Source organism: Bos javanicus, chromosome 8 (genome assembly GCF_032452875.1).
Source record: "Bos javanicus breed banteng chromosome 8, ARS-OSU_banteng_1.0, whole genome shotgun sequence".
Classification (NCBI taxonomy): domain Eukaryota; kingdom Metazoa; phylum Chordata; class Mammalia; order Artiodactyla; family Bovidae; genus Bos; species Bos javanicus.
This window is the reverse complement of record NC_083875.1, coordinates 580,825-652,913: the sequence shown is the minus strand read 5'-3', so window position 1 is coordinate 652,913 and position 72,089 is coordinate 580,825.

The following is a 72,089-nucleotide window of genomic DNA, read 5'->3' as shown; positions in this document are numbered from 1 at the left end:
TGAGCATGGACTGATCACATGAATATCATGTAGTGATCACGTGACTTAATGGCGCTGACCATGTGACTGATCATGCGCTGATCACGTAATTGATCATGCACTGATCAGTGGTTGATCATACAATGTTCACGTGTCTGACCATGCACTGATCACGTGGCTGATCATACACCTGTCACGTGACTGATGATGCAGTGATCACGTGGCACTCATGCACTGATCACGTGGCTGATCATACTCTGCTCACGTAAGTGATCATGCACACATCACGTGGCTATCATGCACTGCTCACGTGGCTCATCATGCAATCATCACGTAGCTACCATATACTGGTCACGTGACTCATTATGCACAGATCATGTAAATGATCATGCACTGTTCACGTTACAAATCATGTACTGATCACGTGACTGATCATGCACTGATCACGTGGCTATCATGCTCTGCACACGTGGCTGATCATGCAATGATCACGTAGCAACCATGTACTGGTCACGTGACTGATCATGCACTGAACACGTAATTGATCCTGCACAGATCACGTGGCTCATCATGCACTGATCACGTGGCTGATCACACATGTATCACGTGACTGATCATGCACTGATCACGTGGCTCTCATGCACTGATCACGTGGCTATCATGCACTGATCACGTGGATATGATGCACTGATCACGTGAGTGATCAAGCACTGATCACGTAATTATTCTTGCACTGATCACGTGGCTCATCACGCACTGATCACTTGGCTGATCATGCACTGATCACGTGGCTCATCATGCACTGATCACGTGGATGATCATACACTGATCACGTGACTGATCATGCACTGATCACGTGGCTATCATGCACTGCTCACGTGGCTGATCATGCAATGATCACGCAGCTACGATGTACTAATCACATGACTGATCATGTACAGATCACGTGACTAATCATGAAGTGATCACGTGGCTATCCTGCACTGATCACGTGGATATCATGCACTGATCACGTGGGTGATCACAGACGTATCACGTGACTGATCATGCAATGATCCCGTGAGTGACCATGCACTGATCACGTGACTGATCATCCACTGAACAGTTGGCTATCATGCACTGATTACTTGGCTGATCATACACTGATCACGTGACTGGTAATGCACTGATCATCTGGCTATCATTCACTCATTACCTTGCTATCGTGCACTGATCACGTGGTTGATCATACACTGATCACGAGACTATCACGCACTGATCACGTGGATGGTCATACACTGATCACTTGGCTATCATGCACTACTCACGTGGCTGATCATGCAATGATCATGTAGCTACCATGTACCGGTCATGTGACTGACCATACACCCATCAGGTGACAGATCATGCACTGATCACGTGGCTATCATGCACTGATCACGAGACTGATCATACACTGATCACGTCCATATCATGCACTGATCACATGACTGCCCATGCACTGATCACGTGGATGATCATACACTGATCATGTTACAGATCATGCAGTGATCACGTGTCTATCATGCACTGATCAAGTGGCTGATCATACTCTGCTCCCGAAACTGATCATGCACTGATCACGTGGCTATCATGCACTGCTCACCTGGCTGATCATGCACTGATCGCGTGGCTATCATGCACTGCTCACCTGGCTGATCATGCAATGATCACGTAGCTACCATATACTGGTCACGTGACTGATCATGCACTGATAACGTAATTGATCATGCACTGATCATGTGGCTGATAAGGCACTGATCACGTGGCTGAATATACACTGGTCACGTGACTGATCATGCACTGATCACGGGACTGATCATGCACTGATCACGTGGCTGATCATGCACTGATCACGTGCTGATCATGCACTGATCACGTGACTGATCATGCACTGATCACGTGACTGATCATGCACTGATCACGTGGCTGATCATGCACTGATCACGTGACTGATCATGCACTGATCACGTGGCTGATCATGCACTGATCACGTGACTGATCATGCACTGATCACGTGGCTATCATGCACTGATCACGTGACTGATCATGCACTGATCACGTGACTGATCATGCACTGATCACGCGACTATCATGCACTGATCACGTGGCTGATCATGCACTGATCACGTGCTGATCATGCACTGATCACGTGGCTGATCATGCACTGATCACGTGCTGATCATGCACTGATCACGTGGCTGATCATGCACTGATCACGTGGCAATCATGCACTGATCACGTGGCTGATCATGCAATGATCACGCAGATGAGCATGACTGTCACATGACTGATCATGCACTGATCACGTGACTGATCATGCACTGACGTGGCTATCATGCACTGATCACGTGGCTGATCATGCACTGATCACGTAGCTACCATGCACTGATCACGTGGCTGATCATACACTGATCACGTGACTGATCATGCACTGATCACGTGGCTGATCATGCACTGATCACGTGGCTGATCATGCACTGATCACGTGATCATGCACTGATCACGTGGCTGATCATGCACTGATCACGTGGCTGATCACACTGATCACGTGACTGATCATGCACTGATCACGTGGCTGATCATGCACTGATCACGTGACTGATCATGCACTGATCACGTGACTGATCATGCACTGATCACGTGGCTATCATGCACTGATCACGTGGCTGATCATGCAATGATCACGTAGCTACCATGCACTGGTCACGTGACTGATCATGCACTGATCACATGATCATGCACTGATCACGTGACTGATCATGCACTGATCACGTGGCTGATCATGCACTGATCACGTGGCTGATCATGCACTGATCACGTGGCTGATCATGCACTGATCACGTGGCTATCATGCACTGATCACGTGGCTGATCATGCACTGATCACGTGGCTGATCATGCACTGATCACGTGACTGATCATGCACTGATCACGTGGCTGATCATGCACTGATCACGTGGACTGATCATGCACTGATCACGTGGCTACCATGCACTGATCACGTGACTGATCATGCACTGATCACGTGGCTGATCATGCACTGATCACGTGGCTGATCATGCACTGATCACGTGACTGATCATGCACTGATCACGTGGCTATCATGCACTGATCACGTGACTATCATGCACTGATCACGTGGCTGATCATGCACTGATCACGTGCTGATCATGCACTGATCACGTGACTGATCATGCACTGATCACGTGCATTGATCATGCACTGATCACGTGCTGATCATGCACTGATCACGTGGCTGATCATGCACTGATCACGTGGATCATGCACTGATCACGTGGCTGATCATGCACTGATCACGTGGCTGATCATGCACTGATCACATCTGATCATGCACTGATCACGTGACTGATCATGCACTGATCACGTGGCTATCATGCACTGATCACGTGGCTGATCATGCACATCACGTGCTGATCATGCACTGATCACGTGACTGATCATGCACTGATCACGTGGCTGATCATGCACTGATCACGTGGCTATCATGCACTGATCACGTGGCTGATCATGCACTGATCACGCTGATCATGCACTGATCACGTGACTATCATGCACTGATCACGTGGCTGATCATGCACTGATCACGTGGCTATCATGCACTGATCACGTGGCTGATCATACACTGATCACGTGACTGATCATGCACTGATCACGTGGCTATCATGCACTGATCACGGCTGATCATGCACTGATCACGTGGCTGATCATGCACTGATCACGTGCTATCATGCACTGATCACGTGACTGATCATGCACTGATCACGTGACTGATCATGCACTGATCACGTGGCTGATCATGCACTGATCACGTGACTGATCATGCACTGATCACGTGACTGATCATGCACTGATCACGTGACTATCATGCACTGATCACGTGGCTGATCATGCACTGATCACGTGGCTGATCATGCACTGATCACGTGGCTATCATGCACTGATCACGTGGCTGATCATGCACTGATCACGTGGCTGATCATGCACTGATCACGTGTGATCATGCACTGATCACGGCTATATCATGCACTGATCACGTGAATGATCATGCACTGATCACGTGGCTGATCATGCACTGATCACGTGACTGATCATGCACTGATCACGTGGCTATCATGCACTGATCACGTGGCTGATCATGCACTGATCACGTGGCTGATCATGCACTGATCACGTGACTGATCATGCACTGATCACGTGGCTGATCATGCACTGATCACGTGGCTATCATGCACTGATCACGTGGCTGATCATGCACTGATCACGTGCTATCATGCACTGATCACGTGGCTGATCATGCACTGATCACGTGACTGATCATGCACTGATCACGTGGCTATCATGCACTGATCACGTGGCTGATCATGCACTGATCACGTGGCTGATCATGCACTGATCACGTGACTGATCATGCACTGATCACGTGGCTGATCATGCACTGATCACGTGGCTGATCATGCACTGATCACGTGACTGATCATGCACTGATCACGTGGCTATCATGCACTGATCACGTGGCTGATCATGCACTGATCACGTGCTGATCATGCACTGATCACGTGACTGATCATGCACTGATCACGTGACTGATCATGCACTGATCACGTGGCTGATCATGCACTGATCACGTGGCTGATCATGCACTGATCACGTGGCTGATCATGCACTGATCACGTGGCTATCATGCACTGATCACGTGGCTGATCATGCACTGATCACGTGGCTGATCATGCACTGATCACGTGGCTGATCATGCACTGATCACGTGACTGATCATGCACTGATCACGTGGCTATCATGCACTGATCACGTGACTGATCATGCACTGATCACGTGGCTATCATGCACTGATCACGTGGCTGATCATGCACTGATCACGTGGCTGATCATGCACTGATCACGTGGCTGATCATGCACTGATCACGTGACTGATCATGCACTGATCACGTGGCTGATCATGCACTGATCACGTGGCTGATCATGCACTGATCACGTGGCTGATCATGCACTGATCACGTGGCTATCATGCACTGATCACGTGGCTGATCATGCACTGATCACGTGACTGATCATGCACTGATCACGTGACTGATCATGCACTGATCACGTGACTGATCATGCACTGATCACGTGGCTATCATGCACTGATCACGTGGCTGATCATGCACTGATCACGTGGCTGATCATGCACTGATCACGTGGCTGATCATGCACTGATCACGTGGCTGATCATGCACTGATCACGTGGCTATCATGCACTGATCACGTGGCTGATCATGCACTGATCACGTGACTGATCATGCACTGATCACGTGGCTGATCATGCACTGATCACGTGGCTGATCATGCACTGATCACGTGGCTATCATGCACTGATCATGCACTGATCACGTGGCTGATCATGCACTGATCACGTGGCTGATCATGCACTGATCACGTGGCTATCATGCACTGATCACGTGGCTGATCATGCACTGATCACGTGCTGATCATGCACTGATCACGTGGCTGATCATGCACTGATCACGTGGCTGATCATGCACTGATCACGTGGCTGATCATGCACTGATCACGTGGCTGATCATGCACTGATCACGTGACTGATCATGCACTGATCACGTGACTGATCATGCACTGATCACGTGGCTGATCATGCACTGATCACGTGGCTGATCATGCACTGATCACGGACTGATCATGCACTGATCACGTGACTGATCATGCACTGATCACGTGGCTGATCATGCACTGATCACGTGGCTGATCATGCACTGATCACGTGGCTGATCATGCACTGATCACGTGGCTGATCATGCACTGATCACGTGGCTGATCATGCACTGATCACGTGGCTGATCATGCACTGATCACGTGGCTGATCATGCACTGATCACGTGGCTGATCATGCACTGATCACGTGACTGATCATGCACTGATCACGTGACTGATCATGCACTGATCACGTGGCTATCATGCACTGATCACGTGGCTGATCATGCACTGATCACGTGACTGATCATGCACTGATCACGTGACTGATCATGCACTGATCACGTGACTGATCATGCACTGATCACGTGGCTGATCATGCACTGATCACGTGACTGATCATGCACTGATCACGTGATATCATGCACTGATCACATGACTGATCATGCACTGATCACGTGGCTGATCATACACTGATCATGTGACAGATCATGCACTGATCACGTGGCTGATCATGCACTGATCACGTGACTGATCATGGACTGATCACATGCTGATCATGCACTGATCACGTGACTGATCATGCACTGATCACGTGGCTATCATGCACTGATCACGTTTGATCATGCACTGATCACGTGCTGATCATGCACTGATCACGTGGCTGATCATGCACTGATCACGTGGCTGATCATGCACTGATCATGTGAGGATCATGCACTGATCACGTGGCTGATCATGCACTGATCACGTGGCTGATCATACACTGATCACGCAGACTGATCATGCACTGATCACGTGCTGATCATGCACTGATCACATGACTGATCATGCACTGATCACGTGGCTGATCATGCACTGATCACGTGGCTGATCATGCACTGATCACGTGACTGATCATGCACTGATCACGTGGCTGATCATGCACTGATCACGTGGCTGATCATGCACTGATCACGTGACTGATCATGCACTGATCACGTGGCTGATCATGCACTGATCACGTGGCTATCATGCACTGATCACGTGGCTATCATGCACTGATCACGTGGCTAACATGCACTGATCACGTGGCTGATCATACACTGTCACGTGACTATCATGCACTGATCACGTGGCTGATCATGCACTGATCACGTGGCTGATCATGCACTGATCACGTAATCATGCACTGATCACGTGGCTATCATGCACTGATCACGTGGCTGATCATGCACTGATCACGTGCCTGATCATGCACTGATCACGTGACTGATCATGCACTGATCACGTATCATGCACTGATCACGTGGCTGATCATGCACTGATCACGTGACTGATCATGCACTGATCACGTGGCTGATCATGCACTGATCACGTGGCTATCATGCACTGATCACGTGGCTGATCATGCACTGATCACGTGGCTGATCATGCACTGATCACGTGGCTGATCATGCACTGATCACGTGGCTCATCATGCACTGATCACGTGGCTGATCATGCACTGATCACGTGACTGATCATGCACTGATCACGTGGCTGATCATGCACTGATCACGTGGCTGATCATGCACTGATCACGTGGCTGATCATGCACTGATCACGTGGCTGATCATGCACTGATCACGTGCTATCATGCACTGATCACGTGACTGATCATGCACTGATCACGTGGCTGATCATGCACTGATCACGTGGCTGATCATGCACTGATCACGTGGCTGATCATGCACTGATCACGTGACTGATCATGCACTGATCACGTGACTGATCATGCACTGATCACGTGGCTATCATGCACTGATCACGTGGCTGATCATGCACTGATCACGTGGCTGATCATACACTGATCACGTGACTGATCATGCACTGATCACGTGGCTGATCATGCACTGATCACGTGGCTGATCATGCACTGATCACGTGACTGATCATGCACTGATCACGTGGCTATCATGCACTGATCACGTGACTGATCATGCACTGATCATGTAGCTATCATACACTGATCACGTGACTGATCATGCACTGATCAGTGACTGATCATGCACTGATCACGTGGCTATCATGCACTGATCACGTGACTGATCATGCACTGATCACGTCTATATCATGCACTGATCACATGACTGCCCATGCACTGATCACGTGGCTGATCATACACTGATCATGTGACAGATCATGCACTGATCACGTGGCTGATCATGCACTGATCACCGTGCTGAGCATGGACTGATCACATGACTGAGCATGCAGTGATCACGTGGCTTCATGGCACTGATCACGTGATGATCATGCACTGATCACGTTTGCTATCATGCACTGATCACGTGACTGATCATGCACTGTTCACGTCTATCATGCACTGATCACGTGACTGATCATGCACTGATCACGTGGCTGATCATGCACTGATCACGTGACTGATCATGCACTGATCACGTGTCTGATCATGCACTGATCACGTGACTGATCATGCACTGATCACGTGGCTGATCATGCACTGATCACGGCTGATCATGCACTGATCACGTGGCTGATCATACACTGATCACGTGACTGATCATGCACTGATCACGTGGCTGATCATGCACTGATCACGTGGCTGATCATGCACTGATCACGTGGCTGATCATGCACTGATCACGTGGCTGATCATGCACTGATCACGTGGCTGATCATGCACTGATCACGTGACTGATCATGCACTGATCACGTGGCTATCATGCACTGATCACGTGGCTGATCATGCACTGATCACGTGGCTGATCATGCACTGATCACGTGGCTGATCATGCACTGATCACGTGGCTCATGCACTGATCACGTGGCTGATCATGCACTGATCACGTGACTGATCATGCACTGATCACGTGGCTGATCATGCACTGATCACGTGACTGATCATGCACTGATCACGTGGCTGATCATGCACTGATCACGTGACTATCATGCACTGATCACGTGGCTGATCATGCACTGATCACGTGCTGATCATGCACTGATCACGTGACTGATCATGCACTGATCACGTGATCATGCACTGATCACGTGGCTGATCATGCACTGATCACGTGGCTGATCATGCACTGATCACGTGACTGATCATGCACTGATCACGTGGCTATCATGCACTGATCACGTGGCTGATCATGCACTGATCACGTGGCTATCATGCACTGATCACGTGGCTGATCATGCACTGATCACGTGACTGATCATGCACTGATCACGTGGCTGATCATGCACTGATCACGTGGCTATCATGCACTGATCACGTGGCTGATCATGCACTGATCACGTGGCTACCATGCACTGGTCACGTGACTGATCATGCACTGATCACGTAATTGATCATGCACTGATCACGTGGCTGATCATGCACTGATCACTGATGCTGATCACACATGATCACGTGACTGATCATGCACTGATCACGTGACTGATCATGCACTGATCACGTGGCTGATCATGCACTGATCACGTGGCTGATCATGCACTGATCACGTGACTGATCATGCACTGATCACGTGCACTGATCACGTGGCTGATCATGCACTGATCACGTGGCTGATCATGCACTGATCACGTGGCTGATCATGCACTGATCACGTGGCTGATCATGCACTGATCACGTGGCTGATCATGCACTGATCACGTGGCTGATCATGCGATCACGCAGCTACCATGTACTGGTCACATGACTGATCATGCACTGATCACGTGACTGATCATGCACTGATCACGTGGCTATCATGCACTACTCACGTGGCTGATCATGCAATGATCATGTAGCTACCATGTACAGGTCACGTGAATGATCATACACCCATCAGGTGACTGATCATGCACTGATCACGTGACTATCATGCACTGATCACGAGACTGATCATGCACTGTTCACGTCTATATCATGCACTGATCACATGACTGCCCATGCACTGATCACGTGGATGATCATACACTAATCTTGTGACAGATCATGCACTGATCACGTGGCTGATCATGCACTGATACCGTGACTGAGCATGGACTGATCACGTGACTATCATGTACTGATCACGTGACTTAATGGCGCTGATCATGTGACTGATCATGCGCTGATCATGTTTGCTATCATACACTGATCATGTGCCTCTGGAGGCAATAAACAAAGAGCTGAGTAGGCACGAATCAAACAGTCAGCAGGCAATAATCATGGAACTCAGGTGTGAGGAATCATGCTGCTCAGCTGGCAATAATCAAGCAGCTGAGCAGGCAGGAATTACGCAGCACAGCTGGCAATTGTCAAGCAGATGACAGGCAGGAATCGTGCAGCTCAGCTGGCAATTGTCAAGCAGATGAGCAGACAGTAATCACGCAGCTCAGCAGGCCCAGATCACGTGACTGAGCATGCACTGTTCACGTGGCTGATCATACACTGATCACGTGATGATCATGCACTGATCACTTGGATATCATGCACTGATCACGTGGCTGATCATACACTGTTCACGTGTTTGACCATGCACTGATCACGTGGCTGATCATACACTGCTCACGTAACTGATCATGCACTGATCACGTGGCTATCATGCACTGATCACGTGGCTGAACATGCACTGTTCACGTGGCTGATCACACACCTGTCACGTGACATATCATGCACTGATCACGTGGCACTCATGCACTGATCACGTGGCTGATCATACACTGCTCACGTAACTCATGCACACATCACGTGACTATCATGCACTGATCACGTGGCTCGTCATGGAATGATCACGTAGCAACCATATACTGATCACGTGACTGATCATGCAAAGATCACGTAAATGATCATGCACTGATCACGTGACTGATCATGTACTGATCACGTGACTGATCATGCACTGATCACGTGGCTATCATGCTCTGCTCACGTGGCTGATCATGCAATGATCACGTAGCAACCATGTACTGGTCACGTGACTGATCATGCACTGATCACGTAATTGATCCTGCACTGATCACGTGGCTCATCATGCACTGATCACGTGGCTGATCACACATGTATCACGTGACTGATCATGCACTGATCACGTGGCTCTCATGCACTGATCACGTGGCTGTCATGCACTGATCACGTGGATATCATGCACTGATCACGTGGCTGATCACACACGTATCACGTGACTGATCATGCACTGATCACGTGGCTATCATGCACTGATCACGTGGCTATCATGCACTGATCACGTGGCTGATCATGCAATGATCACGTAGCTACCATGTACTGGTCACGTGACTGATCATGCACTGATCACGTAATTGATCATGCACTGATCACGTGGCTGATCATGCACTGATCACGTGGCTGATCATACACTGATCACATGACTGATCATGCACTGATCACGTGACTGATCATGCACTGATCACGTGGCTATCATGCACTGATCACTTGGCTGACATACACTGATCACGTGCCTGATCATGCACTGATCACGTGGCTGATCATGCACTGATCACGTGACTGATCATGCACTGATCACGTGGCTGATCATGCACTGATCACGTGGCTATCATGCACTGCTCACGTGGCTGATCATGCCATGATCACGCAGCTACCATGTACTCGTCACATGACTGATCATGCACTGATCACGTGACTGATCATGCAGTGATCACGTGGCTATCATGCACTACTCACGTGGCTGATCATGCAATGATCATGTAGCTACCATGTACAGGTCACGTGACTGATCATACACCCATCAGGTGACTGATCATGCACTGATCACGTGGCTATCATGCACTGATCAGGAGACTGATCATGCACTGATCACGTCTATATCATGCACTGATTACATGACTGCCCGTGCACTGATCACGTGGATGATCATACACTAATCTTGTGACTGATCATGCACTGATCACGTGGCTGATCATGCACTGATACCGTGACTGAGCATGGACTGATCACATGACTATCATGTAGTGATCACGTGACTTAATGGCACTGATCATGTGACTGATCATGCGCTGATCATGTTTGCTATCATACACTGATCATGTGCCTCTGGAGGCAATAAACAAAGAGCTGAGTAGGCACGAATCAAACAGTCAGCAGGCAATAATCATGGAACTCAGGTGAGAGGAATCATGCTGCTCAGCTGGCAATAATCAAGCAGCTGAGCAGGCAGGAATTACGCAGCACAGCTGGCAATTGTCAAGCAGATGACAGGCAGGAATCGTGCAGCTCAGCTGGCAATTGTCAAGCAGATGAGCAGACAGTAATCACGCAGCTCAGCAGGCCCAGATCACGTGACTGAGCATGCACTGTTCACGTGGCTGATCATACACTGATCACGTGTCTGATCATGCACTGATCACGTGGCTGATCATGCACTGATCACGTAACTGATCATGCACTGATCACGTGGCTATCATGCACTGATCACGTGGCTGATCATGCACTGATCACGTGGCTGATCACACACTGTCACGTGACTATCATGCACTGATCACGTGGCACTCATGCACTGATCACGTGGCTGATCATACACTGCTCACGTGACTGATCATGCACTGATCACGTGGCTGATCATGCACTGATCACGTGGCTGATCACACTGATCACGTGACTGATCATGCACTGATCACGTGGCATCATGCACTGATCACGTGGCTGATCATGCACTGATCACGTAACTGATCATGCACTGATCACGTGGCTATCATGCACTGATCACGTGGCTGATCATGCACTGATCACGTGGCTGATCACACACTGTCACGTGACTATCATGCACTGATCACGTGGCACTCATGCACTGATCACGTGGCTGATCATACACTGATCACGTGACTCATGCACACATCACGTGGCTATCATGCACTGATCACGTGGCTGTCATGCAATGATCACGTAGCTACCATATACTGGTCACGTGACTGATCATGCACTGATCACGTGGCTGATCATGCACTGATCACGTGGCTGATCATGCACTGATCACGTGACTGATCATGCACTGATCACGTGGCTATCATGCACTGATCACGTGGCTGATCATGCAACGATCACGTAGCTACCATGTACTGGTCACGTGACTGATCATGCACTGATCACGTAATTGATCATGCACTGATCACGTGGCTGATCATGCACTGATCACGTGGCTGATCACACTGATCACGTGACTGATCATGCACTGATCACGTGGCTATCATGCACTGATCACGTGGCTGATCATGCACTGATCACGTGGATATCATGCACTGATCACGTGGCTGATCATGCACTATCACGTGACTGATCATGCACTGATCACGTGGCTATCATGCACTGATCACGTGGCTATCATGCACTGATCACGTGGCTGATCATGCAATGATCACGTAGCTACCATGTACTGATCACGTGACTGATCATGCACTGATCACGTGGCTGATCATGCACTGATCACGTGGCTGATCATGCACTGATCACGTGGCTGATCACACATGATCACGTGACTGATCATGCACTGATCACGTGGCTATCATGCACTGATCACGAGACTGATCATGCACTGATCACGTCTATATCATGCACTGATCACATGACTGCCCATGCACTGATCACGTGGATGATCATACACTAATCTTGTGACAGATCATGCACTGATCACGTGGCTGATCATGCACTGATACCGTGACTGAGCATGGACTGATCACATGACTATCATGTAGTGATCACGTGACTTAATGGCGCTGATCATGTGACTGATCATGCGCTGATCATGTTTGCTATCATACACTGATCATGTGCCTCTGGAGGCAATAAACAAAGAGCTGAGTAGGCACGAATCAAACAGTCAGCAGGCAATAATCATGGAACTCAGGTGTGAGGAATCATGCTGCTCAGCTGGCAATAATCAAGCAGCTGAGCAGGCAGGAATTACGCAGCACAGCTGGCAATTGTCAAGCAGATGACAGGCAGGAATCGTGCAGCTCAGCTGGCAATTGTCAAGCAGATGAGCAGACAGTAATCACGCAGCTCAGCAGGCCCAGATCACGTGACTGAGCATGCACTGTTCACGTGGCTGATCATACACTGATCACGTGATGATCATGCACTGATCACTTGGATATCATGCACTGATCACGTGGCTGATCATACACTGTTCACGTGTCTGACCATGCACTGATCACGTGGCTGATCATACACTGCTCACGTAACTGATCATGCACTGATCACGTGGCTATCATGCACTGATCACGTGGCTGAACATGCACTGTTCACGTGGCTGATCACACACCTGTCACGTGACATATCATGCACTGATCACGTGGCACTCATGCACTGATCACGTGGCTGATCATACTCTGCTCACGTAACTCATGCACACATCACGTGGCTATCATGCACTGCTCACGTGGCTCGTCATGGAATGATCACGTAGCTACCATATACTGGTCACGTGACTGATCATGCACAGATCACGTAAATGATCATGCACTGTTCACGTGACTGATCATGTACTGATCACGTGACTGATCATGCACTGATCACGTGGCTATCATGCTCTGCTCACGTGGCTGATCATGCAACGATCACGTAGCAACCATGTACTGGTCACGTGACTGATCATGCACTGATCACGTAATTGATCCTGCACTGATCACGTGGCTCATCATGCACTGATCACGTGGCTGATCACACATGTATCACGTGACTGATCATGCACTGATCACGTGGCTATCATGCACTGATCACGTGGCTGTCATGCACTGATCACGTGGATATCATGCACTGATCACGTGGCTGATCACACACGTATCACATGACTGATCATGCACTGATCACGTGGCTATCATGCACTGATCACGTGGCTATCATGCACTGATCACGTGGCTGATCATGCACTGATCACGTAGCTACCATGCACTGGTCACGTGACTGATCATGCACTGATCACGTGGCTGATCATGCACTGATCACGTGGCTGATCATGCACTGATCACGTGGCTGATCACACATGATCACGTGACTGATCATGCACTGATCACGTGGCTATCATGCACTGATCACGTGACTGATCATGCACTGATCACGTCTATATCATGCACTGATCACATGACTGCCCATGCACTGATCACGTGGATGATCATACACTGATCATGTGACAGATCATGCACTGATCACGTGGCTGATCATGCACTGATACCGTGACTGAGCATGGACTGATCACATGACTATCATGTAGTGATCACGTGACTTAATGGCGCTGATCATGTGACTGATCATGCGCTGATCATGTTTGCTATCATACACTGATCATGTGCCTCTGGAGGCAATAAACAAAGAGCTGAGTAGGCACGAATCAAACAGTCAGCAGGCAATAATCATGGAACTCAGGTGTGAGGAATCATGCTGCTCAGCTGGCAATAATCAAGCAGCTGAGCAGGCAGGAATTACGCAGCACAGCTGGCAATTGTCAAGCAGATGACAGGCAGGAATCGTGCAGCTCAGCTGGCAATTGTCAAGCAGATGAGCAGACAGTAATCACGCAGCTCAGCAGGCCCAGATCACGTGACTGAGCATGCACTGTTCACGTGGCTGATCATACACTGATCACGTGATGATCATGCACTGATCACTTGGATATCATGCACTGATCACGTGGCTGATCATACACTGTTCACGTGTCTGACCATGCACTGATCACGTGGCTGATCATACACTGCTCACGTAACTGATCATGCACTGATCACGTGGCTGATCATGCACTGATCACGTGGCTGATCATGCACTGATCACGTGGCTATCATGCACTGATCACGTGGCTGATCATGCACTGATCACGTGACTGATCATGCACTGATCACGTGACTGATCATGCACTGATCACGTAACTGATCATGCACTGATCACGTGGCTGATCATGCACTGATCACGTGACTGATCATGCACTGATCACGTGGCTATCATGCACTGATCACGTGGCTGATCATGCACTGATCACGTAGCTACCATGTACTGGTCACGTGACTGATCATGCACTGATCACGTAATTGATCATGCACTGATCACGTGACTGATCATGCACTGATCACGTGACTGATCATGCACTGATCACGTGGCTATCATGCACTGATCACGTGGCTGATCATGCACTGATCACGTGGCTGATCATGCACTGATCACGTGACTGATCATGCACTGATCACGTGACTGATCATGCACTGATCACGTGGCTATCATGCACTGATCACGTGGCTGATCATGCACTGTCACGTGACTGATCATGCACTGATCACGTGACTGATCATGCACTGATCACGTGGCTATCATGCACTACTCACGTGGCTGATCATGCAATGATCATGTAGCTACCATGTACTGGTCACGTGACTGATCATACACCCATCAGGTGACTGATCATGCACTGATCACGTGGCTGATCATGCACTGATCACGTGACTGATCATGCACTGATCACGTGACTAATCATGCACTGATCACATGGCTATCATGCACTGATCACCTTGCTGATCATGCACTGATCACGTGGCTGATCATGCACTGATACCGTGACTGAGCATGGACTGATCACATGACTATCATGTAGTGATCACGTGACTTAATGGCGCTGATCATGTGACTGATCATGCACTGATCATGTTTGCTATCATACACTGATCATGTGCCTCTGGAGGCAATAAACAAAGAGCTGAGTAGGCACGAATCAAACAGTCAGCAGGCAATAATCATGGAACTCAGGTGTGAGGAATCATGCTGCTCAGCTGGCAATAATCAAGCAGCTGAGCAGGCAGGAATTACGCAGCACAGCTGGCAATTGTCAAGCAGATGACAGGCAGGAATCGTGCAGCTCAGCTGGCAATTGTCAAGCAGATGAGCAGACAGTAATCACGCAGCTCAGCAGGCCCAGATCACGTGACTGAGCATGCACTGTTCACGTGGCTGATCATACACTGATCACGTGATGATCATGCACTGATCACGTGACTATCATGCACTGATCACGTGGCTGATCATACACTGTTCACGTGTCTGACCATGCACTGATCACGTGGCTGATCATACACTGCTCACGTAACTGATCATGCACTGATCACGTGGCTATCATGCACTGATCACGTGGCTGATCATGCACTGATCACGTGGCTATCATGCACTGATCACGTGACTGATCATGCACTGATCACGTGGCTGATCATGCACTGATCACGTGGCTGATCATGCACTGATCACGTGACTGATCATGCACTGATCACGTGGCTATCATGCACTGATCACGTGGCTGATCATGCACTGATCACGTAGCTACCATGCACTGGTCACGTGACTGATCATGCACTGATCACGTAACTGATCATGCACTGATCACGTGGCTGATCATGCACTGATCACGTGACTGATCATGCACTGATCACGTGGCTGATCATGCACTGATCACGTAGCTACCATGTACTGGTCACGTGACTGATCATGCACTGATCACGTAATTGATCATGCACTGATCACGTGGCTGATCATGCACTGATCACGTGACTGATCATGCACTGATCACGTGACTGATCATGCACTGATCACGTGGCTATCATGCACTGATCACGTGGCTGATCATGCACTGATCACGTGGCTGATCATGCACTGATCACATGACTGATCATGCACTGATCACGTGACTGATCATGCACTGATCACGTGGCTATCATGCACTACTCACGTGGCTGATCATGCAATGATCACGTAGCTACCATGTACTGGTCACGTGACTGATCATGCACTGATCACGTGACTGATCATGCACTGATCACGTGGCTATCATGCACTGATCACGTGGCTGATCATGCACTGATCACGTGCCTGATCATGCACTGATCACGTGACTGATCATGCACTGATCACGTGGCATCATGCACTGATCACGTGGCTGATCATGCACTGATCACGTGGCTGATCATGCACTGATCACGTGGCTATCATGCACTGATCACGTGGCTGATCATGCACTGATACCGTGACTGAGCATGGACTGATCACATGACTATCATGTAGTGATCACGTGACTTAATGGCGCTGATCATGTGACTGATCATGCGCTGATCATGTTTGCTATCATACACTGATCATGTGCCTCTGGAGGCAATAAACAAAGAGCTGAGTAGGCACGAATCAAACAGTCAGCAGGCAATAATCATGGAACTCAGGTGTGAGGAATCATGCTGCTCAGCTGGCAATAATCAAGCAGCTGAGCAGGCAGGAATTACGCAGCACAGCTGGCAATTGTCAAGCAGATGACAGGCAGGAATCATGCAGCTCAGCTGGCAATTGTCAAGCAGATGAGCAGACAGTAATCACGCAGCTCAGCAGGCCCTGATCACGTGACTGAGCATGCACTGTTCACGTGGCTGATCATACACTGATCACGTGACTGATCATGCACTGATCACGTGGATATCATGCACTGATCACGTGGCTGATCATACACTGTTCACGTGTCTGACCATGCACTGATCACGTGGCTGATCATACACTGCTCACGTAACTGATCATGCACTGATCACGTGGCTGATCATGCACTGATCACGTGGCTGATCATGCACTGATCACGTGGCTGATCATGCACTGATCACGTGGCTATCATGCACTGATCACGTGGCTGATCATGCACTGATCACGTGGCTGATCATGCACTGATCACGTAGCTATCATGCACTGATCACGTGACTGATCATGCACTGATCACGTAACTGATCATGCACTGATCACGTGGCTGATCATGCACTGATCACGTGACTGATCCACTGATCACGTGACTGATCATGCACTGATCACGTGGCTATCATGCACTGATCACGTGGCTGATCATGCACTGATCACGTGCCTGATCATGCACTGATCACGTGACTGATCATGCACTGATCACGTGACTGATCATGCACTGATCACGTGGCTATCATGCACTGATCACGTGGCTGATCATGCAATGATCACGTAGCTACCATGTACTGGTCACGTGACTGATCATGCACTGATCACGTGACTGATCATGCACTGATCACGTGGCTATCATGCACTGATCACGTGGCTGATCATGCACTGATCACGTGACTGATCATGCACTGATCACGTGACTGATCATGCACTGATCACGTGGCTGTCATGCACTGATCACGTGGCTGATCATGCACTGATCACGTGGCTATCATGCACTGATCACGTGCTATCATGCACTGATCACGTGGCTGATCATGCACTGATACCGTGACTGAGCATGGACTGATCACATGACTATCATGTAGTGATCACGTGACTTAATGGCGCTGATCATGTGACTGATCATGCGCTGATCATGTTTGCTATCATACACTGATCATGTGCCTCTGGAGGCAATGAACAAAGAGCTGAGTAGGCACGAATCAGTCAGCAGGCAATAATCATGGAACTCAGCTGTGAGGAATCATGCTGCTCAGCTGGCAATAATCAAGCAGCTGAGCAGGCAGGAATTACGCAGCACAGCTGGCAATTGTCAAGCAGATGACAGGCAGGAATCGTGCAGCTCAGCTGGCAATTGTCAAGCAGATGAGCAGACAGTAATCACGCAGCTCAGCAGGCCCTGATCACGTGACTGAGCATGCACTGTTCACGTGGCTGATCATACACTGATCACGTGACTGATCATGCACTGATCACGTGGCTATCATGCACTGATCACGTGGCTGATCATGCACTGATCACGTGGCTGATCATGCACTGATCACGTGACTGATCATGCACTGATCACGTGGCTATCATGCACTGATCACGTGGCTGATCATGCACTGATCACGTGGCTGATCATGCACTGATCACGTGGCTGATCATGCACTGATCACGTGACTGATCATGCACTGATCACGTGGCTGATCATGCACTGATCACGTGGCTATCATGCACTGATCACGTGGCTGATCATGCATGATCACGTAGCTACCATGCACTGATCACGTGACTGATCATGCACTGATCACGTGACTGATCATGCACTGATCACGTGGCTATCATGCACTGATCACGTGGCTGATCATGCACTGATCACGTAGCTACCATGTACTGGTCACGTGACTGATCATGCACTGATCACGTGACTGATCATGCACTGATCACGTGGCTGATCATGCACTGATCACGTGGCTGATCATGCACTGATCACGTGACTGATCATGCACTGATCACGTGACTGATCATGCACTGATCACGTGGCTATCATGCACTGATCACGTGGCTGATCATGCACTGATCACGTGGCTGATCATGCACTGATCACGTGGCTGATCATGCACTGATCACGTGACTGATCATGCACTGATCACGTGACTGATCATGCACTGATCACGTGGCTATCATGCACTGATCACGTGGCTGATCATGCATGATCACGTGCTACCATGCACTGATCACGTGACTGATCATGCACTGATCACGTGACTGATCATGCACTGATCACGTGACTGATCATGCACTGATCACGTGGCTGATCATGCACTGATCACGTGACTGATCATGCACTGATCACGTGGCTATCATGCACTGATCACGTGGCTGATCATGCACTGATCACGTGGCTATCATGCACTGATCACGTGGCTGATCATGCACTGATCACGTGACTGATCATGCACTGATCACGTGACTGATCATGCACTGATCACGTGGCTATCATGCACTGATCACGTGGCTGATCATGCACTGATCACGTGACTGATCATGCACTGATCACGTGACTGATCATGCACTGATCACGTGCTGTCATGCACTGATCACGTGACTGATCATGCACTGATCACGTGGCTGATCATGCACTGATCACGTGGCTGATCATGCACTGATCACGTGGCTGATCATGCACTGATACCGTGACTGAGCATGGACTGATCACATGACTATCATGTAGTGATCACGTGACTTAATGGCGCTGATCATGTGACTGATCATGCGCTGATCATGTTTGCTATCATACACTGATCATGTGCCTCTGGAGGCAATAAACAAAGAGCTGAGTAGGCACGAATCAAACAGTCAGCAGGCAATAATCATGGAACTCAGGTGTGAGGAATCATGCTGCTCAGCTGGCAATAATCAAGCAGCTGAGCAGGCAGGAATTACGCAGCACAGCTGGCAATTGTCAAGCAGATGACAGGCAGGAATCGTGCAGCTCAGCTGGCAATTGTCAAGCAGATGAGCAGACAGTAATCACGCAGCTCAGCAGGCCCAGATCACGTGACTGAGCATGCACTGTTCACGTGGCTGATCATACACTGATCACGTGATGATCATGCACTGATCACTTGGATATCATGCACTGATCACGTGGCTGATCATGCACTGTTCACGTGTCTATCATGCACTGATCACGTGACTGATCATGCACTGATCACGTGGCTGATCATGCACTGATCACGTGACTGATCATGCACTGATCACGTGGCTGATCATGCACTATCACGTGACTGATCATGCACTGATCACGTGGCTATCATGCACTGATCACGTGGCTATCATGCACTGATCACGTGGCTGATCATACACTGATCACGTGACTGATCATGCACTGATCACGTGGCTGATCATGCACTGATCACGTAACTGATCATGCACTGATCACGTGGCTATCATGCACTGATCACGTGGCTGATCATGCACTGATCACGTGGCTGATCACACACTGTCACGTGACTATCATGCACTGATCACGTGGCACTCATGCACTGATCACGTGGCTGATCATGCACTGATCACGTAACTCATGCACACATCACGTGGCTATCATGCACTGATCACGTGGCTGTCATGCAATGATCACGTAGCAACCATATACTGGTCACGTGACTGATCATGCACTGATCACGTAAATGATCATGCACTGATCACGTGACTGATCATGCACTGATCACGTGACTGATCATGCACTGATCACGTGGCTATCATGCACTGATCACGTGGCTGATCATGCAACGATCACGTAGCAACCATGTACTGGTCACGTGACTGATCATGCACTGATCACGTAATTGATCATGCACTGATCACGTGGCTGATCATGCACTGATCACGTGGCTGATCACACATGATCACGTGACTGATCATGCACTGATCACGTGGCTATCATGCACTGATCACGTGGCTGTCATGCACTGATCACGTGGATATCATGCACTGATCACGTGGCTGATCATGCACTGATCACATGACTGATCATGCACTGATCACGTGGCTGATCATGCACTGATCACGTGGCTATCATGCACTGATCACGTGGCTGATCATGCAATGATCACGTAGCTACCATGTACTGGTCACGTGACTGATCATGCACTGATCACGTGATGATCATGCACTGATCACGTGGCTGATCATGCACTGATCACGTGGCTGATCATGCACTGATCACGTGACTGATCATGCACTGATCACGTGGCTGATCATGCACTGATCACGTGGCTGATCATGCACTGATCACGTGGCTGATCATGCACTGATCACGTGACTGATCATGCACTGATCACGTGGCTGATCATGCACTGATCACGTGACTGATCATGCACTGATCACGTGACTGATCATGCACTGATCATGTGGCTATCATGCACTGATCACGTGGCTGATCATGCACTGATACCGTGACTGAGCATGGACTGATCACATGACTATCATGTAGTGATCACGTGACTTAATGGCGCTGATCATGTGACTGATCATGCGCTGATCATGTTTGCTATCATACACTGATCATGTGCCTCTGGAGGCAATAAACAAAGAGCTGAGTAGGCACGAATCAAACAGTCAGCAGGCAATAATCATGGAACTCAGCTGTGAGGAATCATGCTGCTCAGCTGGCAATAATCAAGCAGCTGAGCAGGCAGGAATTACGCAGCACAGCTGGCAATTGTCAAGCAGATGACAGGCAGGAATCGTGCAGCTCAGCTGGCAATTGTCAAGCAGATGAGCAGACAGTAATCACGCAGCTCAGCAGGCCCAGATCACGTGACTGAGCATGCACTGTTCACGTGGCTGATCATACACTGATCACGTGTCTGATCATGCACTGATCACGTGGCTGATCATGCACTGATCACGTGACTGATCATGCACTGATCACGTGGCTATCATGCACTGATCACGTGGCTGATCATGCACTGATCACGTGGCTGATCATGCACTGTCACGTGACTATCATGCACTGATCACGTGGCACTCATGCACTGATCACGTGGCTGATCATACACTGCTCACGTGACTGATCATGCACTGATCACGTGGCTGATCATGCACTGATCACGTGGCTGATCATACACTGATCACGTGACTATCATGCACTGATCACGTGGCATCATGCACTGATCACGTGGCTGATCATGCACTGATCACGTGACTGATCATGCACTGATCACGTGGCTATCATGCACTGATCACGTGGCTGATCATGCACTGATCACGTGGCTGATCATGCACTGATCACGTGACTGATCATGCACTGATCACGTGGCATCATGCACTGATCACGTGGCTGATCATACACTGCACACGTAACTCATGCACATCACGTGGCTATCATGCACTGATCACGTGGCTGTCATGCAATGATCACGTAGCAACCATATACTGGTCACGTGACTGATCATGCACTGATCACGTGGCTGATCATGCACTGATCACGTGACTGATCATGCACTGATCACGTGACTGATCATGCACTGATCACGTGGCTGATCATGCACTGATCACGTGGCTGATCATGCACTGATCACGTGGCTGATCACACATATCACGTGACTGATCATGCACTGATCACGTGGCTATCATGCACTGATCACGTGGCTGATCATGCACTGATCACGTGGCTATCATGCACTGATCACGTGGCTGATCATGCACTATCACGTGACTGATCATGCACTGATCACGTGGCTATCATGCACTGATCACGTGGCTATCATGCACTGATCACGTGGCTGATCATGCAATGATCACGTAGCTACCATGTACTGGTCACGTGACTGATCATGCACTGATCACGTAATTGATCATGCACTGATCACGTGGCTGATCATGCACTGATCACGTGGCTGATCATGCACTGATCACGTGACTGATCATGCACTGATCACGTGACTGATCATGCACTGATCACGTGGCTATCATGCACTGATCACGTGGCTGACATACACTGATCACGTGCCTGATCATGCACTGATCACGTGGCTGATCATGCACTGATCACGTGACTGATCATGCACTGATCACGTGTCTGATCATGCACTGATCACGTGGCTATCATGCACTGATCACGTGGCTGATCATGCCATGATCACGCAGCTACCATGTACTGTCACATGACTGATCATGCACTGATCACGTGACTGATCATGCACTGATCACGTGGCTATCATGCACTACTCACGTGGCTGATCATGCAATGATCATGTAGCTACCATGTACAGGTCACGTGAATGATCATACACCCATCAGGTGACTGATCATGCACTGATCACGTGGCTATCATGCACTGATCACGTGACTGATCATGCACTGATCACGTCTATATCATGCACTGATCACATGACTATCATGCACTGATCACGTGGATGATCATACACTGATCACGTGACTGATCATGCACTGATCACGTGGCTGATCATGCACTGATACCGTGACTGAGCATGGACTGATCACATGACTATCATGTAGTGATCACGTGACTTAATGGCACTGATCATGTGACTGATCATGCGCTGATCATGTTTGCTATCATACACTGATCATGTGCCTCTGGAGGCAATAAACAAAGAGCTGAGTAGGCACGAATCAGACAGTCAGCAGGCAATAATCATGGAACTCAGCTGTGAGGAATCATGCTGCTCAGCTGGCAATAATCAAGCAGCTGAGCAGGCAGGAATTACGCAGCACAGCTGGCAATTGTCAAGCAGATGACAGGCAGGAATCGTGCAGCTCAGCTGGCAATTGTCAAGCAGATGAGCAGACAGTAATCACGCAGCTCAGCAGGCCCTGATCACGTGACTGAGCATGCACTGTTCACGTGGCTGATCATACACTGATCACGTGGCTGATCATGCACTGATCACGTGGCTGATCATGCACTGATCACGTGACTGATCATGCACTGATCACGTGGCTATCATGCACTGATCACGTGGCTGATCATACACTGATCACGTGCCTGATCATGCACTGATCACGTGGCTGATCATGCACTGATCACGTGACTGATCATGCACTGATCACGTGTCTGATCATGCACTGATCACGTGGCTATCATGCACTGCTCACGTGGCTGATCATGCCATGATCACGCAGCTACCATGTACTGGTCACATGACTGATCATGCACTGATCACGTGACTGATCATGCAGTGATCACGTGGCTATCATGCACTACTCACGTGGCTGATCATGCAATGATCATGTAGCTACCATGTACAGGTCACGTGAATGATCATACACCCATCAGGTGACTGATCATGCACTGATCACGTGGCTATCATGCACTGATCACGAGACTGATCATGCACTGATCACGTCTATATCATGCACTGATCACATGACTGCCCATGCACTGATCACGTGGATGATCATACACTAATCTTGTGACAGATCATGCACTGATCACGTGGCTGATCATGCACTGATACCGTGACTGAGCATGGACTGATCACATGACTATCATGTAGTGATCACGTGACTTAATGGCGCTGATCATGTGACTGATCATGCGCTGATCATGTTTGCTATCATACACTGATCATGTGCCTCTGGAGGCAATAAACAAAGAGCTGAGTAGGCACGAATCAAACAGTCAGCAGGCAATAATCATGGAACTCAGGTGTGAGGAATCATGCTGCTCAGCTGGCAATAATCAAGCAGCTGAGCAGGCAGGAATTACGCAGCACAGCTGGCAATTGTCAAGCAGATGACAGGCAGGAATCGTGCAGCTCAGCTGGCAATTGTCAAGCAGATGAGCAGACAGTAATCACGCAGCTCAGCAGGCCCAGATCACGTGACTGAGCATGCACTGTTCACGTGGCTGATCATACACTGATCACGTGATGATCATGCACTGATCACTTGGATATCATGCACTGATCACGTGGCTGATCATACACTGTTCACGTGTCTGACCATGCACTGATCACGTGGCTGATCATACACTGCTCACGTAACTGATCATGCACTGATCACGTGGCTATCATGCACTGATCACGTGGCTGAACATGCACTGTTCACGTGGCTGATCACACACCTGTCACGTGACATATCATGCACTGATCACGTGGCACTCATGCACTGATCACGTGGCTGATCATACTCTGCTCACGTAACTCATGCACACATCACGTGGCTATCATGCACTGCTCACGTGGCTCGTCATGGAATGATCACGTAGCAACCATATACTGGTCACGTGACTGATCATGCAAAGATCACGTAAATGATCATGCACTGTTCACGTGACTGATCATGTACTGATCACGTGACTGATCATGCACTGATCACGTGGCTATCATGCTCTGCTCACGTGGCTGATCATGCAACGATCACGTAGCAACCATGTACTGGTCACGTGACTGATCATGCACTGATCACGTAATTGATCCTGCACTGATCACGTGGCTCATCATGCACTGATCACGTGGCTGATCACACATGTATCACGTGACTGATCATGCACTGATCACGTGGCTCTCATGCACTGATCACGTGGCTGTCATGCACTGATCACGTGGATATCATGCACTGATCACGTGGCTGATCACACACGTATCACATGACTGATCATGCACTGATCACGTGGCTATCATGCACTGATCACGTGGCTATCATGCACTGATCACGTGGCTGATCAGGCAATGATCACGTAGCTACCATGTACTGGTCACGTGACTGATCATGCACTGATCACGTAATTGATCATGCACTGATCATGTGGCTGATCATGCACTGATCACGTGGCTGATCATACACTGATCACATAACTGATCATGCACTGATCACGTGACTGATCATGCACTGATCACGTGGCTATCATGCACTGATCACTTGGCTGGACATACACTGATCACGTGCCTGGTCATGCACTGATCACGTGGCTGATCATGCACTGATCACGTGACTGATCATGCACTGATCTCGTGTCTGATCATGCACTGATCACGTGGCTATCATGCACTGCTCACGTGGCTGATCATGCCATGATCACGCAGCTACCATGTACTGGTCACATGACTGATCATGCACTGATCACGTGACTGATCATGCAGTGATCACGTGGCTATCATGAACTACTCACGTGGCTGATCATGCAATGATCATGTAGCTACCATGTACAGGTCACGTGAATGATCATACACCCATCAGGTGACTGATCATGCACTGATCACGTGGCTATCATGCACTGATCACGAGACTGATCATGCACTGTTCACGTCTATATCATGCACTGATCACATGACTGCCCGTGCACTGATCACGTGGATGATCATACACTAATCTTGTGACAGATCATGCACTGATCACGTGGCTGATCATGCACTGATACCGTGACTGAGCATGGACTGATCACATGACTATCATGTAGTGATCACGTGACTTAATGGCGCTGATCATGTGACTGATCATGCGCTGATCATGTTTGCTATCATACACTGATCATGTGCCTCTGGAGGCAATAAACAAAGAGCTGAGTAGGCACGAATCAAACAGTCAGCAGGCAATAATCATGGAACTCAGGTGTGAGGAATCATGCTGCTCAGCTGGCAATAATCAAGCAGCTGAGCAGGCAGGAATTACGCAGCACAGCTGGCAATTGTCAAGCAGATGACAGGCAGGAATCGTGCAGCTCAGCTGGCAATTGTCAAGCAGATGAGCAGACAGTAATCACGCAGCTCAGCAGGCCCAGATCACGTGACTGAGCATGCACTGTTCACGTGGCTGATCATACACTGATCACGTGTCTGATCATGCACTGATCACGTGGCTGATCATGCACTGATCACGTGACTGATCATGCACTGATCACGTGGCTATCATGCACTGATCACGTGGCTGATCATGCACTGATCACGTGGCTGATCACACACTGTCACGTGACTATCATGCACTGATCACGTGGCACTCATGCACTGATCACGTGGCTGATCATACACTGCTCACGTAACTGATCATGCACTGATCACGTGGCTGATCATGCACTGATCACGTGGCTGATCACACTGTCACGTGACTATCATGCACTGATCACGTGGCATCATGCACTGATCACGTGGCTGATCATACACTGATCACGTAACTGATCATGCACTGATCACGTGGCTATCATGCACTGATCACGTGGCTGATCATGCACTGATCACGTGGCTGATCATGCACTGTCACGTGACTGATCATGCACTGATCACGTGGCATCATGCACTGATCACGTGGCTGATCATGCACTGATCACGTGACTCATGCACACATCACGTGGCTATCATGCACTGATCACGTGGCTGTCATGCACTGATCACGTAGCTACCATGCACTGATCACGTGACTGATCATGCACTGATCACGTGGCTGATCATGCACTGATCACGTGACTGATCATGCACTGATCACGTGACTGATCATGCACTGATCACGTGGCTATCATGCACTGATCACGTGGCTGATCATGCAACGATCACGTAGCTACCATGTACTGGTCACGTGACTGATCATGCACTGATCACGTAATTGATCATGCACTGATCACGTGGCTGATCATGCACTGATCACGTGGCTGATCACACATGATCACGTGACTGATCATGCACTGATCACGTGGCTATCATGCACTGATCACGTGGCTGTCATGCACTGATCACGTGGATATCATGCACTGATCACGTGGCTGATCATGCACTGATCACGTGACTGATCATGCACTGATCACGTGGCTGATCATGCACTGATCACGTGGCTATCATGCACTGATCACGTGGCTGATCATGCAATGATCACGTAGCTACCATGTACTGGTCACGTGACTGATCATGCACTGATCACGTGGCTGATCATGCACTGATCACGTGGCTGATCATGCACTGATCACGTGGCTGATCACACATGATCACGTGACTGATCATGCACTGATCACGTGGCTATCATGCCCTGATCACGAGACTGATCATGCACTGATCACGTCTATATCATGCACTGATCACATGACTGCCCATGCACTGATCACGTGGATGATCATACACTAATCTTGTGACAGATCATGCACTGATCACGTGGCTGATCATGCACTGATACCGTGACTGAGCATGGACTGATCACATGACTATCATGTAGTGATCACGTGACTTAATGGCGCTGATCATGTGACTGATCATGCGCTGATCATGTTTGCTATCATACACTGATCATGTGCCTCTGGAGGCAATAAACAAAGAGCTGAGTAGGCACGAATCAAACAGTCAGCAGGCAATAATCATGGAACTCAGGTGTGAGGAATCATGCTGCTCAGCTGGCAATAATCAAGCAGCTGAGCAGGCAGGAATTACGCAGCACAGCTGGCAATTGTCAAGCAGATGACAGGCAGGAATCGTGCAGCTCAGCTGGCAATTGTCAAGCAGATGAGCAGACAGTAATCACGCAGCTCAGCAGGCCCAGATCACGTGACTGAGCATGCACTGTTCACGTGGCTGATCATACACTGATCACGTGATGATCATGCACTGATCACTTGGATATCATGCACTGATCACGTGGCTGATCATACACTGTTCACGTGTCTGACCATGCACTGATCACGTGGCTGATCATACACTGCTCACGTAACTGATCATGCACTGATCACGTGGCTATCATGCACTGATCACGTGGCTGAACATGCACTGTTCACGTGGCTGATCACACACCTGTCACGTGACATATCATGCACTGATCACGTGGCACTCATGCACTGATCACGTGGCTGATCATACTCTGCTCACGTAACTCATGCACACATCACGTGGCTATCATGCACTGCTCACGTGGCTCGTCATGGAATGATCACGTAGCAACCATATACTGGTCACGTGACTGATCATGCAAAGATCACGTAAATGATCATGCACTGTTCACGTGACTGATCATGTACTGATCACGTGACTGATCATGCACTGATCACGTGGCTATCATGCTCTGCTCACGTGGCTGATCATGCAACGATCACGTAGCAACCATGTACTGGTCACGTGACTGATCATGCACTGATCACGTAATTGATCCTGCACTGATCACGTGGCTCATCATGCACTGATCACGTGGCTGATCACACATGTATCACGTGACTGATCATGCACTGATCACGTGGCTCTCATGCACTGATCACGTGGCTGTCATGCACTGATCACGTGGATATCATGCACTGATCACGTGGCTGATCACACACGTATCACATGACTGATCATGCACTGATCACGTGGCTATCATGCACTGATCACGTGGCTATCATGCACTGATCACGTGGCTGATCATGCAATGATCACGTAGCTACCATGTACTGGTCACGTGACTGATCATGCACTGATCACGTGGCTGATCATGCACTGATCACGTGGCTGATCATGCACTGATCACGTGGCTGATCACACATGATCACGTGACTGATCATGCACTGATCACGTGGCTATCATGCACTGATCACGTGACTGATCATGCACTGATCACGTCTATATCATGCACTGATCACATGACTGCCCATGCACTGATCACGTGGATGATCATACACTAATCATGTGACAGATCATGCACTGATCACGTGGCTGATCATGCACTGATACCGTGACTGAGCATGGACTGATCACATGACTATCATGTAGTGATCACGTGACTTAATGGCGCTGATCATGTGACTGATCATGCGCTGATCATGTTTGCTATCATACACTGATCATGTGCCTCTGGAGGCAATAAACAAAGAGCTGAGTAGGCACGAATCAAACAGTCAGCAGGCAATAATCATGGAACTCAGGTGTGAGGAATCATGCTGCTCAGCTGGCAATAATCAAGCAGCTGAGCAGGCAGGAATTACGCAGCACAGCTGGCAATTGTCAAGCAGATGACAGGCAGGAATCGTGCAGCTCAGCTGGCAATTGTCAAGCAGATGAGCAGACAGTAATCACGCAGCTCAGCAGGCCCAGATCACGTGACTGAGCATGCACTGTTCACGTGGCTGATCATACACTGATCACGTGATGATCATGCACTGATCACTTGGATATCATGCACTGATCACGTGGCTGATCATACACTGTTCACGTGTCTGACCATGCACTGATCACGTGGCTGATCATACACTGCTCACGTAACTGATCATGCACTGATCACGTGGCTGATCATGCACTGATCACGTGGCTGATCATGCACTGATCACGTGGCTATCATGCACTGATCACGTGGCTGATCATGCACTGATCACGTGACTGATCATGCACTGATCACGTGACTGATCATGCACTGATCACGTAACTGATCATGCACTGATCACGTGGCTGATCATGCACTGATCACGTGACTGATCATGCACTGATCACGTGGCTATCATGCACTGATCACGTGGCTGATCATGCACTGATCACGTAGCTACCATGTACTGATCACGTGACTGATCATGCACTGATCACGTAATTGATCATGCACTGATCACGTGACTGATCATGCACTGATCACGTGACTGATCATGCACTGATCACGTGGCTATCATGCACTGATCACGTGGCTGATCATGCACTGATCACGTGGCTATCATGCACTGATCACGTGGCTGATCATGCACTGATCACGTGACTGATCATGCACTGATCACGTGACTGATCATGCACTGATCACGTGGCTATCATGCACTGATCACGTGGCTGATCATGCACTGTCACGTGACTGATCATGCACTGATCACGTGACTGATCATGCACTGATCACGTGGCTATCATGCACTACTCACGTGGCTGATCATGCAATGATCATGTAGCTACCATGTACTGGTCACGTGACTGATCATACACCCATCAGGTGACTGATCATGCACTGATCACGTGGCTGATCATGCACTGATCACGTGACTGATCATGCACTGATCACGTGACTGATCATGCACTGATCACATGGCTATCATGAACTGATCACCTTGCTGATCATGCACTGATCACGTGGCTGATCATGCACTGATACCGTGACTGAGCATGGACTGATCACATGACTATCATGTAGTGATCACGTGACTTAATGGCGCTGATCATGTGACTGATCATGCACTGATCATGTTTGCTATCATACACTGATCATGTGCCTCTGGAGGCAATAAACAAAGAGCTGAGTAGGCACGAATCAAACAGTCAGCAGGCAATAATCATGGAACTCAGGTGTGAGGAATCATGCTGCTCAGCTGGCAATAATCAAGCAGCTGAGCAGGCAGGAATTACGCAGCACAGCTGGCAATTGTCAAGCAGATGACAGGCAGGAATCGTGCAGCTCAGCTGGCAATTGTCAAGCAGATGAGCAGACAGTAATCACGCAGCTCAGCAGGCCCAGATCACGTGACTGAGCATGCACTGTTCACGTGGCTGATCATACACTGATCACGTGATGATCATGCACTGATCACGTGACTATCATGCACTGATCACGTGGCTGATCATACACTGTTCACGTGTCTGACCATGCACTGATCACGTGGCTGATCATACACTGCTCACGTAACTGATCATGCACTGATCACGTGGCTATCATGCACTGATCACGTGGCTGATCATGCACTGATCACGTGGCTATCATGCACTGATCACGTGACTGATCATGCACTGATCACGTGGCTGATCATGCACTGATCACGTGGCTGATCATGCACTGATCACGTGACTGATCATGCACTGATCACGTGGCTATCATGCACTGATCACGTGGCTGATCATGCACTGATCACGTAGCTACCATGTACTGGTCACGTGACTGATCATGCACTGATCACGTAACTGATCATGCACTGATCACGTGGCTGATCATGCACTGATCACGTGACTGATCATGCACTGATCACGTGGCTATCATGCACTGATCACGTGGCTGATCATGCACTGATCACGTAGCTACCATGTACTGGTCACGTGACTGATCATGCACTGATCACGTAATTGATCATGCACTGATCACGTGGCTGATCATGCACTGATCACGTGACTGATCATGCACTGATCACGTGACTGATCATGCACTGATCACGTGGCTATCATGCACTGATCACGTGGCTGATCATGCACTGATCACGTGCCTGATCATGCACTGATCACATGACTGATCATGCACTGATCACGTGACTGATCATGCACTGATCACGTGGCTATCATGCACTATCACGTGGCTGATCATGCAATGATCACGTAGCTACCATGTACTGGTCACGTGACTGATCATGCACTGATCACGTGACTGATCATGCACTGATCACGTGGCTATCATGCACTGATCACGTGGCTGATCATGCACTGATCACGTGCCTGATCATGCACTGATCACGTGACTGATCATGCACTGATCACGTGGCATCATGCACTGATCACGTGGCTGATCATGCACTGATCACGTGGCTGATCATGCACTGATCACGTGGCTGATCATGCACTGATCACGTGGCTGATCATGCACTGATACCGTGACTGAGCATGGACTGATCACATGACTATCATGTAGTGATCACGTGACTTAATGGCGCTGATCATGTGACTGATCATGCGCTGATCATGTTTGCTATCATACACTGATCATGTGCCTCTGGAGGCAATAAACAAAGAGCTGAGTAGGCACGAATCAAACAGTCAGCAGGCAATAATCATGGAACTCAGGTGTGAGGAATCATGCTGCTCAGCTGGCAATAATCAAGCAGCTGAGCAGGCAGGAATTACGCAGCACAGCTGGCAATTGTCAAGCAGATGACAGGCAGGAATCGTGCAGCTCAGCTGGCAATTGTCAAGCAGATGAGCAGACAGTAATCACGCAGCTCAGCAGGCCCTGATCACGTGACTGAGCATGCACTGTTCACGTGGCTGATCATACACTGATCACGTGATTGATCATGCACTGATCACTTGGATATCATGCACTGATCACGTGGCTGATCATACACTGTTCACGTGTCTGACCATGCACTGATCACGTGGCTGATCATACACTGCTCACGTAACTGATCATGCACTGATCACGTGGCTGATCATGCACTGATCACGTGGCTGATCATGCACTGATCACGTGGCTGATCATGCACTGATCACGTGGCTATCATGCACTGATCACGTGGCTGATCATGCACTGATCACGTGGCTGATCATGCACTGATCACGTAGCTATCATGCACTGATCACGTGACTGATCATGCACTGATCACGTAATTGATCATGCACTGATCACGTGGCTGATCATGCACTGATCACGTGACTGATCACTGATCACGTGACTGATCATGCACTGATCACGTGGCTATCATGCACTGATCACGTGGCTGATCATGCACTGATCACGTGGCTGATCATGCACTGATCACGTGACTGATCATGCACTGATCACGTGACTGATCATGCACTGATCACGTGGCTATCATGCACTGATCACGTGGCTGATCATGCAATGATCACGTAGCTACCATGTACTGGTCACGTGACTGATCATGCACTGATCACGTGACTGATCATGCACTGATCACGTGGCTATCATGCACTGATCACGTGGCTGATCATGCACTGATCACGTGCCTGATCATGCACTGATCACGTGACTGATCATGCACTGATCACGTGGCATCATGCACTGATCACGTGGCTGATCATGCACTGATCACGTGGCTGATCATGCACTGATCACGTGCTATCATGCACTGATCACGTGGCTGATCATGCACTGATACCGTGACTGAGCATGGACTGATCACATGACTATCATGTAGTGATCACGTGACTTAATGGCGCTGATCATGTGACTGATCATGCGCTGATCATGTTTGCTATCATACACTGATCATGTGCCTCTGGAGGCAATGAACAAAGAGCTGAGTAGGCACGAATCAGTCAGCAGGCAATAATCATGGAACTCAGCTGTGAGGAATCATGCTGCTCAGCTGGCAATAATCAAGCAGCTGAGCAGGCAGGAATTACGCAGCACAGCTGGCAATTGTCAAGCAGATGACAGGCAGGAATCGTGCAGCTCAGCTGGCAATTGTCAAGCAGATGAGCAGACAGTAATCACGCAGCTCAGCAGGCCCTGATCACGTGACTGAGCATGCACTGTTCACGTGGCTGATCATACACTGATCACGTGACTGATCATGCACTGATCACGTGGCTATCATGCACTGATCACGTGGCTGATCATGCACTGATCACGTGCTGACCATGCACTGATCACGTGACTGATCATGCACTGATCACGTGGCTATCATGCACTGATCACGTGGCTGATCATGCACTGATCACGTGGCTGATCATGCACTGATCACGTGGCTGATCATGCACTGATCACGTGACTGATCATGCACTGATCACGTGGCTGATCATGCACTGATCACGTGGCTATCATGCACTGATCACGTGGCTGATCATGCATGATCACGTAGCTATCATGCACTGATCACGTGACTGATCATGCACTGATCACGTGACTGATCATGCACTGATCACGTGGCTATCATGCACTGATCACGTGGCTGATCATGCACTGATCACGTAGCTACCATGTACTGGTCACGTGACTGATCATGCACTGATCACGTGACTGATCATGCACTGATCACGTGGCTGATCATGCACTGATCACGTGGCTGATCATGCACTGATCACGTGACTGATCATGCACTGATCACGTGACTGATCATGCACTGATCACGTGGCTATCATGCACTGATCACGTGGCTGATCATGCACTGATCACGTGGCTGATCATGCACTGATCACGTGGCTGATCATGCACTGATCACGTGACTGATCATGCACTGATCACGTGACTGATCATGCACTGATCACGTGGCTATCATGCACTGATCACGTGGCTGATCATGCATGATCACGTGCTATCATGCACTGATCACGTGACTGATCATGCACTGATCACGTAATTGATCATGCACTGATCACGTGACTGATCATGCACTGATCACGTGACTGATCATGCACTGATCACGTGACTGATCATGCACTGATCACGTGGCTATCATGCACTGATCACGTGGCTGATCATGCACTGATCACGTGGCTATCATGCACTGATCACGTGGCTGATCATGCACTGATCACGTGACTGATCATGCACTGATCACGTGACTGATCATGCACTGATCACGTGGCTATCATGCACTGATCACGTGGCTGATCATGCACTGATCACGTGACTGATCATGCACTGATCACGTGACTGATCATGCACTGATCACGTGGCTGTCATGCACTGATCACGTGGCTGATCATGCACTGATCACGTGGCTGATCATGCACTGATCACGTGGCTATCATGCACTGATCACGTGGCTGATCATGCACTGATACCGTGACTGAGCATGGACTGATCACATGACTATCATGTAGTGATCACGTGACTTAATGGCGCTGATCATGTGACTGATCATGCGCTGATCATGTTTGCTATCATACACTGATCATGTGCCTCTGGAGGCAATAAACAAAGAGCTGAGTAGGCACGAATCAAACAGTCAGCAGGCAATAATCATGGAACTCAGGTGTGAGGAATCATGCTGCTCAGCTGGCAATAATCAAGCAGCTGAGCAGGCAGGAATTACGCAGCACAGCTGGCAATTGTCAAGCAGATGACAGGCAGGAATCGTGCAGCTCAGCTGGCAATTGTCAAGCAGATGAGCAGACAGTAATCACGCAGCTCAGCAGGCCCAGATCACGTGACTGAGCATGCACTGTTCACGTGGCTGATCATACACTGATCACGTGATGATCATGCACTGATCACTTGGATATCATGCACTGATCACGTGGCTGATCATGCACTGTTCACGTCTCTATCATGCACTGATCACGTGACTGATCATGCACTGATCACGTGGCTGATCATGCACTGATCACGTGACTGATCATGCACTGATCACGTGGCTGATCATGCACTGATCACGTGACTGATCATGCACTGATCACGTGGCTATCATGCACTGATCACGTGGCTATCATGCACTGATCACGTGGCTGATCATGCACTGATCACGTGTCTGATCATGCACTGATCACGTGGCTGATCATGCACTGATCACGTAACTGATCATGCACTGATCACGTGGCTATCATGCACTGATCACGTGGCTGATCATGCACTGATCACGTGGCTGATCATGCACTGTCACGTGACTATCATGCACTGATCACGTGGCACTCATGCACTGATCACGTGGCTGATCATGCACTGATCACGTAACTCATGCACATCACGTGGCTATCATGCACTGATCACGTGGCTGTCATGCAATGATCACGTAGCAACCATATACTGGTCACGTGACTGATCATGCACTGATCACGTAAATGATCATGCACTGATCACGTGACTGATCATGCACTGATCACGTGACTGATCATGCACTGATCACGTGGCTATCATGCACTGATCACGTGGCTGATCATGCAATGATCACGTAGCAACCATGTACTGGTCACGTGACTGATCATGCACTGATCACGTAATTGATCATGCACTGATCACGTGGCTGATCATGCACTGATCACGTGGCTGATCACACATGATCACGTGACTGATCATGCACTGATCACGTGGCTATCATGCACTGATCACGTGGCTGTCATGCACTGATCACGTGGATATCATGCACTGATCACGTGGCTGATCATGCACTGATCACATGACTGATCATGCACTGATCACGTGGCTGATCATGCACTGATCACGTGGCTATCATGCACTGATCACGTGGCTGATCATGCACTGATCACGTAGCTACCATGTACTGGTCACGTGACTGATCATGCACTGATCACGTGACTGATCATGCACTGATCACGTGGCTGATCATGCACTGATCACGTGGCTGATCATGCACTGATCACGTGACTGATCATGCACTGATCACGTGGCTGATCATGCACTGATCACGTGGCTGATCATGCACTGATCACGTGGCTGATCATGCACTGATCACGTGACTGATCATGCACTGATCACGTGGCTGATCATGCACTGATCACGTGACTGATCATGCACTGATCACGTGACTGATCATGCACTGATCACGTGGCTATCATGCACTGATCACGTGGCTGATCATGCACTGATACCGTGACTGAGCATGGACTGATCACATGACTATCATGTAGTGATCACGTGACTTAATGGCGCTGATCATGTGACTGATCATGCGCTGATCATGTTTGCTATCATACACTGATCATGTGCCTCTGGAGGCAATAAACAAAGAGCTGAGTAGGCACGAATCAAACAGTCAGCAGGCAATAATCATGGAACTCAGCTGTGAGGAATCATGCTGCTCAGCTGGCAATAATCAAGCAGCTGAGCAGGCAGGAATTACGCAGCACAGCTGGCAATTGTCAAGCAGATGACAGGCAGGAATCGTGCAGCTCAGCTGGCAATTGTCAAGCAGATGAGCAGACAGTAATCACGCAGCTCAGCAGGCCCAGATCACGTGACTGAGCATGCACTGTTCACGTGGCTGATCATACACTGATCACGTGACTGATCATGCACTGATCACGTGGCTGATCATGCACTGATCACGTGACTGATCATGCACTGATCACGTGGCTATCATGCACTGATCACGTGGCTGATCATGCACTGATCACGTGGCTGATCATGCACTGTCACGTGACTATCATGCACTGATCACGTGGCACTCATGCACTGATCACGTGGCTGATCATACACTGCTCACGTGACTGATCATGCACTGATCACGTGGCTGATCATGCACTGATCACGTGGCTGATCATGCACTGATCACGTGACTATCATGCACTGATCACGTGGCACTCATGCACTGATCACGTGGCTGATCATACACTGATCACGTAACTGATCATGCACTGATCACGTGGCTATCATGCACTGATCACGTGGCTGATCATGCACTGATCACGTGGCTGATCACACACTGTCACGTGACTATCATGCACTGATCACGTGGCATCATGCACTGATCACGTGGCTGATCATACACTGATCACGTAACATCATGCACTGATCACGTGGCTATCATGCACTGATCACGTGGCTGATCATGCAATGATCACGTAGCAACCATATACTGGTCACGTGACTGATCATGCACTGATCACGTAAATGATCATGCACTGATCACGTGACTGATCATGCACTGATCACGTGACTGATCATGCACTGATCACGTGGCTGATCATGCACTGATCACGTGGCTGATCATGCACTGATCACGTGGCTGATCACACATGTATCACGTGACTGATCATGCACTGATCACGTGGCTCTCATGCACTGATCACGTGGCTGTCATGCACTGATCACGTGGATATCATGCACTGATCACGTGGCTGATCACACACGTATCACATGACTGATCATGCACTGATCACGTGGCTATCATGCACTGATCACGTGGCTATCATGCACTGATCACGTGGCTGATCATGCAATGATCACGTAGCTACCATGTACTGGTCACGTGACTGATCATGCACTGATCACGTAATTGATCATGCACTGATCATGTGGCTGATCATGCACTGATCACGTGGCTGATCATACACTGATCACGTAACTGATCATGCACTGATCACGTGACTGATCATGCACTGATCACGTGGCTATCATGCACTGATCACTTGGCTGACATACACTGATCACGTGCCTGGTCATGCACTGATCACGTGGCTGATCATGCACTGATCACGTGACTGATCATGCACTGATCACGTGTCTGATCATGCACTGATCACGTGGCTATCATGCACTGCTCACGTGGCTGATCATGCCATGATCACGCAGCTACCATGTACTGGTCACATGACTGATCATGCACTGATCACGTGACTGATCATGCAGTGATCACGTGGCTATCATGAACTACTCACGTGGCTGATCATGCAATGATCATGTAGCTACCATGTACAGGTCACGTGAATGATCATACACCCATCAGGTGACTGATCATGCACTGATCACGTGGCTATCATGCACTGATCACGAGACTGATCATGCACTGTTCACGTCTATATCATGCACTGATCACATGACTGCCCATGCACTGATCACGTGGATGATCATACACTAATCTTGTGACAGATCATGCACTGATCACGTGGCTGATCATGCACTGATACCGTGACTGAGCATGGACTGATCACATGACTATCATGTAGTGATCACGTGACTTAATGGCGCTGATCATGTGACTGATCATGCGCTGATCATGTTTGCTATCATACACTGATCATGTGCCTCTGGAGGCAATAAACAAAGAGCTGAGTAGGCACGAATCAAACAGTCAGCAGGCAATAATCATGGAACTCAGCTGTGAGGAATCATGCTGCTCAGCTGGCAATAATCAAGCAGCTGAGCAGGCAGGAATTACGCAGCACAGCTGGCAATTGTCAAGCAGATGACAGGCAGGAATCGTGCAGCTCAGCTGGCAATTGTCAAGCAGATGAGCAGACAGTAATCACGCAGCTCAGCAGGCCCAGATCACGTGACTGAGCATGCACTGTTCACGTGGCTGATCATACACTGATCACGTGTCTGATCATGCACTGATCACGTGGCTGATCATGCACTGATCACGTGACTGATCATGCACTGATCACGTGGCTATCATGCACTGATCACGTGGCTGATCATGCACTGATCACGTGGCTGATCACACACTGTCACGTGACATATCATGCACTGATCACGTGGCACTCATGCACTGATCACGTGGCTGATCATACACTGCTCACGTGACTGATCATGCACTGATCACGTGGCTGATCATGCACTGATCACGTGGCTGATCATGCACTGATCACGTGACTATCATGCACTGATCACGTGGCATCATGCACTGATCACGTGGCTGATCATGCACTGATCACGTGACTGATCATGCACTGATCACGTGGCTATCATGCACTGATCACGTGGCTGATCATGCACTGATCACGTGGCTGATCATGCACTGTCACGTGACTGATCATGCACTGATCACGTGGCATCATGCACTGATCACGTGGCTGATCATGCACTGATCACGTGACTCATGCACTGATCACGTGGCTATCATGCACTGATCACGTGGCTGATCATGCACTGATCACGTGGCTACCATGCACTGATCACGTGACTGATCATGCACTGATCACGTGGCTGATCATGCACTGATCACGTGACTGATCATGCACTGATCACGTGACTGATCATGCACTGATCACGTGGCTGATCATGCACTGATCACGTGGCTATCATGCACTGATCACGTGGCTGATCATGCACTGATCACGTAGCTACCATGTACTGGTCACGTGACTGATCATGCACTGATCACGTAATTGATCATGCACTGATCACGTGGCTGATCATGCACTGATCACGTGACTGATCATGCACTGATCACGTGACTGATCATGCACTGATCACGTGGCTATCATGCACTGATCACGTGGCTGACATGCACTGATCACGTGCCTGGTCATGCACTGATCACGTGGCTGATCATGCACTGATCACGTGACTGATCATGCACTGATCACGTGTCTGATCATGCACTGATCACGTGGCTATCATGCACTGCTCACGTGGCTGATCATGCCATGATCACGCAGCTACCATGTACTGGTCACATGACTGATCATGCACTGATCACGTGACTGATCATGCAGTGATCACGTGGCTATCATGAACTACTCACGTGGCTGATCATGCAATGATCATGTAGCTACCATGTACAGGTCACGTGAATGATCATACACCCATCAGGTGACTGATCATGCACTGATCACGTGGCTATCATGCACTGATCACGAGACTGATCATGCACTGTTCACGTCTATATCATGCACTGATCACATGACTGCCCGTGCACTGATCACGTGGATGATCATACACTAATCTTGTGACAGATCATGCACTGATCACGTGGCTGATCATGCACTGATACCGTGACTGAGCATGGACTGATCACATGACTATCATGTAGTGATCACGTGACTTAATGGCGCTGATCATGTGACTGATCATGCGCTGATCATGTTTGCTATCATACACTGATCATGTGCCTCTGGAGGCAATAAACAAAGAGCTGAGTAGGCACGAATCAAACAGTCAGCAGGCAATAATCATGGAACTCAGGTGTGAGGAATCATGCTGCTCAGCTGGCAATAATCAAGCAGCTGAGCAGGCAGGAATTACGCAGCACAGCTGGCAATTGTCAAGCAGATGACAGGCAGGAATCGTGCAGCTCAGCTGGCAATTGTCAAGCAGATGAGCAGACAGTAATCACGCAGCTCAGCAGGCCCAGATCACGTGACTGAGCATGCACTGTTCACGTGGCTGATCATACACTGATCACGTGATGATCATGTACTGATCACTTGGATATCATGCACTGATCACGTGTCTGACCATGCACTGATCACGTGGCTGATCATACACTGCTCACGTAACTGATCATGCACTGATCACGTGGCTATCATGCACTGATCACGTGGCTGAACATGCACTGTTCACGTGGCTGATCACACACCTGTCACGTGACATATCATGCACTGATCACGTGGCACTCATGCACTGATCACGTGGCTGATCATACTCTGCTCACGTAACTAATGCACACATCACGTGGCTATCATGCACTGCTCACGTGGCTCGTCATGGAATGATCACGTAGCAACCATATACTGGTAACGTGACTGATCATGCAAAGATCACGTAAATGATCATGCACTGTTTACGTGACTGATCATGTACTGATCACGTGACTGATCATGCACTGATCACGTGGCTATCATGCTCTGCTCACGTGGCTGATCATGCAACGATCATGTAGCAACCATGTACTGGTCACGTGACTGATCATGCACTGATCACGTAATTGATCCTGCACTGATCAAGTGGCTGATCACACATGTATCACGTGACTGATCATGCACTGATCACGTGGCTCTCATGCACTTATCACGTGGCTGTCATGCACTGATCACATGGATATCATGCACTGATCACGTGGCTGATCACACACGTATCACATGACTGATCATGCACTGATCACGTGGCTATCATGCACTGATCACGTGGCTATCATGCACTGATCACGTGGCTGATCAGGCAATGATCACGTAGCTACCATGTACTGGTCACGTGACTGATCATGCACTGATCACGTAATTGATCAAGCACTGATCATGTGGCTGATCATGCACTGATCACGTGGCTGATCATACACTGATCACATAACTGATCATGCACTGATCACGTGACTGATCATGCACTGATCACGTGGCTATCATGCACTGATCACTTGGCTGGACATACACTGATCACGTGCCTGGTCATGCACTGATCACGTGGCTGATCATGCACTGATCACGTGACTGATCATGCACTGATCTCGTGTCTGATCATGCACTGATCACGTGGCTATCATGCACTGCTCACGTGGCTGATCATGCCATGATCACGCAGCTACCATGTACTGGTCACATGACTGATCATGCACTGATCACGTGACTGATCATGCAGTGATCACGTGGCTATCATGAACTACTCACGTGGCTGATCATGCAATGATCATGTAGCTACCATGTACAGGTCACGTGAATGATCATACACCCATCAGGTGACTGATCATGCACTGATCACGTGGCTATCATGCACTGATCACGAGACTGATCATGCACTGTTCACGTCTATATCATGCACTGATCACATGACTGCCCGTGCACTGATCACGTGGATGATCATACACTAATCTTGTGACAGATCATGCACTGATCACGTGGCTGATCATGCACTGATACCGTGACTGAGCATGGACTGATCACATGACTATCATGTAGTGATCACGTGACTTAATGGCGCTGATCATGTGACTGATCATGCGCTGATCATGTTTGCTATCATACACTGATCATGTGCCTCTGGAGGCAATAAACAAAGAGCTGAGTAGGCACGAATCAAACAGTCAGCAGGCAATAATCATGGAACTCAGGTGTGAGGAATCATGCTGCTCAGCTGGCAATAATCAAGCAGCTGAGCAGGCAGGAATTACGCAGCACAGCTGGCAATTGTCAAGCAGATGACAGGCAGGAATCGTGCAGCTCAGCTGGCAATTGTCAAGCAGATGAGCAGACAGTAATCACGCAGCTCAGCAGGCCCAGATCACGTGACTGAGCATGCACTGTTCACGTGGCTGATCATACACTGATCACGTGTCTGATCATGCACTGATCACGTGGCTGATCATGCACTGATCACGTGACTGATCATGCACTGATCACGTGGCTATCATGCACTGATCACGTGGCTGATCATGCACTGATCACGTGGCTGATCACACACTGTCACGTGACTATCATGCACTGATCACGTGGCATCATGCACTGATCACGTGGCTGATCATACACTGATCACGTGACTGATCATGCACTGATCACGTGGCTGATCATGCACTGATCACGTGGCTGATCACACACTGTCACGTGACTATCATGCACTGATCACGTGGCACTCATGCACTGATCACGTGGCTGATCATACACTGATCACGACTCATGCACTGATCACGTGGCTATCATGCACTGCTCACGTGGCTGATCATGCAATGATCACGTAGCAACCATATACTGGTCACGTGACTGATCATGCACTGATCACGTAAATGATCATGCACTGATCACGTGACTGATCATGCACTGATCACGTGACTGATCATGCACTGATCACGTGGCTGATCATGCACTGATCACGTGGCTGATCATGCACTGATCACGTGGCTGATCACACATGATCACGTGACTGATCATGCACTGATCACGTGGCTGATCATGCACTGATCACGTGGCTATCATGCACTGATCACGTGGCTGATCATGCACTGATCACGTAGCTATCATGCACTGATCACGTGACTGATCATGCACTGATCACGTGGCTGATCATGCACTGATCACGTGGCTGATCATGCACTGATCACGTGGCTGATCATGCACTGATCACGTGACTGATCATGCACTGATCACGTGGCTATCATGCACTGATCACGTGGCTGATCATGCACTGATCACGTAGCTACCATGTACTGATCACGTGACTGATCATGCACTGATCACGTAATTGATCATGCACTGATCACGTGGCTGATCATGCACTGATCACGTGGCTGATCACACATGATCACGTGACTGATCATGCACTGATCACGTGGCTGATCATGCACTGATCACGTGGCTGATCATGCACTGATCACGTGGCTATCATGCACTGATCACGTGGCTGATCATGCACTGATCACGTGACTGATCATGCACTGATCACGTGGCTGATCATGCACTGATCACGTGGCTATCATGCACTGATCACGTGGCTGATCATGCACTGATCACGTGGCTATCATGCACTGATCACGTGACTGATCATGCACTGATCACGTGGCTGATCATGCACTGATCACGTGGCTGATCATGCACTGATCACGTGGCTGATCATGCACTGATCACGTGACTGATCATGCACTGATCACGTGGCTATCATGCACTACTCACGTGGCTGATCATGCAATGATCATGTAGCTACCATGTACTGGTCACGTGACTGATCATACACCCATCAGGTGACTGATCATGCACTGATCACGTGGCTGATCATGCACTGATCACGTGACTGATCATGCACTGATCACGTGACTGATCATGCACTGATCACGTGGCTATCATGCACTGATCACGTGCTGATCATGCACTGATCACGTGGCTGATCATGCACTGATACCGTGACTGAGCATGGACTGATCACATGACTATCATGTAGTGATCACGTGACTTAATGGCGCTGATCATGTGACTGATCATGCGCTGATCATGTTTGCTATCATACACTGATCATGTGCCTCTGGAGGCAATAAACAAAGAGCTGAGTAGGCACGAATCAAACAGTCAGCAGGCAATAATCATGGATCTCAGCTGTGAGGAATCATGCTGCTCAGCTGGCAATAATCAAGCAGCTGAGCAGGCAGGAATTACGCAGCACAGCTGGCAATTGTCAAGCAGATGACAGGCAGGAATCATGCAGCTCAGCTGGCAATTGTCAAGCAGATGAGCAGACAGTAATCACGCAGCTCAGCAGGCCCAGATCACGTGACTGAGCATGCACTGTTCACGTGGCTGATCATACACTGATCACGTGATGATCATGCACTGATCACTTGGATATCATGCACTGATCACGTGGCTGATCATACACTGTTCACGTGTCTGACCATGCACTGATCACGTGGCTGATCATACACTGCTCACGTAACTGATCATGCACTGATCACGTGGCTATCATGCACTGATCACGTGGCTGAACATGCACTGATCACGTGGCTGATCACACACCTGTCACGTGACATATCATGCACTGATCACGTGGCACTCATGCACTGATCACGTGGCTGATCATACTCTGCTCACGTAACTGATCATGCACACATCACGTGGCTATCATGCACTGCTCACGTGGCTGTCATGGAATGATCACGTAGCTACCATATACTGGTCACGTGACTGATCATGCACTGATCACGTAAATGATCATGCACTGATCACGTGACTGATCATGCACTGATCACGTGGCTGATCATGCACTGATCACGTGGCTGATCATGCACTGATCACGTGGCTACCATGTACTGATCACGTGACTGATCATGCACTGATCACGTAATTGATCATGCACTGATCACGTGGCTGATCATGCACTGATCACGTGGCTGATCATGCACTGATCACGTGACTGATCATGCACTGATCACGTGGCTGATCATGCACTGATCACGTGGCTGATCATGCACTGATCACGTGGCTGATCATGCACTGATCACGTGGCTATCATGCACTGATCACGTGGCTGTCATGCACTGATCACGTGGCTATCATGCACTGATCACGTGGCTGATCACACACTATCACGTGACTGATCATGCACTGATCACGTGGCTATCATGCACTGATCACGTGGCTATCATGCACTGATCACGTGGCTGATCATGCAATGATCACGTAGCTACCATGTACTGGTCACGTGACTGATCATGCACTGATCACGTAATTGATCATGCACTGATCACGTGGCTGATCATGCACTGATCACGTGGCTGATCATGCACTGATCACGTGACTGATCATGCACTGATCACGTGACTGATCATGCACTGATCACGTGGCTATCATGCACTGATCACGTGGCTGATCATGCACTGATCACGTGGCTGATCATGCACTGATCACGTGGCTGATCATGCACTGATCACGTGACTGATCATGCACTGATCACGTGGCTGATCATGCACTGATCACGTGACTGATCATGCACTGATCACGTGGCTGATCATGCACTGATCACGTGGCTATCATGCACTGATCACGTGGCTGATCATGCATGATCACGTAGCTATCATGCACTGATCACGTGACTGATCATGCACTGATCACGTGACTGATCATGCACTGATCACGTGGCTATCATGCACTGATCACGTGGCTGATCATGCACTGATCACGTAGCTACCATGCACTGATCACGTGACTGATCATGCACTGATCACGTGACTGATCATGCACTGATCACGTGGCTGATCATGCACTGATCACGTGACTGATCATGCACTGATCACGTGACTGATCATGCACTGATCACGTGGCTATCATGCACTGATCACGTGGCTGATCACACACCTGTCACATGACTGATCATGCACTGATCACGTGACTGATCATGCAGTGATCACGTGGCTATCATGAACTACTCACGTGGCTGATCATGCAATGATCATGTAGCTACCATGTACAGGTCACGTGAATGATCATACACCCATCAGGTGACTGATCATGCACTGATCACGTGGCTATCATGCACTGATCACGAGACTGATCATGCACTGTTCACGTCTATATCATGCACTGATCACATGACTGCCCATGCACTGATCACGTGGATGATCATACACTAATCTTGTGACAGATCATGCACTGATCACGTGGCTGATCATGCACTGATACCGTGACTGAGCATGGACTGATCACATGACTATCATGTAGTGATCACGTGACTTAATGGCGCTGATCATGTGACTGATCATGCGCTGATCATGTTTGCTATCATACACTGATCATGTGCCTCTGGAGGCAATAAACAAAGAGCTGAGTAGGCACGAATCAAACAGTCAGCAGGCAATAATCATGGAACTCAGGTGTGAGGAATCATGCTGCTCAGCTGGCAATAATCAAGCAGCTGAGCAGGCAGGAATTACGCAGCACAGCTGGCAATTGTCAAGCAGATGACAGGCAGGAATCGTGCAGCTCAGCTGGCAATTGTCAAGCAGATGAGCAGACAGTAATCACGCAGCTCAGCAGGCCCAGATCACGTGACTGAGCATGCACTGTTCACGTGGCTGATCATACACTGATCACGTGATGATCATGCACTGATCACTTGGATATCATGCACTGATCACGTGGCTGATCATACACTGTTCACGTGTCTGACCATGCACTGATCACGTGGCTGATCATGCACTGCTCACGTAACTGATCATGCACTGATCACGTGGCTATCATGCACTGATCACGTGGCTGATCACACACCTGTCACGTGACATATCATGCACTGATCACGTGGCACTCATGCACTGATCACGTGGCTGATCATACTCTGCTCACGTAACTCATGCACACATCACGTGGCTATCATGCACTGCTCACGTGGCTCGTCATGGAATGATCACGTAGCAACCATATACTGGTCACGTGACTGATCATGCAAAGATCACGTAAATGATCATGCACTGTTCACGTGACTGATCATGTACTGATCACGTGACTGATCATGCACTGATCACGTGGCTATCATGCTCTGCTCACGTGGCTGATCATGCAACGATCACGTAGCAACCATGTACTGGTCACGTGACTGATCATGCACTGATCACGTAATTGATCCTGCACTGATCACGTGGCTCATCATGCACTGATCACGTGGCTGATCACACATGTATCACGTGACTGATCATGCACTGATCACGTGGCTCTCATGCACTGATCACGTGGCTGTCATGCACTGATCACGTGGATATCATGCACTGATCACGTGGCTGATCACACACGTATCACATGACTGATCATGCACTGATCACGTGGCTATCATGCACTGATCACGTGGCTATCATGCACTGATCACGTGGCTGATCAGGCAATGATCACGTAGCTACCATGTACTGGTCACGTGACTGATCATGCACTGATCACGTAATTGATCATGCACTGATCATGTGGCTGATCATGCACTGATCACGTGGCTGATCATACACTGATCACATAACTGATCATGCACTGATCACGTGACTGATCATGCACTGATCACGTGGCTATCATGCACTGATCACTTGGCTGGACATGCACTGATCACGTGCCTGATCATGCACTGATCACGTGACTGATCATGCACTGATCACGTGTCTGATCATGCACTGATCACGTGGCTATCATGCACTGCTCACGTGGCTGATCATGCCATGATCACGCAGCTACCATGTACTGGTCACATGACTGATCATGCACTGATCACGTGACTGATCATGCAGTGATCACGTGGCTATCATGAACTACTCACGTGGCTGATCATGCAATGATCATGTAGCTACCATGTACAGGTCACGTGAATGATCATACACCCATCAGGTGACTGATCATGCACTGATCACGTGGCTATCATGCACTGATCACGAGACTGATCATGCACTGTTCACGTCTATATCATGCACTGATCACATGACTGCCCGTGCACTGATCACGTGGATGATCATACACTAATCTTGTGACAGATCATGCACTGATCACGTGGCTGATCATGCACTGATACCGTGACTGAGCATGGACTGATCACATGACTATCATGTAGTGATCACGTGACTTAATGGCGCTGATCATGTGACTGATCATGCGCTGATCATGTTTGCTATCATACACTGATCATGTGCCTCTGGAGGCAATAAACAAAGAGCTGAGTAGGCACGAATCAAACAGTCAGCAGGCAATAATCATGGAACTCAGGTGTGAGGAATCATGCTGCTCAGCTGGCAATAATCAAGCAGCTGAGCAGGCAGGAATTACGCAGCACAGCTGGCAATTGTCAAGCAGATGACAGGCAGGAATCGTGCAGCTCAGCTGGCAATTGTCAAGCAGATGAGCAGACAGTAATCACGCAGCTCAGCAGGCCCAGATCACGTGACTGAGCATGCACTGTTCACGTGGCTGATCATACACTGATCACGTGATGATCATGCACTGATCACTTGGATATCATGCACTGATCACGTGGCTGATCATACACTGTTCACGTGTCTGACCATGCACTGATCACGTGGCTGATCATACACTGCTCACGTAACTGATCATGCACTGATCACGTGGCTATCATGCACTGATCACGTGGCTGAACATGCACTGTTCACGTGGCTGATCACACACCTGTCACGTGACATATCATGCACTGATCACGTGGCACTCATGCACTGATCACGTGGCTGATCATACTCTGCTCACGTAACTCATGCACACATCACGTGGCTATCATGCACTGCTCACGTGGCTCGTCATGGAATGATCACGTAGCAACCATATACTGGTAACGTGACTGATCATGCAAAGATCACGTAAATGATCATGCACTGTTCACGTGACTGATCATGTACTGATCACGTGACTGATCATGCACTGATCACGTGGCTATCATGCTCTGCTCACGTGGCTGATCATGCAACGATCACGTAGCAACCATGTACTGGTCACGTGACTGATCATGCACTGATCACGTAATTGATCCTGCACTGATCACGTGGCTCATCATGCACTGATCACGTGGCTGATCACACATGTATCACGTGACTGATCATGCACTGATCACGTGGCTCTCATGCACTGATCACGTGGCTGTCATGCACTGATCACGTGGATATCATGCACTGATCACGTGGCTGATCACACGTATCACATGACTGATCATGCACTGATCACGTGGCTATCATGCACTGATCACGTGGCTGATCATGCAATGATCACGTAGCTACCATGTACTGGTCACGTGACTGATCATGCACTGATCACGTAATTGATCATGCACTGATCATGTGGCTGATCATGCACTGATCACGTGGCTGATCATGCACTGATCACATACTGATCATGCACTGATCACGTGACTGATCATGCACTGATCACGTGGCTATCATGCACTGATCACTTGGCTGGACATGCACTGATCACGTGCCTGATCATGCACTGATCACGTGACTGATCATGCACTGATCACGTGTCTGATCATGCACTGATCACGTGGCTATCATGCACTGCTCACGTGGCTGATCATGCCATGATCACGCAGCTACCATGTACTGGTCACATGACTGATCATGCACTGATCACGTGACTGATCATGCAGTGATCACGTGGCTATCATGAACTACTCACGTGGCTGATCATGCAATGATCATGTAGCTACCATGTACAGGTCACGTGAATGATCATACACCCATCAGGTGACTGATCATGCACTGATCACGTGGCTATCATGCACTGATCACGAGACTGATCATGCACTGTTCACGTCTATATCATGCACTGATCACATGACTGCCCGTGCACTGATCACGTGGATGATCATACACTAATCTTGTGACAGATCATGCACTGATCACGTGGCTGATCATGCACTGATACCGTGACTGAGCATGGACTGATCACATGACTATCATGTAGTGATCACGTGACTTAATGGCGCTGATCATGTGACTGATCATGCGCTGATCATGTTTGCTATCATACACTGATCATGTGCCTCTGGAGGCAATAAACAAAGAGCTGAGTAGGCACGAATCAAACAGTCAGCAGGCAATAATCATGGAACTCAGGTGTGAGGAATCATGCTGCTCAGCTGGCAATAATCAAGCAGCTGAGCAGGCAGGAATTACGCAGCACAGCTGGCAATTGTCAAGCAGATGACAGGCAGGAATCGTGCAGCTCAGCTGGCAATTGTCAAGCAGATGAGCAGACAGTAATCACGCAGCTCAGCAGGCCCAGATCACGTGACTGAGCATGCACTGTTCACGTGGCTGATCATACACTGATCACGTGATGATCATGCACTGATCACTTGGATATCATGCACTGATCACGTGGCTGATCATACACTGTTCACGTGTCTGACCATGCACTGATCACGTGGCTGATCATACACTGCTCACGTAACTGATCATGCACTGATCACGTGGCTATCATGCACTGATCACGTGGCTGAACATGCACTGTTCACGTGGCTGATCACACACCTGTCACGTGACATATCATGCACTGATCACGTGGCACTCATGCACTGATCACGTGGCTGATCATACTCTGCTCACGTAACTCATGCACACATCACGTGGCTATCATGCACTGCTCACGTGGCTCGTCATGGAATGATCACGTAGCAACCATATACTGGTCACGTGACTGATCATGCAAAGATCACGTAAATGATCATGCACTGTTCACGTGACTGATCATGTACTGATCACGTGACTGATCATGCACTGATCACGTGGCTATCATGCACTGCTCACGTGGCTGATCATGCAACGATCACGTAGCAACCATGTACTGGTCACGTGACTGATCATGCACTGATCACGTAATTGATCATGCACTGATCACGTGGCTCATCATGCACTGATCACGTGGCTGATCACACATGTATCACGTGACTGATCATGCACTGATCACGTGGCTCTCATGCACTGATCACGTGGCTATCATGCACTGATCACGTGGCTATCATGCACTGATCACGTGGCTGATCATGCACTGATCACGTAGCTACCATGCACTGATCACGTGACTGATCATGCACTGATCACGTAATTGATCATGCACTGATCACGTGGCTGATCATGCACTGATCACGTGGCTGATCATGCACTGATCACGTGACTGATCATGCACTGATCACGTGACTGATCATGCACTGATCACGTGGCTGATCATGCACTGATCACGTGGCTGATCATGCACTGATCACGTGGCTGATCACACATGATCACGTGACTGATCATGCACTGATCACGTGGCTATCATGCACTGATCACGTGGCTATCATGCACTGATCACGTGGCTATCATGCACTGATCACGTGGCTGATCATGCACTGATCACGTAGCTACCATGCACTGATCACGTGACTGATCATGCACTGATCACGTAATTGATCATGCACTGATCACGTGGCTGATCATGCACTGATCACGTGGCTGATCATGCACTGATCACATGACTGATCATGCACTGATCACGTGACTGATCATGCACTGATCACGTGGCTATCATGCACTGATCACGTGGCTGACATACACTGATCACGTGCCTGATCATGCACTGATCACGTGGCTGATCATGCACTGATCACGTGACTGATCATGCACTGATCACGTGTCTGATCATGCACTGATCACGTGGCTATCATGCACTGCTCACGTGGCTGATCATGCCATGATCACGCAGCTACCATGTACTGGTCACATGACTGATCATGCACTGATCACGTGACTGATCATGCAGTGATCACGTGGCTATCATGAACTACTCACGTGGCTGATCATGCAATGATCATGTAGCTACCATGTACAGGTCACGTGAATGATCATACACCCATCAGGTGACTGATCATGCACTGATCACGTGGCTATCATGCACTGATCACGAGACTGATCATGCACTGTTCACGTCTATATCATGCACTGATCACATGACTGCCCATGCACTGATCACGTGGATGATCATACACTAATCTTGTGACAGATCATGCACTGATCACGTGGCTGATCATGCACTGATACCGTGACTGAGCATGGACTGATCACATGACTATCATGTAGTGATCACGTGACTTAATGGCGCTGATCATGTGACTGATCATGCGCTGATCATGTTTGCTATCATACACTGATCATGTGCCTCTGGAGGCAATAAACAAAGAGCTGAGTAGGCACGAATCAAACAGTCAGCAGGCAATAATCATGGAACTCAGGTGTGAGGAATCATGCTGCTCAGCTGGCAATAATCAAGCAGCTGAGCAGGCAGGAATTACGCAGCACAGCTGGCAATTGTCAAGCAGATGACAGGCAGGAATCGTGCAGCTCAGCTGGCAATTGTCAAGCAGATGAGCAGACAGTAATCACGCAGCTCAGCAGGCCCAGATCACGTGACTGAGCATGCACTGTTCACGTGGCTGATCATACACTGATCACGTGATGATCATGCACTGATCACTTGGATATCATGCACTGATCACGTGGCTGATCATACACTGTTCACGTGTCTGACCATGCACTGATCACGTGGCTGATCATGCACTGCTCACGTAACTGATCATGCACTGATCACGTGGCTATCATGCACTGATCACGTGGCTGATCATGCACTGATCACGTGACTGATCATGCACTGATCACGTGGCACTCATGCACTGATCACGTGGCTGATCATACTCTGCTCACGTAACTCATGCACACATCACGTGGCTATCATGCACTGCTCACGTGGCTCGTCATGGAATGATCACGTAGCAACCATATACTGGTCACGTGACTGATCATGCAAAGATCACGTAAATGATCATGCACTGTTCACGTGACTGATCATGTACTGATCACGTGACTGATCATGCACTGATCACGTGGCTATCATGCTCTGCTCACGTGGCTGATCATGCAACGTTCACATAGCAACCATGTACTGGTCACGTGACTGATCATGCACTGATCACGTAATTGATCCTGCACTGATCACGTGGCTCATCATGCACTGATCACGTGGCTGATCACACATGTATCACGTGACTGATCATGCACTGATCCCGTGGCTCTCATGCACTGATCACGTGGCTGTCATGCACTGATCACGTGGATATCATGCACTGATCACGTGGCTGATCACACACGTATCACATGACTGATCATGCACTGATCACGTGGCTATCATGCACTGATCACGTGGCTATCATGCACTGATCACGTGGCTGATCATGCAATGATCACGTAGCTACCATGTACTGGTCACGTGACTGATCATGCACTGATCACGTAATTGATCATGCACTGATCACGTGGCTGATCATGCACTGATCACGTGGCTGATCATGCACTGATCACGTGACTGATCATGCACTGATCACGTGACTGATCATGCACTGATCACGTGGCTATCATGCACTGATCACGTGGCTGATCATGCACTGATCACGTGCCTGATCATGCACTGATCACGTGGCTGATCATGCACTGATCACGTGACTGATCATGCACTGATCACGTGGCTGATCATGCACTGATCACGTGACTGATCATGCACTGATCACGTGGCTATCATGCACTGATCACGTGGCTGACATGCACTGATCACGTGCCTGATCATGCACTGATCACGTGGCTGATCATGCACTGATCACGTGACTGATCATGCACTGATCACGTGACTGATCATGCACTGATCACGTGGCTATCATGCACTGCTCACGTGGCTGATCATGCCATGATCACGCAGCTACCATGTACTGGTCACATGACTGATCATGCACTGATCACGTGACTGATCATGCAGTGATCACGTGGCTATCATGCACTACTCACGTGGCTGATCATGCAATGATCATGTAGCTACCATGTACAGGTCACGTGAATGATCATACACCCATCAGGTGACTGATCATGCACTGATCACGTGGCTATCATGCACTGATCACGAGACTGATCATGCACTGTTCACGTCTATATCATGCACTGATCACATGACTGCCCATGCACTGATCACGTGGATGATCATACACTAATCTTGTGACAGATCATGCACTGATCACGTGGCTGATCATGCACTGATACCGTGACTGAGCATGGACTGATCACATGACTATCATGTAGTGATCACGTGACTTAATGGCGCTGATCATGTGACTGATCATGCGCTGATCATGTTTGCTATCATACACTGATCATGTGCCTCTGGAGGCAATAAACAAAGAGCTGAGTAGGCACGAATCAAACAGTCAGCAGGCAATAATCATGGAACTCAGGTGTGAGGAATCATGCTGCTCAGCTGGCAATAATCAAGCAGCTGAGCAGGCAGGAATTACGCAGCACAGCTGGCAATTGTCAAGCAGATGACAGGCAGGAATCGTGCAGCTCAGCTGGCAATTGTCAAGCAGATGAGCAGACAGTAATCACGCAGCTCAGCAGGCCCAGATCACGTGACTGAGCATGCACTGTTCACGTGGCTGATCATACACTGATCACGTGATGATCATGCACTGATCACTTGGATATCATGCACTGATCACGTGGCTGATCATACACTGTTCACGTGTCTGACCATGCACTGATCACGTGGCTGATCATACACTGCTCACGTAACTGATCATGCACTGATCACGTGGCTATCATGCACTGATCACGTGGCTGAACATGCACTGTTCACGTGGCTGATCACACACCTGTCACGTGACATATCATGCACTGATCACGTGGCACTCATGCACTGATCACGTGGCTGATCATACTCTGCTCACGTAACTCATGCACACATCACGTGGCTATCATGCACTGCTCACGTGGCTCGTCATGGAATGATCACGTAGCAACCATATACTGGTCACGTGACTGATCATGCAAAGATCACGTAAATGATCATGCACTGTTCACGTGACTGATCATGTACTGATCACGTGACTGATCATGCACTGATCACGTGGCTATCATGCTCTGCTCACGTGGCTGATCATGCAACGATCACGTAGCAACCATGTACTGGTCACGTGACTGATCATGCACTGATCACGTAATTGATCCTGCACTGATCACGTGGCTCATCATGCACTGATCACGTGGCTGATCACACATGTATCACGTGACTGATCATGCACTGATCACGTGGCTCTCATGCACTGATCACGTGGCTGTCATGCACTGATCACGTGGATATCATGCACTGATCACGTGGCTGATCATGCACTGATCACGTGACTGATCATGCACTGATCACGTGGCTGATCATGCACTGATCACGTGACTGATCATGCACTGATCACGTGGCTATCATGCACTGATCACGTGGCTGATCATGCACTGATCACGTGGCTGATCATGCACTGATCACGTGACTGATCATGCACTGATCACGTGGCACTCATGCACTGATCACGTGGCTGATCATACACTGATCACGTAACTCATGCACTGATCACGTGGCTATCATGCACTGATCACGTGGCTGATCATGCACTGATCACGTAGCAACCATATACTGATCACGTGACTGATCATGCACTGATCACGTGGCTGATCATGCACTGATCACGTGACTGATCATGCACTGATCACGTGACTGATCATGCACTGATCACGTGGCTATCATGCACTGCTCACGTGGCTGATCATGCACTGATCACGTAGCAACCATGTACTGGTCACGTGACTGATCATGCACTGATCACGTAATTGATCATGCACTGATCACGTGGCTCATCATGCACTGATCACGTGGCTGATCACACATGATCACGTGACTGATCATGCACTGATCACGTGGCTCTCATGCACTGATCACGTGGCTGATCATGCACTGATCACGTGGATATCATGCACTGATCACGTGGCTGATCACACACGTATCACATGACTGATCATGCACTGATCACGTGGCTATCATGCACTGATCACGTGGCTATCATGCACTGATCACGTGGCTGATCATGCACTGATCACGTAGCTACCATGCACTGATCACGTGACTGATCATGCACTGATCACGTAATTGATCATGCACTGATCACGTGGCTGATCATGCACTGATCACGTGGCTGATCATGCACTGATCACGTGACTGATCATGCACTGATCACGTGACTGATCATGCACTGATCACGTGGCTATCATGCACTGATCACGTGGCTGATCATGCACTGATCACGTGACTGATCATGCACTGATCACGTGGCTGATCATGCACTGATCACGTGACTGATCATGCACTGATCACGTGGCTGATCATGCACTGATCACGTGACTGATCATGCACTGATCACGTGGCTATCATGCACTGATCACGTGGCTGATCATGCACTGATCACGTGCCTGATCATGCACTGATCACGTGGCTGATCATGCACTGATCACGTGACTGATCATGCACTGATCACGTGACTGATCATGCACTGATCACGTGGCTATCATGCACTGCTCACGTGGCTGATCATGCCATGATCACGCAGCTACCATGTACTGGTCACATGACTGATCATGCACTGATCACGTGACTGATCATGCAGTGATCACGTGGCTATCATGCACTACTCACGTGGCTGATCATGCAATGATCATGTAGCTACCATGTACAGGTCACGTGAATGATCATACACCCATCAGGTGACTGATCATGCACTGATCACGTGGCTATCATGCACTGATCACGAGACTGATCATGCACTGATCACGTCTATATCATGCACTGATCACATGACTGCCCATGCACTGATCACGTGGATGATCATACACTAATCTTGTGACAGATCATGCACTGATCACGTGGCTGATCATGCACTGATACCGTGACTGAGCATGGACTGATCACATGACTATCATGTAGTGATCACGTGACTTAATGGCGCTGATCATGTGACTGATCATGCGCTGATCATGTTTGCTATCATACACTGATCATGTGCCTCTGGAGGCAATAAACAAAGAGCTGAGTAGGCACGAATCAAACAGTCAGCAGGCAATAATCATGGAACTCAGGTGTGAGGAATCATGCTGCTCAGCTGGCAATAATCAAGCAGCTGAGCAGGCAGGAATTACGCAGCACAGCTGGCAATTGTCAAGCAGATGACAGGCAGGAATCGTGCAGCTCAGCTGGCAATTGTCAAGCAGATGAGCAGACAGTAATCACGCAGCTCAGCAGGCCCAGATCACGTGACTGAGCATGCACTGTTCACGTGGCTGATCATACACTGATCACGTGATGATCATGCACTGATCACTTGGATATCATGCACTGATCACGTGGCTGATCATACACTGTTCACGTGTCTGACCATGCACTGATCACGTGGCTGATCATACACTGCTCACGTAACTGATCATGCACTGATCACGTGGCTATCATGCACTGATCACGTGGCTGAACATGCACTGTTCACGTGGCTGATCACACACCTGTCACGTGACATATCATGCACTGATCACGTGGCACTCATGCACTGATCACGTGGCTGATCATACTCTGCTCACGTAACTCATGCACACATCACGTGGCTATCATGCACTGCTCACGTGGCTCGTCATGGAATGATCACGTAGCAACCATATACTGGTCACGTGACTGATCATGCAAAGATCACGTAAATGATCATGCACTGTTCACGTGACTGATCATGTACTGATCACGTGACTGATCATGCACTGATCACGTGGCTATCATGCTCTGCTCACGTGGCTGATCATGCAACGATCACGTAGCAACCATGTACTGGTCACGTGACTGATCATGCACTGATCACGTAATTGATCCTGCACTGATCACGTGGCTCATCATGCACTGATCACGTGGCTGATCACACATGTATCACGTGACTGATCATGCACTGATCACGTGGCTCTCATGCACTGATCACGTGGCTGTCATGCACTGATCACGTGGATATCATGCACTGATCACGTGGCTGATCATACACTGATCACGTGACTGATCATGCACTGATCACGTGGCTGATCATGCACTGATCACGTGACTGATCATGCACTGATCACGTGGCTATCATGCACTGATCACGTGGCTGATCATGCACTGATCACGTGGCTGATCACACACTGATCACGTGACTATCATGCACTGATCACGTGGCACTCATGCACTGATCACGTGGCTGATCATACACTGATCACGTAACTCATGCACTGATCACGTGGCTATCATGCACTGATCACGTGGCTGATCATGCACTGATCACGTAGCAACCATATACTGATCACGTGACTGATCATGCACTGATCACGTAAATGATCATGCACTGATCACGTGACTGATCATGCACTGATCACGTGACTGATCATGCACTGATCACGTGGCTATCATGCACTGATCACGTGGCTGATCATGCAACGATCACGTAGCAACCATGTACTGGTCACGTGACTGATCATGCACTGATCACGTAATTGATCATGCACTGATCACGTGGCTGATCATGCACTGATCACGTGGCTGATCACACATGATCACGTGACTGATCATGCACTGATCACGTGGCTCATGCACTGATCACGTGGCTGTCATGCACTGATCACGTGGATATCATGCACTGATCACGTGGCTGATCACACACTATCACATGACTGATCATGCACTGATCACGTGGCTGATCATGCACTGATCACGTGGCTATCATGCACTGATCACGTGGCTGATCATGCACTGATCACGTAGCTACCATGCACTGATCACGTGACTGATCATGCACTGATCACGTGACTGATCATGCACTGATCACGTGGCTGATCATGCACTGATCACGTGGCTGATCATGCACTGATCACGTGACTGATCATGCACTGATCACGTGACTGATCATGCACTGATCACGTGGCTATCATGCACTGATCACGTGGCTGATCATGCACTGATCACGTGGCTGATCATGCACTGATCACGTGGCTGATCATGCACTGATCACGTCTATATCATGCACTGATCACATGACTGCCATGCACTGATCACGTGGATGATCATACACTGATCTTGTGACAGATCATGCACTGATCACGTGGCTGATCATGCACTGATACCGTGACTGAGCATGGACTGATCACATGACTATCATGTAGTGATCACGTGACTTAATGGCGCTGATCATGTGACTGATCATGCGCTGATCATGTTTGCTATCATACACTGATCATGTGCCTCTGGAGGCAATAAACAAAGAGCTGAGTAGGCACGAATCAAACAGTCAGCAGGCAATAATCATGGAACTCAGGTGTGAGGAATCATGCTGCTCAGCTGGCAATAATCAAGCAGCTGAGCAGGCAGGAATCGTGCAGCTCAGCTGGCCCAGATCACGTGACTGAGCATGCACTGATCACGTGGCTGATCATACACTGATCACGTGATGATCATGCACTGATCACTTGGATATCATGCACTGATCACGTGGCTGATCATACACTGTTCACGTGTCTGACCATGCACTGATCACGTGGCTGATCATACACTGCTCACGTAACTGATCATGCACTGATCACGTGGCTATCATGCACTGATCACGTGGCTGAACATGCACTGTTCACGTGGCTGATCACACACCTGTCACGTGACATATCATGCACTGATCACGTGGCACTCATGCACTGATCACGTGGCTGATCATACTCTGCTCACGTAACTCATGCACACATCACGTGGCTATCATTCACTGCTCACGTGGCTCGTCATGGAATGATCACGTAGCAACCATATACTGGTAACGTGACTGATCATGCAAAGATCACGTAAATGATCATGCACTGTTCACGTGACTGATCATGTACTGATCACGTGACTGATCATGCACTGATCACGTGGCTATCATGCTCTGCTCACGTGGCTGATCATGCAACGATCACGTAGCAACCATGTACTGGTCACGTGACTGATCATGCACTGATCACGTAATTGATCCTGCACTGATCACGTGGCTCATCATGCACTGATCACGTGGCTGATCACACATGTATCACGTGACTGATCATGCACTGATCACGTGGCTCTCATGCACTGATCACGTGGCTGTCATGCACTGATCACGTGGATATCATGCACTGATCACGTGGCTGATCACACACGTATCACATGACTGATCATGCACTGATCACGTGGCTATCATGCACTGATCACGTGGCTATCATGCACTGATCACGTGGCTGATCAGGCAATGATCACGTAGCTACCATGTACTGGTCACGTGACTGATCATGCACTGATCACGTAATTGATCATGCACTGATCATGTGGCTGATCATGCACTGATCACGTGGCTGATCATGCACTGATCACGTGGCTGATCATGCACTGATCACGTGGCTGATCATGCACTGATCACGTGGCTGATCATGCACTGATCACGTGGCTGATCATGCACTGATCACGTGACTGATCATGCACTGATCACGTGGCTGATCATGCACTGATCACGTGACTGATCATGCACTGATCTCGTGTCTGATCATGCACTGATCACGTGGCTATCATGCACTGCTCACGTGGCTGATCATGCCATGATCACGCAGCTACCATGTACTGGTCACATGACTGATCATGCACTGATCACGTGACTGATCATGCAGTGATCACGTGGCTATCATGAACTACTCACGTGGCTGATCATGCAATGATCATGTAGCTACCATGTACAGGTCACGTGAATGATCATACACCCATCAGGTGACTGATCATGCACTGATCACGTGGCTATCATGCACTGATCACGAGACTGATCATGCACTGTTCACGTCTATATCATGCACTGATCACATGACTGCCCGTGCACTGATCACGTGGATGATCATACACTAATCTTGTGACAGATCATGCACTGATCACGTGGCTGATCATGCACTGATACCGTGACTGAGCATGGACTGATCACATGACTATCATGTAGTGATCACGTGACTTAATGGCGCTGATCATGTGACTGATCATGCGCTGATCATGTTTGCTATCATACACTGATCATGTGCCTCTGGAGGCAATAAACAAAGAGCTGAGTAGGCACGAATCAAACAGTCAGCAGGCAATAATCATGGAACTCAGGTGTGAGGAATCATGCTGCTCAGCTGGCAATAATCAAGCAGCTGAGCAGGCAGGAATTACGCAGCACAGCTGGCAATTGTCAAGCAGATGACAGGCAGGAATCGTGCAGCTCAGCTGGCAATTGTCAAGCAGATGAGCAGACAGTAATCACGCAGCTCAGCAGGCCCAGATCACGTGACTGAGCATGCACTGTTCACGTGGCTGATCATGCACTGATCACGTGGCTGATCATGCACTGATCACGTGGCAATCATGCACTGATCACGTGACTGATCATGCACTGATCACGTAACTGATCATGCACTGATCACGTGGCTGATCATGCACTGATCACGTGGCTGATCACACATGATCACGTGACTGATCATGCACTGATCACGTGGCTCTCATGCACTGATCACGTGGCTGATCATGCACTGATCACGTGGCTATCATGCACTGATCACGTGGCTGATCACACACGATCACGTGACTGATCATGCACTGATCACGTGGCTGATCATGCACTGATCACGTGGCTATCATGCACTGATCACGTGGCTGATCATGCAATGATCACGTAGCTACCATGCACTGGTCACGTGACTGATCATGCACTGATCACGTAATTGATCATGCACTGATCACGTGGCTGATCATGCACTGATCACGTGGCTGATCATGCACTGATCACGTGACTGATCATGCACTGATCACGTGACTGATCATGCACTGATCACGTGGCTATCATGCACTGATCACGTGGCTGATCATGCATGATCACGTAGCTACCATGTACTGGTCACGTGACTGATCATGCACTGATCACGTAATTGATCATGCACTGATCACGTGGCTGATCATGCACTGATCACGTGGCTGATCATGCACTGATCACATAACTGATCATGCACTGATCACGTGACTGATCATGCACTGATCACGTGGCTATCATGCACTGATCACTTGGCTGACATACACTGATCACGTGCCTGGTCATGCACTGATCACGTGGCTGATCATGCACTGATCACGTGACTGATCATGCACTGATCTCGTGTCTGATCATGCACTGATCACGTGGCTATCATGCACTGCTCACGTGGCTGATCATGCCATGATCACGCAGCTACCATGTACTGGTCACATGACTGATCATGCACTGATCACGTGACTGATCATGCAGTGATCACGTGGCTATCATGAACTACTCACGTGGCTGATCATGCAATGATCATGTAGCTACCATGTACAGGTCACGTGAATGATCATACACCCATCAGGTGACTGATCATGCACTGATCACGTGGCTATCATGCACTGATCACGAGACTGATCATGCACTGTTCACGTCTATATCATGCACTGATCACATGACTGCCCATGCACTGATCACGTGGATGATCATACACTAATCTTGTGACAGATCATGCACTGATCACGTGGCTGATCATGCACTGATACCGTGACTGAGCATGGACTGATCACATGACTATCATGTAGTGATCACGTGACTTAATGGCGCTGATCATGTGACTGATCATGCGCTGATCATGTTTGCTATCATACACTGATCATGTGCCTCTGGAGGCAATAAACAAAGAGCTGAGTAGGCACGAATCAAACAGTCAGCAGGCAATAATCATGGAACTCAGGTGTGAGGAATCATGCTGCTCAGCTGGCAATAATCAAGCAGCTGAGCAGGCAGGAATTACGCAGCACAGCTGGCAATTGTCAAGCAGATGACAGGCAGGAATCGTGCAGCTCAGCTGGCAATTGTCAAGCAGATGAGCAGACAGTAATCACGCAGCTCAGCAGGCCCAGATCACGTGACTGAGCATGCACTGTTCACGTGGCTGATCATACACTGATCACGTGATGATCATGCACTGATCACTTGGATATCATGCACTGATCACGTGGCTGATCATACACTGTTCACGTGTCTGACCATGCACTGATCACGTGGCTGATCATACACTGCTCACGTAACTGATCATGCACTGATCACGTGGCTATCATGCACTGATCACGTGGCTGAACATGCACTGTTCACGTGGCTGATCACACACCTGTCACGTGACATATCATGCACTGATCACGTGGCACTCATGCACTGATCACGTGGCTGATCATACTCTGCTCACGTAACTCATGCACACATCACGTGGCTATCATGCACTGCTCACGTGGCTCGTCATGGAATGATCACGTAGCAACCATATACTGGTAACGTGACTGATCATGCAAAGATCACGTAAATGATCATGCACTGTTCACGTGACTGATCATGTACTGATCACGTGACTGATCATGCACTGACCACGTGGCTATCATGCTCTGCTCACGTGGCTGATCATGCAACGATCACGTAGCAACCATGTACTGGTCACGTGACTGATCATGCACTGATCACGTAATTGATCCTGCACTGATCACGTGGCTCATCATGCACTGATCACGTGGCTGATCACACATGTATCACGTGACTGATCATGCACTGATCCCGTGGCTCTCATGCACTGATCACGTGGCTGTCATGCACTGATCACGTGGATATCATGCACTGATCACGTGGCTGATCACACACGTATCACATGACTGATCATGCACTGATCACGTGGCTATCATGCACTGATCACGTGGCTATCATGCACTGATCACGTGGCTGATCAGGCAATGATCACGTAGCTACCATGTACTGGTCACGTGACTGATCATGCACTGATCACGTAATTGATCATGCACTGATCATGTGGCTGATCATGCACTGATCACGTGGCTGATCATACACTGATCACATAACTGATCATGCACTGATCACGTGACTGATCATGCACTGATCACGTGGCTATCATGCACTGATCACTTGGCTGGACATACACTGATCACGTGCCTGGTCATGCACTGATCACGTGGCTGATCATGCACTGATCACGTGACTGATCATGCACTGATCTCGTGTCTGATCATGCACTGATCACGTGGCTATCATGCACTGCTCACGTGGCTGATCATGCCATGATCACGCAGCTACCATGTACTGGTCACATGACTGATCATGCACTGATCACGTGACTGATCATTCAGTGATCACGTGGCTATCATGAACTACTCACGTGGCTGATCATGCAATGATCATGTAGCTACCATGTACAGGTCACGTGAATGATCATACACCCATCAGGTGACTGATCATGCACTGATCACGTGGCTATCATGCACTGATCACGAGACTGATCATGCACTGTTCACGTCTATATCATGCACTGATCACATGACTGCCCGTGCACTGATCACGTGGGTGATCATACACTAATCTTGTGACAGATCATGCACTGATCACGTGGCTGATCATGCACTGATACCGTGACTGAGCATGGACTGATCACATGACTATCATGTAGTGATCACGTGACTTAATGGCGCTGATCATGTGACTGATCATGCGCTGATCATGTTTGCTATCATACACTGATCATGTGCCTCTGGAGGCAATAAACAAAGAGCTGAGTAGGCACGAATCAAACAGTCAGCAGGCAATAATCATGGAACTCAGGTGTGAGGAATCATGCTGCTCAGCTGGCAATAATCAAGCAGCTGAGCAGGCAGGAATTACGCAGCACAGCTGGCAATTGTCAAGCAGATGACAGGCAGGAATCGTGCAGCTCAGCTGGCAATTGTCAAGCAGATGAGCAGACAGTAATCACGCAGCTCAGCAGGCCCAGATCACGTGACTGAGCATGCACTGTTCACGTGGCTGATCATACACTGATCACGTGATGATCATGCACTGATCACTTGGATATCATGCACTGATCACGTGGCTGATCATACACTGTTCACGTGTCTGACCATGCACTGATCACGTGGCTGATCATACACTGCTCACGTAACTGATCATGCACTGATCACGTGGCTATCATGCACTGATCACGTGGCTGAACATGCACTGTTCACGTGGCTGATCACACACCTGTCACGTGACATATCATGCACTGATCACGTGGCACTCATGCACTGATCACGTGGCTGATCATACTCTGCTCACGTAACTCATGCACACATCACGTGGCTATCATGCACTGCTCACGTGGCTCGTCATGGAATGATCACGTAGCAACCATATACTGGTAACGTGACTGATCATGCAAAGATCACGTAAATGATCATGCACTGTTCACGTGACTGATCATGTACTGATCACGTGACTGATCATGCACTGACCACGTGGCTATCATGCTCTGCTCACGTGGCTGATCATGCAACGATCACGTAGCAACCATGTACTGGTCACGTGACTGATCATGCACTGATCACGTAATTGATCCTGCACTGATCACGTGGCTCATCATGCACTGATCACGTGGCTGATCACACATGTATCACGTGACTGATCATGCACTGATCACGTGGCTCTCATGCACTGATCACGTGGCTGTCATGCACTGATCACGTGGATATCATGCACTGATCACGTGGCTGATCACACACGTATCACATGACTGATCATGCACTGATCACGTGGCTATCATGCACTGATCACGTGGCTATCATGCACTGATCACGTGGCTGATCATGCAATGATCACGTAGCTACCATGTACTGGTCACGTGACTGATCATGCACTGATCACGTAATTGATCATGCACTGATCACGTGGCTGATCATGCACTGATCACGTGGCTGATCATACACTGATCACATGACTGATCATGCACTGATCACGTGACTGATCATGCACTGATCACGTGGCTATCATGCACTGATCACGTGGCTGATCATGCATGATCACGCAGCTACCATGTACTGGTCACGTGACTGATCATGCACTGATCACGTAATTGATCATGCACTGATCATGTGGCTGATCATGCACTGATCACGTGGCTGATCATGCACTGATCACATAACTGATCATGCACTGATCACGTGACTGATCATGCACTGATCACGTGGCTATCATGCACTGATCACGTGGCTGACATACACTGATCACGTGCCTGATCATGCACTGATCACGTGGCTGATCATGCACTGATCACGTGACTGATCATGCACTGATCACGTGTCTGATCATGCACTGATCACGTGGCTATCATGCACTGCTCACGTGGCTGATCATGCCATGATCACGCAGCTACCATGTACTGGTCACATGACTGATCATGCACTGATCACGTGACTGATCATGCAGTGATCACGTGGCTATCATGAACTACTCACGTGGCTGATCATGCAATGATCATGTAGCTACCATGTACAGGTCACGTGAATGATCATACACCCATCAGGTGACTGATCATGCACTGATCACGTGGCTATCATGCACTGATCACGAGACTGATCATGCACTGTTCACGTCTATATCATGCACTGATCACATGACTGCCCATGCACTGATCACGTGGATGATCATACACTAATCTTGTGACAGATCATGCACTGATCACGTGGCTGATCATGCACTGATACCGTGACTGAGCATGGACTGATCACATGACTATCATGTAGTGATCACGTGACTTAATGGCGCTGATCATGTGACTGATCATGCGCTGATCATGTTTGCTATCATACACTGATCATGTGCCTCTGGAGGCAATAAACAAAGAGCTGAGTAGGCACGAATCAAACAGTCAGCAGGCAATAATCATGGAACTCAGGTGTGAGGAATCATGCTGCTCAGCTGGCAATAATCAAGCAGCTGAGCAGGCAGGAATTACGCAGCACAGCTGGCAATTGTCAAGCAGATGACAGGCAGGAATCGTGCAGCTCAGCTGGCAATTGTCAAGCAGATGAGCAGACAGTAATCACGCAGCTCAGCAGGCCCAGATCACGTGACTGAGCATGCACTGTTCACGTGGCTGATCATACACTGATCACGTGATGATCATGCACTGATCACTTGGATATCATGCACTGATCACGTGGCTGATCATACACTGTTCACGTGTCTGACCATGCACTGATCACGTGGCTGATCATACACTGCTCACGTAACTGATCATGCACTGATCACGTGGCTATCATGCACTGATCACGTGGCTGAACATGCACTGTTCACGTGGCTGATCACACACCTGTCACGTGACATATCATGCACTGATCACGTGGCACTCATGCACTGATCACGTGGCTGATCATACTCTGCTCACGTAACTCATGCACACATCACGTGGCTATCATGCACTGCTCACGTGGCTCGTCATGGAATGATCACGTAGCAACCATATACTGGTAACGTGACTGATCATGCAAAGATCACGTAAATGATCATGCACTGTTCACGTGACTGATCATGTACTGATCACGTGACTGATCATGCACTGACCACGTGGCTATCATGCTCTGCTCACGTGGCTGATCATGCAACGATCACGTAGCAACCATGTACTGGTCACGTGACTGATCATGCACTGATCACGTAATTGATCCTGCACTGATCACGTGGCTCATCATGCACTGATCACGTGGCTGATCACACATGTATCACGTGACTGATCATGCACTGATCCCGTGGCTCTCATGCACTGATCACGTGGCTGTCATGCACTGATCACGTGGATATCATGCACTGATCACGTGGCTGATCACACACGTATCACATGACTGATCATGCACTGATCACGTGGCTATCATGCACTGATCACGTGGCTATCATGCACTGATCACGTGGCTGATCAGGCAATGATCACGTAGCTACCATGTACTGGTCACGTGACTGATCATGCACTGATCACGTAATTGATCATGCACTGATCATGTGGCTGATCATGCACTGATCACGTGGCTGATCATACACTGATCACATAACTGATCATGCACTGATCACGTGACTGATCATGCACTGATCACGTGGCTATCATGCACTGATCACTTGGCTGGACATACACTGATCACGTGCCTGATCATGCACTGATCACGTGGCTGATCATGCACTGATCACGTGACTGATCATGCACTGATCACGTGTCTGATCATGCACTGATCACGTGGCTATCATGCACTGCTCACGTGGCTGATCATGCCATGATCACGCAGCTACCATGTACTGGTCACATGACTGATCATGCACTGATCACGTGACTGATCATGCACTGATCACGTGGCTATCATGCACTACTCACGTGGCTGATCATGCAATGATCATGTAGCTACCATGTACTGGTCACGTGAATGATCATACACTGATCACGTGACTGATCATGCACTGATCACGTGGCTATCATGCACTGATCACGTGGCTGATCATGCACTGATCACGTGACTGATCATGCACTGATCACGTGACTGATCATGCACTGATCACGTGACTGATCATGCACTGATCACGTGGCTGATCATGCACTGATCACGTGACTGATCATGCACTGATCACGTGACTGATCATGCACTGATCACGTGGCTATCATGCACTGATCACGTGGCTGATCATGCATGATCACGCAGCTACCATGTACTGGTCACATGACTGATCATGCACTGATCACGTGACTGATCATGCACTGATCACGTGGCTATCATGCACTACTCACGTGGCTGATCATGCAATGATCATGTAGCTACCATGTACAGGTCACGTGAATGATCATACACCCATCAGGTGACTGATCATGCACTGATCACGTGGCTATCATGCACTGATCACGTGACTGATCATGCACTGATCACGTCTATATCATGCACTGATCACATGACTGCCCATGCACTGATCACGTGCATGATCATACACTGATCATGTGACAGATCATGCACTGATCACGTGGCTGATCATGCACTGATACCGTGACTGAGCATGGACTGATCACATGACTATCATGCACTGATCACGTGACTTAATGGCACTGATCATGTGACTGATCATGCACTGATCATGTTTGCTATCATACACTGATCATGTGCCTCTGGAGGCAATAAACAAAGAGCTGAGTAGGCACGAATCAAACAGTCAGCAGGCAATAATCATGGAACACAGGTGTGAGGAATCATGCTGCTCAGCTGGCAATAATCATGCACTGATCACGTGGCTGATCATGCACTGATCACGTGTCTGATCATGCACTGATCACGTGGCTGATCATGCACTGATCACGTGACTGATCATGCACTGATCACGTGGCTATCATGCACTGATCACGTGGCTGATCATGCACTGATCACGTGGCTGATCACACACTGTCACGTGACTGATCATGCACTGATCACGTGGCACTCATGCACTGATCACGTGGCTGATCATACACTGATCACGTAACTCATGCACTGATCACGTGGCTATCATGCACTGATCACGTGGCTGTCATGCACTGATCACGTGGCTATCATGCACTGATCACGTGACTGATCATGCACTGATCACGTGGCTGATCATGCACTGATCACGTGACTGATCATGCACTGATCACGTGACTGATCATGCACTGATCACGTGGCTATCATGCACTGATCACGTGGCTGATCATGCAATGATCACGTAGCTACCATGTACTGGTCACGTGACTGATCATGCACTGATCACGTAATTGATCATGCACTGATCATGTGGCTGATCATGCACTGATCACGTGGCTGATCATACACTGATCACATAACTGATCATGCACTGATCACGTGACTGATCATGCACTGATCACGTGGCTATCATGCACTGATCACGTGGCTGACATACACTGATCACGTGCCTGATCATGCACTGATCACGTGGCTGATCATGCACTGATCACGTGACTGATCATGCACTGATCACGTGTCTGATCATGCACTGATCACGTGGCTATCATGCACTGCTCACGTGGCTGATCATGCCATGATCACGCAGCTACCATGTACTGGTCACATGACTGATCATGCACTGATCACGTGACTGATCATGCAGTGATCACGTGGCTATCATGAACTACTCACGTGGCTGATCATGCAATGATCATGTAGCTACCATGTACAGGTCACGTGAATGATCATACACCCATCAGGTGACTGATCATGCACTGATCACGTGGCTATCATGCACTGATCACGAGACTGATCATGCACTGTTCACGTCTATATCATGCACTGATCACATGACTGCCCGTGCACTGATCACGTGGATGATCATACACTAATCTTGTGACAGATCATGCACTGATCACGTGGCTGATCATGCACTGATACCGTGACTGAGCATGGACTGATCACATGACTATCATGTAGTGATCACGTGACTTAATGGCGCTGATCATGTGACTGATCATGCGCTGATCATGTTTGCTATCATACACT